This window comes from Nannobrachium achirus (genome assembly GCF_963921795.1).
Source record: "Nannobrachium achirus genome assembly, chromosome: 10".
NCBI lineage: Eukaryota > Metazoa > Chordata > Actinopteri > Myctophiformes > Myctophidae > Nannobrachium > Nannobrachium achirus.
The window spans coordinates 5098415-5170503 of NC_137819.1; the positions used below are offsets into that span (position 1 = coordinate 5098415).

Genomic DNA, 72089 nt, shown 5'->3' on the forward strand with positions numbered 1-72089 from the left:
CCCCACGTCACTTCCGTTTCAGTCTCACATCACACATATTTATCATTATATAAATAAAAATCATATAAGCATGTTTAGCTTGCTGCTTAGCAGAAATGACATTTTAAAATATATTCTTTTTAACGTTAATGCCCGTTTTCGATACTCGCCGTTCGGGAGCTGCTGTTCCAGACTCTATATAGCATTCAGAGATTGTGGAATAGTTGTCTGGCTACGCGAGACTAGATACATGGGTGCCCCCGTTTCCGTATCCGCTCTAGAAGGCCCGGGCCGGATGTGCAACCTGCAAAGCGAATCGACCCCTACCGGCCTCTTCTCATAAGCCCCTTTTCGACTGCAGCTTTAGCACCACACCACACCACACCACACCACACCACGCCACACCACATAAAAATATCTACATTTTCCATTACACAAAAAAGTACCCCTATCAGTAAGAAACAAATGTAGCCTACCCTTTTAAATGTGATTAAGGCCATAAAGGAGTGTGGATCACTAGCATCCTTTAAAATTGCCCTGAAAAACCACTTACAGGCAGCAGCCGTTCGCAACTGGTAAAAAAAAAACTAACCTAGCCCAACCCTACCCTCCCCCTTCTTTGTATACTGTTTGTTTAGACTTACTGTTTTCTTTTTTTTGTTCTATCATTTTTTTCCCTTTACATATCTACTGCATAGTACTGTGTTCTATTCGTCTGTCATTCAATGTTATATGAGATACTTAAATGGTTTCCTGTGGAAATAAGCTTAGTCTTTTCATGGATCTCCTTTTAGTAGACCTTGTACCAGTGAACTGTACCGTCATGAAACTGTACCTTTTCCTATGCAAACTTCTAATAAAGTCTTCAATCAATCAATCAATCAATTATAACACAATATACATTTGTATTACAACTATCCTAATTATAATTCACTATAATGTATTATAACTGTGATTAAATACTCTATAAATTATTAATGTATTACTATGATAATTATAATACACTATAATAGATTATAACAGTGATTATATAACACAATATAATCTATTATCATGCATTACAACTATATCCTGGCGGTCTAAATTAAAAATCAGTGAGTGATCAGTCATTATGAAGTGTTTGGCCCTGTTTGGCCTAGCTCAGACCTACTCTGGATTGGATACTTTTTAGTACCACTTGCACACCACTCTACCCAGATCCTTGTAGTGGAAAACCTGGCACAAGTGGCCGGTGTGGTGTGGTGTTGGGCCATGTCAGTGGAAAAGGGGCTATAGAGTATAATGACTCTTCTGCGCTTCCCACCGTGCATTACGTCACGTGACGTCTCTTAGCAGCAAAGAGCAGACACATCAGGAAGTGGGTCGCTCGCGCTGCCGTGTCTGACTGTGTTGTTTTTGTCCGTTCGTTGTCTTCGGTCTTTCCCCCCACCACATTTAAACGTCGTTGTTTTTTCCCATATTTGTTTTACAACTGCGGCGGGGGGGCCATTAGACATGGCTACGTTTATCTCAGTCCCGCTGAAGAAGTCGTCCGAGGTGGACCTGGTGAAGCCGCTGTCGAAGTTCGTCACGACGACGTACCCGGCGGGCGAGGAGCAAGCGGAGTACCTCCGCGCCGTCGAGGAGCTCAACAAGCTCCGCAAGGCAGCGCTGGGCAGGCCGCTGGACAAGCACGAGAGCTGCCTGGACATCCTGCTCAGGTCAGCACACACACAACACAACCGAGCCTTAGCGTTAGCATGTTGCTAACCTCCAGCTAAGTAGCCACTGACTAGCCAGTGACAGCCCTTTTTAACCTGCCTGTGGCGGAAAGAGCTGCCGCCGCCGCCGCCGCGCCCCAAGCCCAGCCAGGCGGAGGCTGAGCCAGCTGTGTTGTGTTGTTGGTTCAGCTTGACTTGGGCTAGTAGCCGTTAGCTCCCAAGTTCAGTCCTTCAGTCATGCTAGCTGCCTTTTACACCCGGCATTGCGACCTATCGAATTCTGTGACTCCTCTAGAGCAGTGTTTCTCAACCTTTTTTTTCCTGCATGGGCACACTTTTCATGTCCCAAGAATCCATGGGCACACCAACAATAATACGGGGGTGTAACCTTGTAAACCTTGTAAACCTTGTATCTCCAAGTTTCAAATGTGTACGTTTCTTCGCAAAGTAAAGCCCTGCTTCATCATCATCATACAAGGCTGTCGCACAACAGTAGTGAAAACGGCAGTAGATACGGCTGTTTTCACTAGTTTAAATCATTTTTAAAATGATAAATACAATACTGGCTTTCAAGCAGTTTCAAGGGGCACACTTGACCCTTCTCAGGGGCACACCAAAGGTCCCCAGGCACAGTGGTTGAGAAACACTGCTCTAGACTAATAGAGAGGTCCTCAATGGCGCTGTAGAATTTCTTACCTGCAGTGCCAGTATGAACAACAACTGACACCTGCAAGCAACCAATCAAGTGTCAAAATATAATAATAAAAACAGTTGAAATAGGGAAGGGTTAGGGTTAGAGGGGGTACAGCATTGTGCAAACAGAGCTATGTCATGTCACATTGTGTCGTTATATGCGCATTATATGTTATATATCAGGCTATAAAGCTTTTTGAAACAAATAGCAGCCATCTTTTGCTGTCGCTTTGGAGCAAATTTGCTGAATACAATAAAGAAACGTCATATGTTGGAGGGACATATGTTGTCTTATAGGAGTCTGCACATAATAGGGGATTGGTGATCTACAATTTGCAATAAGTAATGTTGGGGATGGTCACTTTGTTTGAATCACGAGTAAACTGGCACACATCAGATTGTTGCCTCTTGTCATCTACGCTAAACTGTAAAGTGTGTCATCTTAGTGAAGTAGAGACCTCACCCTGTCTGTTCGTTCACAGCCACCTCCAGAGTCACAGCATTTATTTGGTTACCAATATCTGTGTAAAACAGGCCCTGTTTCTCGGAAGGAAGAATTGTTTGTGTACACCACCATATGACTCATATTTTATTAAAAGACACAATTCCCTGGCCTGCTGACGTAGACCTCACACATTCACTAATTTGTCTTGCGTGGCAGTTAAATTTATGACAAAATGTGTAACCAAGTATCCAGGGTAGAAAATGTTTGTGGTCTGGTCTTGTGCCTCAGTCGAGTCAAGCAAATTATTGTGAAACCTTATGATGTTGAAGTGAAACCCATTCACTCATTACGAATACGAGCTGACATGTCTTCTTCACCAACTCTAATAGCTCTCTGAGATGATATTATCGATAACATTTGGGCTCATAGCACTAAACCTCTGGCCCAGATGAGCATCTGATATAGCATAAAGTGTAACAACACACAAGTATCACAGACTTGTCTTACGTTGTAATCTAACCAGATAGAGTTATACAGGGTTCCCACGGTCATGAAATTCCTGGAAATATTTTGAAATTAGAAAAATATTTATCCAGTACTGGAAAAGTTTTGGAATTCATCAAGGGTCCTGGAAGGCCCTGGAAAACATAGCTATGCATTGTCTTTGGTTATTGATTTTGTTAATGCCTCTGAAATTACAAATTAAACATGGGCCAAATTATCAAATATTAGAGGCAGAAATTATAGAACGTGTTATACAAAATTCCTCAACTCTTAGTGCTCCTCAGGGTGGGGGGGTCCCCAGTTTAAATATGATTATTTCGGGGGTCACGGCCTGAAAAGGTTGAGAACCACTGGCATACACTACCTGTCTTTGGGCATTGCGCATAGGAGTAAGCGACCTGTTATTGAGCTGAATTATTGTTATATAGTCCTGGAAATTGGGTTAAATATTCTGGACAAGTTTTGGAAAAGTTTAGGAAATTAATGGGTAAAAATGTGTGGGAACCCTGGTCATAGTGTATATGTCAGTGAGTGAGAGGCAGACTACATGGAGACATTTCCACTGAAGTGTCGTGTGTGAATTGAATTCACATCATGGCTGTAAGTCGAGTCAATACGTTAAAAGTATCAGGGAAGTTCATCAGTCATTGGCTATTTGCATAGAGGAATGTGACGGAAGTGGGACTTGGATTTGTTTAACAAAGTTGCTCTTTGGCTTTTATGGTCTCCAGGCCATTGGCAGCTTTTGTTAGCTATGTTTTGTCATGAAATGACAAGACTGTCACTGTGGTGGTGAACACAGTGCCCGTTTTAAAGGCCCAGCTCACCTCTGGGACAACCATATCTTATTTTATTGTTGTATGGGACAAGATCAACTCAATCCTGAGTTTTTATTTTTTATTTTTTCTGAGCAAAATGCATCACAAGTCATGCCGAAATACTAAAATATCTCAAAACACAGATTGAACACAAAAGATAGCTCAGGATTTTGTTGATCTTGTCCCAAACAACAATAAAATAAGATCTGGTTGTCCCAGAGGTGAACTGGGCCTTTAAGTGCGAGCCTGGGTCCTTCTTTAACTCACTCGGAAATCACACAAGACAAGTCAAGCATTCATTGTGTGACTTATTAGCCAGGCCCACTCTATTTGGAGATGACATGAGCAAAGGCTCAAGACTTTTCGCTTAACTTTTTCCTCTCTGTGGCCCAGTGTGACTCATTCATTGGCAAAGGGACTGACCGCTTGACATGAATCGCTAGAGAGAGAGAGAGAGAGAGAAAGAGACAGAGCCCAGCCCACCTCAGATTTTTCTCCGCTGTGAGCTACTTTCTAAATGCAGTGCTAAGGGTTATTTATTTTCTGTCCGGCTGTCGAGATTAGACGGTGACTTTCATTATCGCAACAATAACAACACCACACCAGGCAACCTGCGATATCACAGCTGAAGTGCTGAGTGCTGTCTGATATGCAGGAGAGCTGTCAGGACTGGGGGGGGGGGCATAATTAGCTTTCCCTCCTTGCTGCTGTAAGGTGTGGGTTGGGCGTGATTCCTAAACCCACCAGGCTTGAGTTAAGACCCACCTCGCAGAAACGCAAGGACTTCCAGGAGTGGCTGAAATCCCTGCCTGACACATGGAGGGTGGATAAAGTCAGAGGCATGAAGACTTGTACTTGAGAAAAGCCTGCATTTGCACAATGCACAGCTATTAATTTCTCACTACAGTGCTCAAAATAAACTGTGCTAAAAAAAAAACTTGAAACTGACTTAATTGTACTGTGCTTATTTAATAAAGGGAAAACTTTGTAACTTTGCTACAGAGAAAAGCCTACTGATAAAGCTATTAATTTGTCACTACTGTGCTCAAAATAAAAACTCTTACTGATTATCAGTTAAATTTTTATGGTTTGGATATGGCTTTGGGCGTATTATGCTGCGTGTATTATTGTAATGGATCAGTAGGTAGTAGGTACTTTGCACTTGAGCGAGCAGCACTAACGTTCATGGCCATGGCATACTTAAGATTATCGAGAGGAGGCGGGTCTTAACTCAATCCTGGTGGGTTTAGGAATCACGCGTGGGTTGGCCCTTGGCAGATGCCAGCACATTTGCAGTCTGAGGCTACACTTTGGCCGCGGAGGGAGGAAGTGGGATAGCTGTGCTGCTGTACCCAGAGTGGGCCGCCACTGTTCAGTGTTAGCATTGTAGCTCCTTGGCGCTCTCCTCAGGTCCTCCGCCACAGCCATGTGCCAGGTAGCCATGGAGACCGGCCCTATTCCCTTTCACAACCCGGCAGACAGACAGCTATTGTGTCACCGTGGTAACCATTGTTTGCCCTGGGACGCTGTACTTTTCCCCTCTGTTTATTTACCAACAGGCACGCCTCGTTCATCTAAGTTTCAATCTCGCTGCTGTGCGTTTGTGACTTTGTGCGTGCCCAGATGGGGAAGCCACGGATGACGAGGCCTACTGTAAACCTATACAAAGCTTGTCTTTGTTTTTATTTATGCGTAGCAATGTGTACGTGTGTAGTGTGTACTAGTCGCCTCGAGACGGAGGAGAGACTGGGGGTTTATCAACTGGAAAAGGGAGGATTCCCTAACACACTTTAAATATTGTTCCTAAGAATAGCATTTTCCACATCATTGGCTCCATGTCAAAGCTGAGTAGTGCTTTGCTCACAGCTGACCCTGGGCTTCTGTGTGTGTGTGTGTGTGTGTGTGTGTGTGTGTGTGTGTGTGTGTGTGTGGGTGTGTGGGTGTGTGTGCGCACTGCAGTACACATCCCTTTGGCATTTGGCATTACTTTTGCTGACACACTGTCATGTGTCTCTGAAGCAGCGGAACTTCCTCAAACCACACACAACAACAGTGATGTCATACAGCTTCTGTTCACTATGATCTTGACTTGTCACACACTTTTCTCTGCACTTTGCACTATTGTTATTTTTTTATTTGACCGGTAATTGACTTGGTCTGGGAAAGCACAATAAATGTTAGATGATGATGGTGGTGGGGATGATGATGAGTCTGAATGTGCACCACTTCTCCCCGCAGGTACTATGACCAGCTCTGCGCCGTCGAGCCCAAGTTCCCCTTCTCTGAGAACCAGGTGAAATGACCAGGCGTTTGCTTGTGTGTGTTAGCAGGGGTGTAACGATACATTTTAACAGCGATACGATACGCATCACGATACATGGTTAACGATGCGTTACGTGGACGATATTGGTTAATTCGATTCAATGATTTAAAATCGACATACTAGTAATGGTTTAGCAAAGAAATGAAATCTGTGTAAAACCTGTAAAAATCTATTATTATGAAAGTAAACCCTGTGATTCTCTAGCAAATACATGGACATTATATCTCAACACATATGGACAAACGCACCTTGACATGAACACAGAGATTACACACATTTATCGATAGACCAAGAGTAGCTATATGGAATGGAAAGGTAATTAGACCCCTCTTTCATTTTCCCTCTTAAAATTGCCAAATACATTAACAAGGCACAAATACTTAGTTTCCATACAATCAATGATTTGCATTGCAAAACGATTCGATACCGATTACCGCATTTTAAAACAACACGCTACGATACAAAGCCGAAATGGTACAATATTTTGCTTTTGCAAACGATATAGTAGATCATTGCAATTTCGATTTGATTCAGTTACTATATCGTTACACCCCTATGTGTTAGGCTTGTTGAACTGGAAAGGCATGAAAACACCATGTCCTCCTCTGTTTTCTTTCTGCAGCTGTGCCTAACTTTCACATGGAAGGATGCGTTTGACAAAGGGTCACTGTTTGGAGGTTCAGTCAAGCTTGGTAAGCCATTCCCTCTCTTATTACCTTGGTCTAAATCTTGCCAAACAAAAAGAGATAATTGTTGCGGTTGTCATCATCTAGATAATTTGCTGTTCATACGGGCCGTATTACAAAAAAAAAATTACCAAAAGTTGTACACCAAAAAAAGTCACATGGACGAACAGGTAAGTCACTGATTGGGCAGCATGTCAGAACAGATACCTTCTTCCGGTATCTGACATGCTGAACTTAGAACTTACATAACACAGCATGTGGCACAGAGAACAAGTCATTTGAAGTATGTCAACTGCACGTCACTCAGCAAACTTTGCCGGATTTCAGGGTGTGTATCACTAGGCCTTTGAAAAGAGTGTGTGTGTGTGTGTGTGTGTGTGTGTGTGTGTGTGTGTGTGTGTGTGTGTGCGCGTGTGCGCGCGCGTGCGTGCGTGCGTGCGTGCGTGCGTGTGTGTGTTAGGGCATTCACCAAATATTCGAATATCAAAGTCACTATTCGATGTTGTTCACCGAAGTCGAATATTCGCTTATTTTTATTTAAAAACATATTATTTTCTCTTTAAAAAAATATATAGTTTATAAAGCGTGGCTAGATAGGAAGTCATAAGAATGAGTTGTCAATGCATTTGTTAATGCTCTATACCAGGGGTTCTCACACCTTTTTAGGCCGTGACCCCCAAAATAAATATATTTGAACTGGGGATCCCCACCCTGACAAGCACTTGGAATTGTAGGTATTACATTTAATGTGACTCGGTGCTGCAGATTAATATTGTGAAAAGCATGTAGATCGGCTATTTTCACAATGTTCGCCTCTTGCGTACTTAATATTTGACAGTTTGGCCAGTCCTGTCGAATATTCGACTATTCGAATACTTTGAGGTCGAATAATTCGAATACTAAAAATCACTATTCGTGAATGCCCTAGTGTGTGTGTGTACGCTCGCGCAGCAGACATGAACATTATTTCATGTGTTTATTGTAATGTGCACAATGTGTTTGTGTGTTTTAGCTCTGGCCAGCCTGGGCTATGAGAAGACGTGTGTGCTGTTTAATGCGGCCGCGCTGGCCAGTCAGATCGCCTCAGAGCAGAACCTGGACAGCGATGAAGGACTGAAGGCTGCAAACAAATACTACCAGGTAAATCTTTGAACCGGGGGTCTTCCGTTTTCTTTTTTTTCCTTATTTTTTTAGCCCAAGGACCCCTTAGCTGAGAGAGATGAAACATGTTAAATGTGTGTTTTCAGATATTTACTAACTTAACTTAAATGTATATTCAGTGATAATGAAAGTGGCCGGGGGTCATCTTGTCCCTTACTGGCCTTACTGCGTGGAAATGTTTAGTTTTGTATAGATCTTTTACACCATTATAATGTTCTCGTTTTGATCATTAGACCCAATCACTGAATATCGGTAGGCCTACGTCTCCAGCGTCAGGATATGTATGATACTGATTTACTACGAGACTGTGGCATTTCATGAGTTCAGTAGTTTACAATCTAGGCATTTAGCAGACGTTCTTAATTCAGAGCGACTGCGGTTCTCAAAACTTTTATTTTGACCATCATAACTAAACATCATAACATAACTACGTCCATACTCTACCCTGATTGGTCGAGGACTGGCTGGCCACCTCTGAAAACCGAATCGAGCTATGCTTGCAACACGGGCCATGGTGGAAGTCCTTGGTCAGCACACATTCTTGTGAGGAGAATGAATGGAAAATGTACCAATTATATTTTTATTTGAATGAAATACAATCACTGAATATACCTTTAACACTCCTTGTTATTTGTAAACTTCACCTTTGGCTCTGTACTTGGTCTGCTCTTTATCCCTATATACACCAATTAGGGATGGACATCGGTATGGGCCAATATCAGAAATCGGCAGGTATCATATCAAACTGGCCAAATCGGTGATCGGCAGGTCACTGACATAAATATGCCAAAATCGGCCAATTGTATCTCTTGCACTGCACAGCATGATGCTCGGTCCTGTGACGTAATCACGTAAACATTAGCAAGTAGCAGCCAGTCTACTTAGTGGCAGCCTACAGAATACAGATGGTGCTGATTACCTTTGCAATGTAAGGATATATTCCATAATCCTGTGTCAATGTCGTCTCCAAAAAGAAGGGGGGGGGGGAAGCATGCGTCACCTGCTTTCCTCCTGCCTAGTCCAGATGGTCATATTAGACTGGATATTGTCTGTGATTTTGGATATTGTACTATTGTGATTGATTTGGCATTAGTGTTCTTCTAGCTTATTGGTACTCAAATTGAAGTATGTCTTGTAGGCCTACTTGGCCTGAAACAAAAGGGTATTGGAGCAACCCTATTTCCTAGTTCTTAGCTAAAGAAATCGGTATCGGAAAAATCGGTTTTGGCAGGTCAGACCTTCATAAAACCGGTGGATCGGTATCGGCCAAGAATTTTGCAATCGATCCATCTCTAACACCAATCCTCTTTGCCGAACATGGTAGTTCTACAAGCTCACTACGTGTCCATATGAGCACGGAACTCCCTTTATGGAGATAACTAACGTCACGGACAGAACAGCCCATATACAAGGAGATATTTACGTGTGTTGTCTTTGATACCATGTGAAGTAAGCACTGCTCACTTTGCACTGGTGCGACTTTTGGCTAAAGCAAGGGTTCAAGTGATCTATGTAAGAATAAAGTACCTGCCTTAAACCACCAGGTAAATCTTAAACAACCAAAGACTACCGTGTAAATCTATAAAATGTATATTTTTTAATATTTGTAATTGATACAACAATCGTAATTGATACAACAACGTTGCTGCATATTGGCATTGGTAGCATTATGAGTCAGTGTGCTGAATTGACTCTTGTGGATAGTTACAGTGCTGTAAAGTTGCATAGAATCCACAGCTTCTACCCAAAGTCAGAGAATAATGCCACAATAAGCAGAAAAGGAAAAAAAGAAGCTTACTGTGACGTGGCGTGATCTGCAGCGTATGCAGGATGAGAGTTTGTCTGGTAGTTTACTCGATTGTGGATGATGTTTTTAACTAGGACCTTGCCCGGGGGTTGTGCACAGTATTTGAGGGATTGAATGTAGGAGTGTCAGAAGTAATGTTGGAGAACCCACACGTTTCAGTGATGTCAGTCATCTCCAAATGTGGGCATTGTTTCAAGCATGTGTATGTTACCATGGCGGGGACGCACGTGCAGTACAGGTGGCGCATCAGTCATGTCAGAAATGTGGGCACTGTTCGCCCCGTTTATGCGCATATATGGTGTTCCGTGCCCGGGCCAGTATGTGACGTCAGTACTATGATGTCAGAGTACTGTAGACAGACGGCAGACAGACAGACATTCCGTAAATTAATACAAGTTAGTTTTCTATGTATTTGTATACCTGGCCAGCGGAGCGTTTGATCACGTCATTGGGTTGGTTCATACTAGGAGTTTGTTTTGTGTGTGTGTGTGTGTGTGTGTGTGTAGCTGGCCAGCGGAGCGTTCGGCCACATCAAGGACACAGTGCTGTCGGCGCTCAACAGGGAGCCTACCATGGACATCTCCCCCGAGACCGTGGGCACCCTGAGCAGCATCATGCTGGCCCAGGCACAGGAGGTCGTCTTCCTCAAAGCCACCTCAGGTAAACATGCACACAGTTTACACACATACTGTCATCTCAGGTACGCACTCACTCACTCACTCACTCACTCACTCACTCACTCAACACAACACAACACAGTTCACACGCCGTCACCTCAGGTACACCTTGTTGTCTTGTGCAGTGCCTGTCTGTGAAATGTGTACACATTGTCATGGGTTGTATGCATAGATATAAAAAGCTACATACCTCTTCCGCCGCTGCAGTTCATTGGTAGCCTCGCAACAGCCAGACTCTCTGGGAGTTCTCCATAGACAACGCATTACGCAATGGCCTAGTTACTCACTTTGACTGACAGGTCCAGTCAGTAGTCATCAGCGCATCAAAACATCGTCGGGAGAACATCAAATACGTCTTTTCCAGACAGAAATTCCAAAAGTGCAAACTGTTGTTCTTTTTTAAGTCCTGAGATTCTGTTGATTTCAGATAAAACTTCGCTTATGAACTTTGTGAACTCGCGTCGGGCATGGGGACCGCCATGTTTGTTTGCAAAATGTGAGAGCTGCAGCAGCCGCTCGACCAATCAGGAGCGCTGTGAGGCGGGCCGCTCCAAATGCAGCCATTTGAAATCAGAACGTAAGGCCATCCCGTGACGTAGCACGGGATGGCCTGCGAGGCTGGTTCATTGGAGCGACTGGTAAGAAAGGATGTGCAGTGTGTAAGGCACGCTGCCACTCAAAGTGACTGCTGGCAAATCGCAGTGTGTCTTTTCCCGGGACAAAACTCAATCCAAACGAGCTTTATTGGCATGAGGAGACAAACGTTTTACATTGCCAAAGCAAGTGTGGGAAAGAGAGAGTGCTGCCTCTGATTGGTCTACCGAACTTCCTTTTCTGTTACGCACTGTAAAAATTGCCTATTCTTTTTGAAGCGGTGAAAGCCGCTTCCAAGGAGTGGCTTTGTCTGTCCCGTACATGTCCCGTGCATGCAGGATTGAGGATTGGTCAGGCTTCACATGACAATTTGGCCCTCCAGACAAAATCATCCATCCATTCAGAATTCATAAAAAATATAGAACTAAATAAAGCACATAGATCTAGAACACAGAATGTATAGAACACATAGAATACAAATTCACCGCTTCACTTCGAACCGAGGTTTGATTATTTACCAATGCCCCATGTTATAACTGTTATATGGTAACCCCGCGTCCTTATAAATGAGGACGTTATCCATCTCAACACCACTATAAAATGTCATAACGATGCAGTGCAATAGTGGATACAGACAGTCAAACTCATTCCAAGCTGTTAACCACATAAATCTGAGTATATACTTTGATAAGCGGGAGCCCCAGGGGTCTACACTTAGTCTGCCTTTTATCCCCCTCTACAGCAATTTATTTTGTCAAAAATTCTAAACTACAAGCCAGAGTGACCTCTTATGACATGCCCAGAATAGGGACGCTAGGGTGCATGTACGTTTCCCTGCTGGATAATATGTTCTTTATGGCACATGGCATAGTGGGGCTGGAGAAGGCATGCACTACTCAAGGGGAGCCTTGAGGAATAGTCTCTTATTAACTTATTAACTTATTAACTTAACTGCGGGTGCAGATTCTTGAAGATATCCTGTACAATGAAAGGATTATCCGCACTCTCTCTGTCCCCACATAGCATAGTGGGGAAGTTTGCTCCTATGGTGGGAAAATCATAGCGAATAATAATGCTATGCTGGCGTTATTATCAAGCCAGACTTGATGGAGTGTTTTATAAAGGAGGAAAAGGATTGCGCCTATGAGGCATATTCATATTTCAATGGACAGCTCTGTGTCGGATTACATTTTTTTTTAAACTTTGAACAGAGATATGATCAGATGAGTCAGTAGTACAGTACAACATGGTTCTTCCTGATGCGGTATTAACATCCTTCAAGTTGTTGACAACTAACATTGGCATTTACGGCATGCATGGAGCCAATCTTCTCCTATGAAATCGGCGGTAAAAACTGGATTTTTGGAAGGCTCACACGTGAATACAAGTGAACTAGGACGGTAGTGTTTAGGCCTGTGTGTATGGTAACGTATTTGGCGGTACAACATATCTTGTAATGCTACTCATTTAGTGTTATAGCCTACATTGTGTGAGAGGAATTAATCCATTTAGAACGGGTACACATTATTGTGTATCATTATTTTATGCTTTAACTATTGAAAAATAGCAGATATACAAGCAGATCTGCTATTTTTTTTAAATCGTGAAAGTTAGCATGTTGACCCGATTCTATAAGTGTCTTTTGAATCCTTCTAAGGTTTTTTTTTTAAAAACCCTATGTTTCTATGTCAGCAATCTGGCCAGCCATCGTCAAAGAAAAGGTCCCTTTCACTTAACTGGAGCTCAGCTAGTCTGTTCTCGAGAGACTACCATGTCAGTGGTTCTCAAACCTTTTCATGTGAAGGACCCCCAAAATGATATGTATTTGGCCACGGACCCGCATCTCAAAATATTTAGTTCCAGGGAGCACACAGAAGCAAAATTTGAGTTACAAACGTTCGCTTTGAAAATACACATATTCAAAGATTTGCACACATTTTCACGACTTTTTTTCAAAAATAGCAGATCTACAAGCTCGCAGCGATGTGAGCTTGTATATCTGCTATTTTTCACTGGTTAAAGCATTCAATAATTCTAGGCCTAAATGAATTAAGACTCCACCCGCGTTGAATAGTGTGTAAGCAACTGTAGTCCATTTTCCGACAGCAGGAGATGGCCTTGACAACATTTGCATCGAGCACAATTTGCATGGAGTTGTAACGAAGAGCCTCCGGGCCTTCTGCAGTGTTGTTAACTGCATGGCCCAAGGCCAAGATTTTGTCCACCTCGACGTCTGTGTGTATTTATTTATTACATTTAGGCCTAGAATCATTGAATGCTTTAACTATTGAAAAATAGCAGATATACAAGCTTGTATATACTAGCTTGTAGATCTTTTATTTCTGAAAAAAGTCGTGAAAATGTGTGCAAATCTTTGAATGTATGCATTTTTAAAGCGAACGAGCTCCAGTTAAGTGAAAAGGACCCTAACCCAAAGGTCATCATGCACACTTGCCCGAAAAGTGACTTTTCTATTATAAAATGATACATGTAAGTAAATAGGCACTGGTAGAAAACTACATGGTTAAATCCAGTCGATAACTGCAGAGTGGCAACAGTCACTTTGAGAAACCAGACTGAGTGCAACTGCTACTTGTAAAACGGTAGTTCTTCATAAATTAGCCATTAATATTTAATGAAGACGTAATGCACCTGAATGCAAACTCCACTTGCCCGAACGTTTTATTTATTCGCCATGGGCAGTCAGGCAACAGTTAGTGTCATCCTCGGGATACAGTTATTAGATACCATATAGTTTCATCGTTTGACAGCACAAGCAGGGTATTTTGGGTTCATGTAAATGTGTGTTTTTCAGATATTTAACAACTTGAACTGTCAATACTTAAAGGCGGACTTCACCACTTTTCAACCTATCTTCATATAATAGGTCCCCACTAATCTTCATAATAAAATAGCGCATTTTTTTTCCTACTCTGTCCAAGTCTCCTAGGAGAGCTGTTGGAAGTTCAGAATCCATCGTCTTGTGATTTGAAAAAAATATTTAGATTTTTATTATCGCGAGAACAGTGGCTTCTACTTTAACATTGCAACTTTTCATGAATAGAAAGCCTGCAGTTTCTATTAGCTTGGATTCCCAATCGATGATGTCACAAGACGATGGGTTTCTGACCTGCCCACAGCCCTCCTCTGAGAAAAAAGAAAAAAGGTATTTTTTAGTGAGGACCAATTATATGAAGATAGGTTGAAAAGTGGTGAAGTCCTCCTTTAATACACTTGACTACTCAGTCTGCTCTTTCTCCCCTCTACACGAAACCTCTTTGCCAAAAATAGCCGATCTACAGGTGAGCTTTTAGATCTGCTATTTTTGGCTACACTTCTCAGAATATGGACGCTAGGGTTCAAGTGGTTAATATAGAAAAGGAGAAAAAAAAAGCTTCGATCACACAAAGATTTGTAGGACCCCCTGTAGTAACTCTGAGGGCCCCCTTGTTGAAGACCACTGCTCTTGTCTCTATAGTGCTTACGCTGGCAATACCTTGGGGATTACATCCCCCCCCAAAAACCCTAAAAGAAACCAAGACATAATGCTTTGCGCATGGAATTGATATAATACAAGGCTTGAGTGTCTCTGTAAAGTGTACTCAGTCAGTACATTAGATCAGAGCTGTCAGCTGCTATGTCCTTGCCGCTAAAAGACTTGTCTGTACACCAACCACAGCAGACGGCACGTATACCGCTCTGCTGCGCGTGTGAGCGCCTTCTGCGAGGGCCCACTTAACGACGTCTCGCCCTTGTGTGCCAGCGTTGCACTTAACTCATTTAGTGCCTTTCCCGAGATGTCTCGCGAAATTCCCTTTGATGTCCGCAGTGCCGATCGCGAGATGTCTCGCGAAAAGTAATATATTACTGTAACGTGCATGTAATCCTACCGGGTACATGCACGGAAGGTCCCGAGACGATCTCCCTCGCTGATTTATCATCATCCACAAGCACAAAATAGTAATCCCATAACATTGAGGCAGACGGGGAATCTCATCTTTAATGTCCATTATCTCCAAACAACACTTTCAAAGCGAGGATGGCAGTAGATGCTCGCTTATATAACACATGTTGAAAAGCTCCGTTCCGCCATTACACAACACCAAGTGGACGATGACCACTTCCTGTGAATGACGCGATGACGTTAAAACCGGAAGTGTTTAAGCTATGGACTTCTGGCCTTCAAAATAAGAGACTGGCCGTTTATGGAGCCAGCGAGAGGCACACTGGACATTTTAATCCGTTAATTTCTGGGGCACAAAATGAGTTAAGAGTAGTTGATTAGCGCACAGACGTGCTCAAGGTGGCGGTGAATTTGTGCGATTGCCGCGCAGCTAGTTTACATTCACTGCTGTTTAGTGAGCGTAAAAGCTCTGCGGTACACGAGAGAGCAACAACGCCAAACTCCGCCCTGAAAGACTCGAGAGGTTGTGCTGTGTAATTCTGTGTGTGCACTCTTGCAAGTCGACTCGACTCAGTAAAAAGTTGAGTTGAAGTCGACTTTATCGTTTGATGACGTCATCACATCACACACGACCCCCCCCCAATTATTTTGGGGGGGGCCCCAGATGATTAACTTAATGTGAAACATTGTTTTCTCACTCAACTGTAAACAAACCAACAAAGTTTAAGTGTATAGAGGGCATCTGCACATTGCTAAAGTGCCAATTTAAGGACTTTTGAATACCTCTAAAATAGCAAATTAAACATTGTCCAAATTGTCAAATATATAGAGGCAGAAATTGTGAAAATAGCCGATCTACATGCTCACAACGGCTCGCATTGTGAGAATGTAGATCTGCTATTTTCACAATAAAAAGTATTATTTTTATTTTTTTCAACCTCGACTTTCTCTGGTGGGAGTCGTCTTGTGTAACGAAGTCGACTGAGTCGACTTGTCGACTTTTTCGTTAATGCCCCTAGTGTGCACGTGTCCATGCCCAAATAATCACATCGCATCAAACCACAGCACATTCCCCCAAAGAGAGTTAACCACGTAAGAACTATGCTACTTTATTGTACGACATATGGACGCACTGATCTTCCAAGCTCCCAAAGCACCACATTGTGACGTGTTGTGACATCGTAGATTGTCTGTTTTCGGGTTCACTGTTTTTGAAGTTTGGGAAAGATCATTTAAAAATGACTTGCCATGCCCGATATTAGCGATGTCAGGTTGGAAGTGGTTAAATACACAGGCTTTCCTTTAGGGATGGGACGATATTAAAATGTCATATCACGATTATTGTGACCAAAGATATCAGGATTTATTAAATCTCCATGATACGATTATCGCGAGTGTTTTTTATCACGATAAACGATAATATCGCTTATCTTCCCATAGAGGCTATGCGTGTGACATCACTCTTGCTGGAACACGCCTACTGAGTGGCGAAAAACTAATTTCTGCCATTGACAGCCCATACATCCAAAGAGAAAAGTCCTATCTGATTGTATTAAACAAAGTTAACTCACCAACATCGCGGCTGTACTGAAAGCTTGAATTATCCTCTTTCTATCTGTAAAGTTTTTATTTCATAAAAATCCACCATAGGCATGAGCTACTTTCTGTCAAGACATTCCTTGCAGGTTTTTATTTTTCCAAGTGTCAGAGTTTGGAAGCACTCGTTTTTCTACAACACAACATCCTGCTGCCTCCTGCATTATGTGCAAATTAGAAACAGGTGGTATGCAGGGCCGTTGAGTGATTTGCAACTAGCACTTCCAAACTCCAATGCTCCATGCTGCTCAATGTTTTGCCACTCAGTCTAGATTAGGGGGGCGGGTCCCAGTGGACGTGCATACCCTCTATTCCTACTTGCCTCATTGCAACTCTTAACACTGTCTTGTTTTTGCTTTAATTATTCCCAACAGATAAAATGAAAGATGCCAGCATCGCTAAGTTAGCCAATCAGGCGGCAGACTTCTACGGCGACGCGTTCAAACAATGCCAGTACAAAGAGAATCTTCCTAAGGTATGTTTGTGCAGCACGCACGCACGCACGCACGCACGCACGCACGCACACACACACAGAATGCTGGTGTTGCCTGTGTATTGACACGGAGACCACTGCAATTTACAATTTTGTAGTGGGAGAAATATGTGAAAAAGGTGTTCACTTCCGGCAGAAAGCGTGAAAATTTACACCTGGAAGTATTTTTGTGCGCTGAATTCAAAAATTGACAGATCCAAGCACTTTTCACATGGGATCTGGTGGCTCTAATTCACTTACAGAGGGAAAAAAGACCCCCCCCCCCCAGTATCTTCTTTAAGTAGCATGTGAGGGGTTTAACTAGTTTTTTTTTTCATGATTCTGAATTAATTGCAAGCATTTGTTTTGCACGAAAAACATTCCTTGGGCTAGAAATGGACCCCACAAAACTATGGTTTAGTATGGTTTAGTGATAAGTCATCACTTTTCACAGTTTTGTAGGGTTCGTTTTTCCCTCTGCAAGTGAATTAGAGCCACCAGATCCCATGGGAAAAGTGCTTGGATCCGTCAATTTTTGAATTCAGCACACAAAAATACCCCTAGGTGCACATTTTCACGCTTTCTGCCGGAAGTGAAGACATTAGCCTATTTTTGTTACATATTTCTCCCACTATTGTAGAGTCTGAGTCTTGGTTCGGTGTGTTTGACCGTCTGTCTGTGTGTGTGTGTGTGAGTGACTGTGCATTATTTTATGTACATAATGTATGTGTGTATTTGAGATGAAGTGCAGCACTACTATAGACGAATCCACAGAGCGCTGCGCTGTAGGTGCAGTGTCGCAGTGCCTAGCGGTGACGCTAGGGCTGTCACAATTACTACATAATCGTCTAATCGCAATTATTTTGACATGATCGCGATTATTTTTCATAATTGTTTCCCTGTTGAAAAATGTTCATATATTTTTTTGAAGTAAAAAATAGTGGAAATAGCAGATCTACAAGCTCACACGGTGTGAGTTTGTAGATCGGCTATATCCACTATCAATGTTCTTTTTTTAAGTATAAAGTTGTCAAATATGTCAGTAATTTCTTTGTATATTTGGAATATGTGTCATATCTGCCATGTGCAACTTCAAAGCCTACAAGCCAAACAGAAATGTAATTGTCAGCGACAAAAAACACAATTAAATCGTTAATCGCAATTATTTGAGTGACAATTAATCGTCATGTAACATGTCATAATCGTGACAGCCCTAGGTGTCGCTTGACACCGCCGTTAACGATCGCCGCTCCGCTGATTGGTCTATACAGCCGGCACTCTGGGTGTGGGCCTGTCCCCCATCACAACTTCTCTCTGTCCCCATTGGTCTGTTTTCCATCCTGTCCTCATTCTGATTGGGTCTCTTATTATGACGATTACTGTTAAAACTGCATTGTGATTGGATCTTTCTCCCCGCTCTTGATGAGGGAGGAGGTCTCTCTTATAGCATCTAATAACGGGGCTTCTGATGAGGTGCTCTGTTTACCGCTTGCTGACAACGTTCTCACAGCATGGCCGGTGCACGCGCAAACACGCACGCACGCACGCACGCGCACACACACGCCTTTGAGACCGATTAGAACAAGCTGACACCGAAAAGACGCTTGGCCATCATTCGGGAAAGCTCAAGGAAACTAGAATACTGTTTTGTTTACTGTTCTGTTTGTTTCGTCCGATGTTGCTCGAATTGTCTGTACATTGCTTGTCTAAATGTGAAAAAAAGTGTATTTTATAATAGCGGAGCTCCTTGAAAACGAGATGGTTCATCTCAAGGGGTTATTCCTAAATGAAGAATTTCAATATAGAATACTTTATTATTATTATTTTTTTTACAGGGGTTCAAATATGGAACGATCATCCCTAATTCAACCCAGTGGTTCTCAACCTTTGGGTCGGGACACCCAAGGGGGTCCCCAAAAGATTTTGGGGGGTCCCCAGATGATTAACTTAATGTGCAACATTGTTTTCTCACTCAACAGTAAACAAACCAACATACAGTTTAAGTCTAGAGCACATTTCTAAAGTGACAATTTAAGGACCTAATTATCATATATTAGAGGCAGAAATTGCGAGGCGTCCCCAGTTAAAATATGATTATTTTGGTGGTCGCGGCCTGAAAAAGGTTGACAACCACTAATTTAACCTACAGGTCAGAAGCGCATTCAGGGCTGTTGTTAACTGAGCTCAGAAATAACGTTTGAAATGTGTGGGTATCGTTAAAATCCGCAAGAGGGCTCACAACACGGCGACAGAGGTGTTTCAAAAGACGGATCAGAGTGCAGGTTGAATCGACGATTATTTCGAGGTTCAATTCAATTATTTATGTGACCTCTCCCAATTCTTCTCTAAACAATGTTTTGAAAAGATGGTCTGCGGCTTTGCGTTCCCTGATCACAGACAACAGGAAAACAATGGGAGAAAACCACTTCCTGCTTTTAACAGCATTTTAAAGGATAACTTGTTTTTTTTTAAATGTTTTCATTTGCTTTGTTCTATTGTTTTATTGCGTTTACTGTGCTAAAATGTGGGGCATGAAGTGGCTAAATATGCCCTTTTAGACACAATAAGTCAGCAGTTTCTTTACTGCTCAGTGATGTTACTAGGTTTTCAATGTAATGGGTCCCGGGACCCACAGGTGGTCATTCAAATGGGTCCCAGAAAAGTTTTATGAGTCCTCAATATAAAGTTTACGCGCGCAAAATGGCGTCGGATGTCGGTGGAATCAAAACATTGACGTTTCTATCGCCTGTTTAAGACTTTCTACGTGGATTTTATTTGTGTTAACTTAGGGTAAAGTAAGATGCTTTCACCCATGAACAATGGTGGTGTCTGTGGACATTATTCTTTTCTTTTACCGCGACGTGGTAAATTATTTTAACATGGACTCCAATGGAGGCGCATCCCCGGGACCCCAGGACCATGACATGAATGAGTCCCTGGGTGACTTGAATGAGTTTTTGATGCGGGATGCGCACGTAATGACATCACTGTTGCTATTTACAGTAACACTTCTAGCCCCCATAAGTCACATCCAACCATGAAAGGTTGCGTTTTATCTTGGGATTTGGCTTATTCTGTGTAAAATGACATATTTAGCCACTTGTACGCATGCCCCCAACCACTGAAATAAGAATCTCTAAAACAATAGAAAGAAGTAAATTAAATAATTTGAACACTTATCTTTTAAATTCTTTAATTACAATCTAAAATATGAACCCTTGTTGTAAACAACTAAAGTTGTCCTTTAATAAATTCAGCCTCTATTCCCTCTGTTTTCCTGCTAAACAGATGTGAATGTAATTACGCACGCATCCCACACACTAAAGGGTGGGTGATAAATATTGTTAAGACGATACAATGTCTCCAAGATATTCCTTTTCAGAGATATCGTATAAACTCAGCACACAAAGAAAGGCAAAATTCTGGTCGGCGCTACCCACACGTTTGGCTGTGTAAGCTCATGCCTCGAATGCCCAATGCTTACAAGCTGTACCTCGTTGTACAGGTGACAAATCAACAATAAAGATGATATAAAACACAATACAATTTGGTATTATTAAAGGGAAGATATCATTAATTATTAATGTGTTTCCTTTCTTTTTGTGCCGAGTTTATATCGTGATACAATGAGGGAGCCTTATAAAAAAAATCCTGTTGAATTGTTAATACAGAGATTCATTGCAGAAAAGCTACATTTTGGTCTAAATGAGTAGTTCTCAAACTTTAAAATGTCAATGTCTCCCCTTAACTCTGACAGTATACAAATGAAACCAAATGGACCCGTACGGGTCCATTTGGTTTCATTTGTATACAGTCAGAGTTACATACTTGTAAGGGTCAATTTAGACGTCCCAAAAGGAACCCAGAGAGTCCCTGGACCCCACTATGAGGACCACTGGTCTAAATGGTCTTACCTGTACTCTTTTTCTTGTAGTTTTTGTTACCTTGTAGGTGGTTGTACTGTTAAGCAACTTGCAAAATAACCATAAAAAGTAAAAACTAACATGAACAAGAATTGTGATGAGATTATGTATTGTGATACAGCTTGGGGAAAATATCGCGATATTGTATTTTTTCCACATCGCCCACCCTGCCACACACACACGCGCTCGCGCACGCACAAGTCGATGGCCACGGAATTAAAGAACGTTTGATGCAGGTTAATCAATCGGATGTTTGCTGAAAAGGTTAAAACACTCATGGCCTGTTCTGTTTTCTCTCTCGCTGTCTTCCTCTCTTTATGCATCCCTCGTGGTGTTGGTGTTGGTGGTGATGTTTGTGTGCAATGCATGTGTACATGTGTGTGTGTGTGTGTGTGGCTCTACGTGCACTCCTTACCGCTTGTGCTTGTTTGTGATTGGCTTTCCCGTGGCGTCATTCGTGATTTGACCTCGCTGGTGTGTGTCTGTGTGTGTGTGTGTCGTCGTTCCGTTTTCGTGGTTTGCCTTGCCATCGTGTGTGTGTGTGTGTGTATATATCTGTGTGTGTATGTGGATATATCTGTGTGTGTGTGTGTGTGTGTGTTTGTGTGTTGCTCTGTGGTTGGCTCTCCCTGGTCAGTATTTTTATTTTCAGGAAGTGCTGCCCGTGCTGGCGGCCAAGCACTGCATCATGCAGGCCAACGCCGAGCTGCACCAGAGCATCCTGGCCAAGCAGAAGAAGCGCTTCGGGGAGGAGATCGCGCGCCTGCAGGTATAGTCCAGTTCAATATGTCCAAACATGAATGGTTCGTTCAAGTTTTCGGGGGATTTTGAAAACTAATGTTATTTTTGGAAACTTCAGAGTGTAACAAATCAGAAAATCCACGATTCCATTTGCAAAATCCCTACAGGCAACATAATCACTAAAATATCATCACTGTCGGGCAGAAACCTTGTATCTCCAAGTTTCAAATGTGTATGCTTCATCATACAAGACTGTCGAACAAAACTAGTGTAAACAGCCGATCTACAAGCACACACCGCCTCGCGCCGATCTACAAGCACACAACGCCTCACGATGCGAGGCGCCAAAATTCCTCAACTCTTAGTGCTCGTCAGGGTGCCGGGTCCCCAGTTAAAATATGATTACAGCTTGAAAAGGTTGAGAACCACTGTCATACACTACCTGTCTTTGGGCATTGCGCATAGGAGTAAGCGACTTGTTTTTGAGCTGAATTATTGTTATATAGTCCTGGAAATTAGGTTAAATATTCTGGAAAAGTTTTGGAAATTACTATCAAAACCTCCACCGGCTGTCAGTCTGTCAGTCACACGTCACACTTTTGCCCTGCTCATATCTCAGCCACGGTTACCCCCGATCCATGCACACACACTCCTTGCCTGCCAAACTACAACCTCCACCCAAATCTCACATGCCCCTCTTCTAGCACCACCATGAGGCTGATTCTTGCAAAAAAACATTTTCGGACACTGCTCCTACACATTTTGCTCTAAAATCACGCTGCGACCTGACGGTCGCTTATCTCCCGATTAGGGAGTCTTACTGGTTGGTAAAAATGTGTGGGAACCCTGTTAGAAGGTTGCTCTCTGACGTGGCTCAATCTTCCCCCCCCAGCACGCCGCGGAGCTGGTGAAGACGGTGGCGTCTCGCTACGACGAGTACGTGAGCGTCAAGGACCTGAGCGACAAGATCAACCGCGCCCTGGCCGCCGCCAAGAAGGACAACGACTTCATCTACCACGACCGCGTGCCCGAGGTCAAGGACCTGGAGCACATCGGCAAGGCGGCGCTGGTCAAGGCCACCGCCATCACGCCGCCCCTCAGCCAGAAGTTCACAGGTAAAAACGCCGTCGTCACACCAGTGTTGTTGTTTTTTTTAACCCATTTAGACCTGAACACGTTATTTTTTTTAAAAGATTTGTTTTTTGGGCTTTTTATGCCTTTATTGTAGACCGACAGGAAATGGGGAGAGAGATGGGGAATGACATGTGGCAAAGGTCGTCCGGATCGGGAATCGAACCGGCGACGCCAGCAGGCATCGTAGCCTAGTATGTGGTATGCGCCTTGACCACCAGGCCAGCGGGCGCCCCGACCTGAACACATTATGACGCAATATTTTATGCTTTAAATATTAAAAAATAGCAGATATACAAGCTTGTAGATCTGCTATTTTTGAAAAATCGTGAAAATTTAGAATTTTGACCCGATTCTATTCACGATATTCCTGGCCCCGCCCCCGGCTTCCTGTTCATATCCTGAAAGAAAATAAAAAACATCATTTGGTTTCCTGTGTCCTTGCATTAAAGTGTCAGTAGAGGCACTCTGGGCTCTGAATGAACCGGTGTTGCCATGTCTGCTTATAATAAGCAATTGGTGTCGTTGTTTATTGGGCTTACTTTCTAATATTTTTTAAACCAGTGGTTCCCAAATCTTTTCATATCAAGGACCCCAGATTAACAGATTTGTCCACAGTCGCAGACCCCCATCTGAAAATATGTGGTGCCAGGGACCGCCACACAGATTTGTGTTGTTAAAATGTTTCAAAAATATTCAAATTATTTTCGTTTTTTCTTTCCTCCATATTTTTTAAATAGCAAATATACAAGCTCACAATGTGTCACTGTGACACATTGTGAGCTTGCTGATCTGCTATTTTCAAATGTAAATGTAAAGTAGTAAAACTGAACCTAGTTAATTCTATTGGGCTTATTATTCATAGACCTGGCCGCTTGTCTCTGGCAATATCTGGCAACAGACAATTCCCTGTCACTTCCTTGGGATCTCTTGTTCTTCGACTTGGGAGGAAGTGAAAAGATGTTTAAAAATGCTCCAGCGCCCTCTGTAAAAGGAAAATGGCAGCCTCCATAGAATGGCCAGGAATATCGTGAATAAGTGTCTCCCTAACGTTTTAGTCTAGTTTTTATTTTGTTGACGAAATTGTCAATATATTTAGTTTTAGTCATCACAGCTTAGTTTTTATTTAGCTTTTATTTAGTTTTCGTCATTGAAAAAAATGCAGTCGACAAACATTTTTCGTCATAGTTTTAGCCAACGAAATCAACACTGAATCACACCCCCACTCAGCTAGAACAGGGGTTTTCAAAGTGGGTGACGGGGCACCCTGGGGTGCCGTGACGGCAGTCCAGGGGTGCCGCGAGATAATTTGATAATATTTGGAATCATTTCAAACTTGAATTACAAAGTTGTTTTCAGTCAGTTCTAACCAAAATGGCTATTATCTCAACTTTTTCCTCGCAACATAATCACTAAAATAATCGTCACTGTCGGGCAGAAACCTCGTTTCAAATGTGTACGTCTTTTGGTAAAAGCAAAGCCCTGCTTCATAATACAAGACTGTCGCACATAACTAGTGAAAACAGCCGATCTACAAGCACACAACGCCTCGCGGTGCGAGGCGTTGTGTGCTTGTAGATCTGCTGTTTTCACTAGTTTAGTAAATTTTATAGATGATAAATACAAAACGGTTTTGGACATAGAAGGTTTCCACCCGACAACGATGATATGCTATAAATATAAGGTGCTGGGAGTGAAAATTATAATGTAGGGGTGCCTCGGATTAAAAAAATATTTATGGGGTGCCCTGAGACAAAAAAGTTTGGGAACCCCAGAGCTAGAAGGCAGTGGTTCTCAACCTTTTCAGGCTGCGGCCCCCAAAAGAATCATATTTGAACTGGGGACCCCCCACCCACCCTGCACAAGCACTTGGAATCGTAGGAGATTTTAGTTTGACTCAATCTATTCCGTTGTGAAAATAGCCGATCTACATGTTCACAACGCGAGGCGTTCTCGCATTGTGAGCATGTAGAGCTGCTATTTTCACAACTGCCTGTAATGTTTGACAATTTGACCAGTGTTTGACCAGAGGTACTAAAAAGGTCTTTAAAGTCCTTAAATTGTCACTTTAGAGATGTGCAGATACCCTTTTAATTTATACACTTGTACTGTTTGTTGGTCTGTTTACTGTTGAGTGACAAAAACTATGTTAACATTTAGCTAAACATCTGGGGACCCCCCAAAACAATTTGGGGACCCCTCTGGGGTTACCGACCCAGAGGTTGAGAACCACTGAGCTAGAAGTTCACCGGTAAAGATGCCAGTCAGCCAGCTCGGGCTCAAGATCAAATGCCACAAACCTGAGAGAAGTGTTGACAAAATGTTTTTTACTCATAATTTTTCGATAGATAGATACAGTAGAGCAGTGGCTCCCTGTCTCAGGGCATCCCATAAATATTTTTTTAATCTACATTATAATTTTCCACTCCCAGCACCTTCTATTTATAGCATATCATCGTTGTCGGGTGGAAACCTTGTATGTCCAAAACCGTTTGTTTTGTGTTTATCATCTAGAAAATGTACTAAACTAGTGAAAACAGCAGATTTACAAGCACACAACGCCTCGCAAGTGCTTGTAGATCGGCTGTTTTCACTAGTTTTGTGCGACAGTCTTGTATGATGAAGCAGGGCTTTGCTTTACCAAAAGACGTACACATTTGAAACTTGGAGATACGAGGTTTCTGCCCGACAGTGACGATATTTTAGTGATTATGATGCGAGGAAAACGTTGAGATAATAGCCACTTTGGTTAGAACTGACTGAAAATAACTTTTTCAGTCAGTTAAAATGATACTAAATATTTTTTCAAGTGTCCAGACTCCATATAAATTCCATATATTATCAAATGATCTCGCAGCACCCCTGGACTGCCGTCACGGCACCCCAGGGTGCCCCGTCACCCACTTTGAAAACCCCTGCAGTAGATGGATAGATAGATAGATAGATAGATAGATAGATAGATGCCTTTATTATACCATGTGGGAAAATCAGTCGCCCAGAGGCAGCACAGCAGTTAAGGTTACAAAGTTACAGGTAAAAGTAATAAAAAAGGGCTGTTGTGAACTGGGAAAAAAAAATATATAAAAATAAGCATTGATACAGAGCGATCGTAAATGGCGGTAACAAACCCCAATGAGTTGTCCATAAATGTCAGTGTTACATAAGTCTCACCGTTCTCTTGTCATAACACTAATAATAATACTTATACTACTACTTATTAATGCAGATACATAAGTGTCTCACGTTCTCTCGTCATAACACAAATAATGATACTTATAATACTACTTATTAAGGCCGATTTAAGGACGTTTTAATACCTCTAAAATGACAAATTAAACATTGTCCAAATTGTCAAATATATAGAGGCAGAAATTGTGAAAATAGCCGATCTACATGCTCGTTGTGAGCATGTAGATCTGCTATTTCCACAATAGAAAGTATTTTCGACTTTCGACTTTCTCTGGTGGGAGTCGACTTGTGTAATGAAGCCGACTTGTCGACTTTTTAATAATACTCATAATACTACTAATCAACGCAGTGCCAAAAGTGTTCCATAACAGTCAGTGTTGTATAAGCGTCTCACCGGTATCTCGTCATAACACAAACCATAACAATACTTATAATACTACTTGTGTTTTCTTTCGTGCGTCTGGCGCTTTCCGTCTTGTCTGTCCAGACCTGTTTGAGAAGATGGTCCCCATGGCGGTGCAGCAGTCCATGAGCGTCTACAGCCAGAGGAAGGCGGAGACAGTCAACAGACTGGTGGGCACCATGAGGGAGGCCACCAACCTCTGCAACGGGTACGCTGCTTGTCTGTCTGTCTCTCTCTCTCTCTCTCTCTAGGTCGTCCTCAGACGAGCCCTCCATCGTTGTTTCCACTCATCTCGGTTCTCCATACATCTGGCCAGCTCATTGGTGTTCTGTGTCCCTACGTCTTCCTTGCGTACGTCCACGTATGTTTTTGTGGGACGTCCTCGCGACCGGTGCCCATGTGTTGGCTCCCACAGTACCAATTTGCTGGCTGGAAGCTCCTGGTGTCTTTGGCAGTGTCCTGCTAGTCTCATTCTTCTGGTGGCAATTTTCTCGCTTACCCTTGGTATTCCCTCATACAGGCTCCTGTTGGTAACATGTGCACTCCTGTTGATGTTGAGTACTGCACGCAACATTCTAGTGTAGCACCCATCTAGAGACTTCTGCAGGGTTGGCTTCAGGGTCCAGCATTCACTGCCATAGAGGAGAACAGACTCCACTGTTGCAAAGAAGAAGCTAAGTTTGATTTGGCGGGGGAGGCTAGAGTTCCATACACTGTTCATGCCGTTCAGGGCCCTCCAAGCGAGTGCCTTCCTTACTATGGCGTGATTCAAAACAGCGGCGCAGTTCGGCCAGTGGAGACGCCCCTCTCGCTCCACTTGCCTCTGATTGGCCCGTGGCGGCACCCGGGTGGGGACCATACTCTATGGTGGGGACGCTGTCATCTCTGTCAGGCGCGTAGCGCGTTACTTTAACAATAACCCGACACGTTAAAGTTATCTTGAGTATGACAGTAGTCCGGGTTTTAATGTTAAAGTAAAGGCGAATTCGAATAAGCTTTAAGGAAATGCTGAGTATGAACGTTAATTCACATTTTATGGTTTCCTTAATTGTTTCCTACAGCCCATGTTTTACAACTGTATTACATTTTTGGCTGTTGTAAATAAACAGTTATGTCTTCTAAGTTATGTCTGCATTTTCTAGTAGTGAACAAAACAAGACAGTATATTTTTATCTTTTCAAAGTGTGTTGTGAGCCGTTTTCACTAATTCTAATTTCTCTTTACGTACCATGCCAACCCATTAAAAAAAACACCCGGCACAGAAGATAAATAAAATGAGAGGCCTTTCAAAGTACAAGTGTCAAGTTTATTTTGAGCACAGCACAAAAGTGTCAAGTGCAGGCTTTAACAGTTATATGCGTGTGTGTTGTTAAGAGGGGCGTCTCTATAGAGTATAGGGGCGCCTCCAGTGGCCGAACTGCGCCGCTGTTTTGAATCACGCGTCTGTATGCAGGTTGAATGGCAGGGACATGTTGGAGAGCAGGGGTTCCCAAACTTTTTTTGTCTCAGGGCACCCCATAAATATTTTTTATCGCGAGGCGTTGTGTGCTTGTAGATCGGCTGTTTTCACTAGTTTTGTGCAACAGTGGTTTCTGTCCGACAGTGACGGTATTTTAGTGATTATGTTGCGAGGAACACGTTGAGATAATAGCCATTTTGGTTAGAACTGTCTGAAAATAACTTTCAAGTTTAAAATGATACCATTTTTTTTTTTTCAAGTTTCCAAATAAATTCCAAATATCATCAAATCATGTCGCGGCACCCCTGGACTGCCGTCGCGGCACCCCAGAGTGCCCCGTCAGTCACCCACTTTGAAAACCCCTGTTGGAGAGGCCCTCATTGCGTGCTATAGAGAGAGAGATCTCTCTATAGCGCTGCTGCTACTCAAAGATTTGCCATTTCAGACCATGACAAGTGACAAGCCGGTGGGCCAATTACATGAGTTACATTTCGTCGTTGTCGGTTGGAAACCTTGTATGGCCAAAACCGTTTGTTTTGTATTTATCATTTTAAAAATGATTTAAACTAGTGAAAACAGCGCCGCGAGGCGTTGTGTGCTTGTAGATCTGCTGTTTTCACTACTTTTGTGCGACGGCCTTGTATGATGAAGCAGGGCTTTGCGAAGAAATCTACAAATTTGAAACTTGGAGAAAGGAGGTTTCTGCCCGACAGCGATGATTTACTTTGTTGGCCGCCCAGCCCCCAAAATGGAACGAAAGCCGACATTTTATTTTACATTGTTTCCTAATGGCCGGCCTGGACCGGCCGGGAATGAACCGGCAGTTTGGGAGTTGTCCCGCTTTTCCCAATGGCCAGCACGTCCCTGTTGAATGGCATGGAATAGGGGGCACAGGGGCGCAGTGGTTAGCGCTTTGCCTCACAGCTAGAAGGTCCTGGGTTCGATTCCCGCCGGGGGACGCTGTGGGAGCTGGGGGCGTGTTTCTCCCTCCGCGTCATCAGCGCCCACACCCTAGGTGGGGTCGGTGATAGGGCCTTTCTGTGTGGAGTTTGCATGTTCTCCTCGTGTCTCCTAGGGTTGATACCCTCACAAAAACATGCAGTAATCCTGGTCTCTATAATGCCTCCCCCTGGCCAGCCGGGGCACCTGATGGAGGGGAAAGGAACTGGTTGGAATAACGTGTTCCTTCCATGCGCTACGTCCATCCTGGGGAAATCCCCCCCTGTCAGGTGAAAAGAAACAACTTGGACTACTCATGCATTGAAGGAAGCATGAGGTCGGTCCGTTGTCTCCCCTGGCGCGGCAGAGGGAGAGCAGAGCCCAGGATTACATAGGCAATTGGCACTGGGTGAAAATGGGTTGCAAAATTGTGGGTTAAAAATTATAGAAAAGGAATGGCATGGAATAGGTGGGACTAGGGCTGTCACAATTATTACATAATAGTCTAATCCCGATTATTTGACATAATAAGTAATGCGACACTTACGCGTCGCATTGCGACACGTTGTGAGCTTGTAGATTGGCTATTTCCACTATCAGTGTTCTTTTTTAAGTATAAAGTTGTCAAATATGTCAGTAATTTCGTTGTATATTTAGGTTATGTGTCATATCTACCATGTGCAACTTCAAAGCCTAAAAGCCAAACAGAAAAGTAATTGTCAATGACAAAATACACAATAAAATCGTTAATCGCAATTATTTGAGTGACAATTAATCGTCGTGTAAAATGTCATAATCGTGACAGCCCTAGGTGGGACACCAGGATATTTTGTTCCCTCAACTCTCATGTATTGTGGCCTATATTATCTAAGCGAGGTATCACCTTGACTTGGTGACAACGTCTAAAAAGCCTATCACTGTTGTTTACGCTTAACCCATTTAGGCCTACAATTATTGAATGCTTTAACTATTGAAAAATCGTGAAAATGTGTGCATTTTTCAATATATAATTTTCAAAGAATACTTTTGTAACTCAAATCTCTGCTTCTGGGGGGTCCCTGGAACAACATATTTTGAGATAGGGGTCTGCGGCCGAATAAATGTAATTTTGGGGTTCCATGACATGAAAAAGTTTGAGAACAGCTGATTTATAGGAAGGAATTAGAAGTTGGGTCAAAGATGGGGTCAAAGATGGTTCAAATCTAACGCGACTGGGGCGCGTTCCAGGTATTTGAGAGTTAATGTTGGGGATGTGTATAAGTGACCAAAATAAAAGGTTGAGAACCCCTGCTTCATTGTGGGTGCGTTGCAGGGTGCTGGCGTCGCTGAACCTGCCCGCCGCCCTGGAGGACCTGTCGGGTGACTCCATCCCTCAGTCCATCGCGGAGAAGGCCAGAGGCATCGTCCAGCAGGGGGGGCTACAGAGCATCGAGCAGCTGATCAGGGACCTGCCCGAACTGCTGACCCGCAACAGAGAGATCCTGGACGAGGTAGGACTGCGCGGCATGTTGCCGTACCTTAGCAACAGGCATGATACATTTATTTTAAGAAGTGCATTCTATTTTTTCCCCCGTTTCTACGGTTTCTTGGGCTGGATATGGCAGCCTGGAACGGTGCTAAACTTGGCATGTTAGTAAACGTGTCACAATTAACAATAATGCATTGCACCTGTGCAGCTGACCTGCGGAACCTGGGAATATACCATTTTGTCAAGATGGGGAGAATAAAAGTGTGGAGATTATAATTAGCCAGTAGCTATGCCCCTCCCCTAAAAGCTTTTGTCCAATGCTAGCTTAGCAACCGGCAGCTTGCCAATGCTGTTGCCAAGGCAAACCTTGGCAAGCAGGAAGTTATTCTAAGCTAGCATTGGACAAAAGCTTTTTGGGAGGGGCATAGCTACTGGTTAACACAACTACTGCCTCTTAATCTGAAGGTTTGCTTGGTGCCTCGGTGCCACGCCGTTTCCTCCATAGGCCGCCGCTATTATTTTGAAGGGCCGGAAGGGGGTTGTTTTTGTTTTTTTGGATTATCACTTGACGGCAACGATTACGTCATCTAGTCACATGACAGTGTGAGCCCAGAAGAGAAACATGTCTGCGCCCAGCTTTTGTGTACAGTATGGAGAGTGGAGACCATCCTTTGTATAAGAATGTCAGTTTTGAGTAAATGAAGTCTCTTTATGGGCCTCTCAAGGGATTTACTATGGAGGGCGTTCACTTCGCGTGCACGCCCGATGTGCGTTGTAAACAAATCGCGGACATTACCGATGCGGGCGGGACCGGAGCGACTTAGTAATAATACCTTTACTGTATATACAGTAAGATTGACAGTCCTCGCCGTCAACGGCGCCATGGTATTAACCCTTTCAATGACGGTGAGCGTCGTCAAGGGCAGCAGAACAGTTAATTATAATACCTGGTTAAAGTGACCATTTTGTTCAATTTTGCATTTGTAGTTATTTTTCTGTAATTTAACAACATAATAATTAACCAGCACAGATAGACAACGAGACGTTCACAGATTTATATTTAAAAGTAACTTTTATGCCATACCCAATCGACGCCCCTGCTATCGTGCTTTCATTAACCCGAGTTCCTATCATGACCTCTAGTTGAGCCTAGAGGTCCTTAACACACCCGGGGCGTGACGGATGTCGTGTCATGAATCGTGTTCATCGTGACACAAACAGCACTTTGAATTAACACAGATTAATTGCATGCACCAATCTAACGCTCCTGGCGGTGCGCAACGACCTTGACTTTCACACACGGCGGGTGTTGACCTTGATGTGGCCGCTCACCTAAAAGAACTATCATAACTTAACCCATTTAGGCCTAGAATTATTGAATGCTTTAACCCGTGAAAAATAGCAGATATACAAGCTCACAGCGCGGCACCGAGTGCCGCGCTGCGAGCTTGTAGATCTGCTATTTTTGAAAAAGTCGTGAAAATGTGTGCAAATCTTTGAATATATGTACTTTCAAAGCGAACGTTTGTAACTCAAATTTTGCTTCTGGGTGGTCCCTGGAACTAGATATTTTGAGATGGGGGTCCGTGGCCAAATACATATCATTTTGGGGGTCCTTCACATGAAAAGGTTTGAGAACCACTGACATAGTAGTCTCTCAAGAACAGACTAACTGAGCTCCAGTTAAGTGAAAAGGACCTTTTCTTTGACGATGGCTGGCCAGATTGTTGACATAGAAACATCGGTTTTTCAAAAAATCTGGAGGATTCAAAAGACACTTATGTAATCGGGTCAAAAATCTAACTTTCACGATTTTTCAAAAATAGCAGATCTACAAGCTCGCAGCGCGGCACTCGGTGCCGCGCTGTGAGCTTGTATATCTGCTATTTTTCAATAGTTAACCCATTCAGGCCGGGAACACATTTTGCTGTTTGGGAGGGGCTTACAGTACATGTACAGTATGTAGCAACATATTTGTTTTGTAGGCTAATTTCTGATTTAGCCCTATTCTATAGGTTAGGCCTAAATGGGTTAAAGCATAAAATATTGCATCATAACGTGTTCAGGCCTAAATGGGTTAATCATAACATCAACTATCATTTGATTTCATGTATCGTTTTCATCATTTAAATGCATGCAACACAGGGGTTGACTCTAAGGTCTCAGAGGCACTTGCCCGTCGCGCAAGTACAGGTCATGTTCTACTTGCCCAAAGGTCATGCCCACTTGCCCCGAAAACTAAATTGTCCATTATAAAATGATGATAGGTACTGTACAATTTGAATTACCGCTCAATTTAACACATATTACTTTACTTTCTGGGGCTGTGCGATAAAAAAAAATCCAAATACCTACATAGCTATTATTGAATATGTCTATGGTTTCACACTTATTATTTTACATTTTTAAGTGTAGCAACAGTAAAAACAGCACATTATAGGTAAACAGTGCCCTTATTCCACAGACCAGAAGATGGATAGATAGATAGATACCTTTATTATCCCAAGGGGGAAAATCATTTGCCCAGAGGCAGCACAGCAGTATAAGGTTATTTACAAAGTTACAGAGAAGTATGACAAAGAAAAAACAAGAACAGAGTACAGTAAGTACAGTAAGAGCAAGGTACGACAAGAAAGGGAACGAATAATATATATACATAAAGTGTCCTAAAGCACAACTATCAATATAATACAGTGCCCAAATCATGGAGCGTTCTGGCCACGTTCATTGTGTTTAGACAGATATCTGGTGTTGTTTTTATAGACGGTTGAGTCCCCTCTCAAACGAGCACTTGCCCGATCGGTCAACCTGAAAGCAAACTTTACCTGCCCGGAAGTTTCATTTACCTGCCGGGGGCAGGTGGGCAAGCCTTAGTGTCAATGCCTGTCAACATATAAGAATGAGCCACTTAAACGGCAGCGCACACACGTAATCGTCACTAAGGATAACACAAATACATTCTAGGCTCCATTCTAGACAGTTTCTTCTGGAAGATAACGGTAGATACAGCTGTTCGCAATGCAAATACTGTCCATTTTTACAGATTACACGGAGCGAAGTGTAGCGCCGGGAAAACTCTGCTCCTCGCTCCCTGGGGCTGTTGTAACGCTCGCTATTCGTTCACTTTGACCCTCCTTCAGCCTTTCAAACATACCTGAACAAAAACAATCTCCCTGCACCATGTCTCGCTCTTTTTAGGTTTTATTAATTTAACTAATACAACGGAGAGTGAACGTCCCAGTCCTACTGCTTTCAAAGTAACACACAGTACAGGGCTAGTTTATCGTGATAAAAAAACATTCACGATAATCGTATCGTGGAGATTTAATTTATCGTGACATCGTCCTCCGTCATGCACTGGGATCAATTCACCTTTTGTTTGCTGAGCTGCATATCCGGTACCATTTAAACCCTCTATTGGTAAAAGGTACTTATAATACCGGTATGCGTACTTGATACAGTCTCTTTTTCACTCTTTATCAAATGTCTTTGCCAAAAAAAATAGCCAATCTACAAGCTCACAATGGTGAGCTTGTAGATCGCGTTGCGACGCGTTGTGAGCTTGTAGATCTGCTATTTTTTTGGCAAATGTTCCTCCCCAGGATAATGGATCTTGATTATCGCGATAATATCGTAAATATTTATCGCGCTTTATTTTGTCACAATAATCGTGATATGAAAATGTCTTATCGTCCCATCCCTCCCTTCTCTCTCTCTCTGTGTGTGTGTGTGTGTGTGTGTGTGTGTGCGTGTGCGTGTGCGCGCCCCCCCCCCCCCCCCCCCCCCCCCCCCCCCCTCTCAGTCTCTGAAGATGCTGGACGATGAAGAGACCACAGACAGCGAGCTTAGAGCCAAGTTCAACCAGCGCTGGAACAGAACCCCCTCTGGAGACCTTTACAAGCCCCTCCGAGCAGGTACACACACACACACACACACAGACACACACACACACACACACACACACACACACACATAGGGCTGTCACAATTATTACATAATCGTCTAATCGTGATTATTTGACATTATCGCAACTATTTTGTCATAATCGTCATAATCGTGAATGTTGAAAAATGTCCGAAATAGTGGAAATAGCAGATCTACAAGCTCACAACGTGTCGCATCGCGACGCGTTGTGAGCTTGTAGATCGGCTATTTCCACTATCAAAGTTATTTTTTAAGTAGTAAGTGGTCAAATATGTCAGTAATTTCTTTGTATATTTAGGTTATGTGTCATATCTACCATGTGCAACTTCAAAGCCTAAAAGCCAAACAGAAATGTAATTATCAACGACAAAAACACAATTAAATCGTTAATCGCCAATTATTTGAGTGACAATTAATTGTCACGTAAAATGTCATATCGTGACAGCCCTACACACACACACACACACACACACACTACATCACTTGTGGGGACATTACATAGACTAACCCTAAACCTGACCCTAACCCTAACCGTTGTGGGGACCTACTATTTTGTCCCCACACTGTCACTGTCAGAGGTCCCCTGCAGGTGACTGTAGTGGCGTTTCCATAAAGCAACTTTTTGCGCATTAACGGCTTAATCGCAAAATGTTTTTATGGAAACACTTCAAAATGCGAATAAACTTTCATTATCCGCAAAAAAGATTATCCGCTTGGAGGAGGAGGATTTTGAGGCTTAATCGAATAAACTAAATGCGCTTAAGTGAATGGAAACGGGTCAGACAATAAATGTGAATAAAATATGACGTTCTGGTCCATATCGTCCTCCTATAACACTTTCCCCCACCGCTTAATTAACGTCCATTGTATAGCGTTAGTCTACAAAACAAACCGGTTGTTACACACGGAGTAGCCTCGGAAACCCAGACTTTTATTTTCACACGGAGTGACCCTTCGTCATCACACCGTGTTGCACGTGCCGAAAGTGTCCGTACAAGCTCAGAGCAGCTCGCATCTGCGACGCTGCAGGATGCAGTCTGCCCGGAGGACTCAACCGGGCGGTGGGCCGGTGTCGGCTCGGGGACGCCCCTCGGGGAGCCCCAGCCCGGGGTCGCTTGCTCTGTGCTCCCGCCGGCCGCACTTTCTCCGCGGCGGTGCGTCGCGACTGGCTCTGGGTCGGGAATCGGGATGCGTGTGCAGCGAGTCACAGCAGTGCACTCACGTCTCTCGGTCTGAATTCAGCCCCATCCCAGCTCTGTGCACTGTGTGCAAGCCCGCGGGAAATGTTTACAGCAGGTCGGTCAGACGGACCCAGGCAGGATCTCCCAAGAATCGCATTTCACCAGTTTAATGGAAACGGGCTAAATTCGCTTTGTCTTAAAGCGCATTTCTGATAATTCGCTTCCCTAATTCGAATACGTTTATGGAAACGCCACTTGTGTGAACATGCGTTTAGTCCCCATAAGTATAGCTAGACGAACTCACTACAAACCTTTAGGAATGGTACCTAGGGCTGTCACGATTATGACATTTAACATGACGATTAATTGTCACTCAAATAATTACGATTAAAGATTTAATTGTGTTTTTGGTCGTTGACAATTACATCTCTGTTTGGCTTTTAGGCTTTGAAGTTGAACATGGCAGATATGCCACATGACCTAAACATACAAAGACATTTCTGACATGTTTGACAACTTTATACTTAAAAAAAGATCATTGATAGTGGAAATAGCCGATCTACAAGCTCACAACGTGTCGCGATGCGCCGCGTTCTGAGCTTGTAGATCTGCTATTTCCGCTTTTTTTTACTATAAAAAAAATATCGGAACATATTTCAACATGGAAACGATTATGACGATTATGCAAAATAATCGCGATTATGTCAAATAATTGCGATTAGACGATTATGTAATAATTGTGACAGCCTTTATAGTAGCGTGATTAGTGAATTAGTTATTAGTGTATTAGTATTAGTATTAGTTCACTAATTCATTAATTAGTGAATTAGTGAACAAAATCAGCTTGTTGATCTGCTCGTTTTCTTCCATATAATGTACTAGAAAAGCTAGTGAGGTGCACCCTTGCTCGACATATATCGTCGTTGTCGGGTGGAAACCTTGTATGTCCAAGACCGTTTGTTTTGCATTTGTCATTTTAAAAAGGATTTAAACTAGTGAAAACAGCCGATCTACAAGCACACAACGCCTCGTGCCGCGAGGCGTTGTGTGCTTGTAGATCTGCTGTTTTCACTACTTTTGTGCGACGGCCTTGTATGATGAAGCAGGGCTTTGCTTTGCGAAAGAACGTACACATTTGAAACTTGGAGATACAAGGTTTCTGCCCGACAACGACGATATACTTCATTGTACAGCGGTACTGCACGTCGAGAGTAGCCGATATACAAGCTCACATGGCGTGCACATGGTTGGAGTTGACCATTAAGGCATCTATAGACTTTATAAATTCATATTTAAAGTAATAATATTCAACAAAAGTCCTCTAACATCGCCACAAACTTCTTACAGTTTACAATGTTATTTATCCCCATATTACAGCTCAATGTAGAAATTAGGCAAAATGTAGGCTTTGCAGCCACCTTGTGGTAACAATGGACAACAGCAGAATGCATAAACCTGTCCAGACTTTAGAAGAGTGATTTGCTCTCACATTTCTCCCCAAAATAAATAATAGCGTGTCAAATCTCCTTACTTATAGTAGCGTGATTAGTGAATTGTTTTCATCAGAGAACACAGTATTATCGTCTATATCGGGGTGGAGGCCTCCTTTGTCCAAAACTGTTTACTTTTCAGTATTCAATTTCAAAAGCGGGAAAAGTAGCAGATCTACAAGCTCAAAGCGTGCCACTTCACACCACGCTTGTGCTTGTAGATCTGCTACAAGTGAGGTTTTTAGAGAAAACCCAACGTTTATTTTTCTACCTCTGCATGCAACTGCAGTTTATATTAACCCATTCAGGCCTAGAATTATTGAATGCTTTAACTATTGAAAAATAGCAGATATACAAGCAGATATACAAGCTCGTAGCAGCTTGTAGATCTGCTATCTTTGAAAAAGTCGTGAACATGTGTGCAAATCTTTGACTATATGTATTTTTTTTTTTTTATTGAACGTTTGTAGCTCAAATTTTGCCTCTTGGTGGTCGCTGGAACTAAATGTTTTGAGATGAGGGGTCCGTGGCCAAATACTTATCATTTTGGGGGTCCTTCACATGAAAATGTTTGAGAACCACTGACATAGAAACATAGGTTTTTCAAAAAACCTTAGAACGATTCAAAAGACACTTATAGAATTGGGTCAAAATTGGGTCAAAATTCGAATTTACACGATTTTTCTAAAACAGCAGATCTACAAGCTTGAGTGCCGCGCTGTGAGCTTGTAAATCTGCTATATTTCGATAGTTAAAGCATAGAATAATACAACCCAAAGGCTGGTCAATATATAGAAAATGTATCGATATCGAGGTATCAACATGCAAGGTATATATAGACCAAGACAGCTTGAAATGAGGTATTGGTGTATGTGTCACATTAATTAACAGACACACTATGCATGCACGTAGCACATGCAAAAAAGCAGTCCATCTGTAACCAGGTGTGGTTATTTCAATAAAACAAACCTAACCCTTCTATGTGTACTGTGCAGTGTGCATGCGTGCATATGTTATTCATTATCTGGGTTAGGCAGGCAGTGGACCTAAAGCAGAAAAACATTAAAAATGATATAATGCAATTGTTTTTAGGAGTAATATCGATATTGAGGTATTCAACAACGTTATCGAATATCGAAGGTTTTCCTAATGTCACCCAGCCTCAGTTTATATTAGGGCATTCACCAAATATTCGAATATCAAAGTCACTATTCGACGTTGTTCACTAAAGTCGAATATTTGTATTTTTTTTTTATATTGTTTTCTCTTTAAAAAATACATAGTTTATATAGCTTGGCTAGATAGGAAGTTATAAGAATGAGTTGTCAATGGTTCTCAAACCTTTTTAGGCCGTGTCCCCCAAAATAAACATATTTGAACTCGGGACCCCCACCCTGACAAGCACTTGGAATTGTAGGTATTACATTTAATGTGACTCTGTTCCGCAGATAAACGCTCACAACGCCTCGCGTTGCGAGGCGTTGTGAGCATGTAGATCTGCTATTTTCACAATGTTCACCTCTTGCTTACTTAATATTTGACAGTTTGGCCAGTCCTGTCGAATATTCGAATACTTTGAGGTCGAATAATTCGAATACTAAAAATCACTATTCGTGAATGCCCTAGTTTATATACTGTTTATATACTGTACATTTTTCATCCTCCTTTTCCCCTTCCGTGTCCCCCTGTCCGCCAGAGGGCGCCAACTTCCGCAGTGCGCTGGACAAGGCCACGCAGGCGGACCAGATGGTGCGCGAGCGCTACAACACCCACTGTGACATGATCGCCCTGCTGTGCAAGCCAGAGAACGAGCTGGTGGCTGCCATCCCCTCCGCCAACCCCACCAAGACCCTGCAGGGTAGCGAGGTGCGTGTTTGTGTCAGTCAGTGTTGACTTCGTCCAGGTTGGGGGCATGCATGCACGTGGCTAAATATAACCCATTTAGGCCTAGAATTATTGACTGCTTTAACTGTTGAAAAATAGCAGATATACAAGCTCACAGCGCGGCACCGAGTGCCGCGCTGCGAGCTTGTAGATCTGCTATTTTTGAGAAAAAAAAAGTCGTGAAAATGTGTGCAAATCTTTGAATATATGTATTTTTAGAGTTTGTCACTCAAATTTTGCTTCTGGGGGGGTCCCTGGAACTAGATATTTTGAGATGCGGGTCCTTGGCCAAATAAATATCATTTTGGGGGTCCTTCACATGAAAAGGTTTGAGAACCACTGACATAGTAGTTTCTCAAGAACAGACTAACTGAGCTCCAGTTAAGTGAAAAGGACCTTTTCTGTGACGATGGCTGGCCAGATTGCTGACATAGAAACATAGGGTTTTCAAAAAATCTTAGGAGGATTCAAAAGACACTTATAGAATCGGGTCAAAATTCTAATTTTCACGATTTTAAAAAAATAGCAGATCTACAAGCTTGCAGCGCGGCACTCTAGCAGATCTACAAGCTTGCAGCGCGGCACTCGGTGCCGCGCTGTGAGCTTGTATATCTGCTATTTTTCAATAGTTAAAGCATAAAATAATGAAACACAAAATGTGTACCCGTTCTAAATGGGATAAACAACAAGCCCATTCCCAAGATGCACCGCAATCATTCATGGGCAGATGTGACTTATGGGGGCTGTTGTAATTAGTGACAGTTTTTCACTAGCGACAGGAACCATAAAGTATGTATGACGATGTTTATTAAGGTTAGAAAATCTAAGAGGAAAATGAATGGGGTCCAGTGGAGAACAGATCTTTTTGGTACCTCGCGGGGGGGAAAACGGCGCAACTAGCGGCCAATCATGGGATCTTTCTCTTCCGGGAAAGCTTCATGAATACTCCAGCCAACGACACCCCTGGACTCAATATGCATGGTAGTGAATGGATCTAATTCACTTTAACGACTTAAAACAATGTTCATATTACTGTTTAATTGTATTATGTTGACGTGGTTTTTAAAGCACCACTTGATTTTTTTCGTTTAACTCATTTAGTGCCACCCCTTTCACCACTAGAGGGCGCCCAGTGGCCATAGAAAATCCCATAGAGATATGCTGGTATATGCAGAAGCCCTGCAGCCATGACTTGCCTGAACACTTTCCTTTGTGCATGTACAGGAAGAGGATGAAGTTAGCTTGAAGTTAGCTATTGGCTACCAAGCATTTTAGAAGCCTTATTTTCGTCAACTTAGCCATGATTAAACCTTGCACACCTCATGCATGGGAAAAAAACAGAGAAGAATGAGCTCTAAAAAATCCAATGCAATCCTGGATTGCATTGGAGTGGATTTGTGCAGTTTGTTCACAGCTTTCAAACAAAAAAATCCGATTGGAAATCCGTTCAGGCATTCTTGAGATAATCGCCATTATGTTTTACATGTTATGTAAACAAACATGGCTGCCCTGTATGTTAGATGGGGTTGTATGGGGGTGGAACATGCAAAATCGCGATTGAAATCATGTTCACCAGATTTGATGGGGTCCAAAAAAAAAAAAAAAAAAAAAAAAAAAATGTTTTCAAAAAAAAAAAAAACATTTTTTATTTTTTATTTTTATTTTTTTTAAAAGCCGAACTTGTTCGGGATCGGCACTCTACGATACGCTAATAAAGCCGAACTAGTTCGGGATTGGCACTCAAAGAGTTAACATAAACGATTCGTCGACGTGTCGGATTAACCCCCCGCGACTCGAGTGGACTTGATAAATCCTGAGTGGAAGACGGCCCTAATCTGTTTCTCTGACCTTGTGTGGGGTGCGTGTCTGCGTGCGTCCCGCTGCTCTCCAGGTGGTGAACGTGCTGCGCTCCCAGCTGTCCCGGGATTTTGATTATCGCGATAATGTCGTAAAACGCGATTTCTTTTGTCACAATAATCGCGACATGAAATTTCCACATCGTCATGAAATTCCTGGAAATATTTTGGAATTAGAAAAATATTTTTTCCAGTACTGGAAAAGTTTTGGAATTGATCAAGGGTCCTGGAAGGTCCTGGAAAGAAATCGCTATGCATTGTCTTTGGTTATTGATTTTGTTAATACCTCTGAAATGACAAATTAAACGTGGGCCAAATTGTCAAATATATAGAGGCAGAAATTGTGAAAATAGCCGATCTACATGCTCACAACGCCTCGCAGCGCGAGGCGTTGTGAGCATGTAGATCGGCTATTTTCACAATAGAACCATGTTATACAAAATTCCTCAACTCTTTGTGCTCGTCAGGGTGCCGGGTCCCCAGTCCCCAAACATGCTTATTTCGTCGGTCACGGCCTGAAAAGGTCGAGAACCACTGGCATAGGAGTAAGCGACCTGTCGTTGAGCTGAATTATTGTTATATAGTCCTGGAAATCGGGTTGAATATTCTGCAAAAGTTTTGGAAATGAACCGGTAAAAAAAAATGTGTGGGAACCCTGGCGATAATATCGTAAAAAAAAACGCCATCGTCCCGCTTGCTCCCTCAGGTGGTGAACGTGCTGCGCTCCCAGCTGTCCCAGCTGGACGAGGTGAAGCGGGAGCGGGAGGCGCTGGAGGGCGAGATCAAGGCGGTGACCTTCGACATGGCGTCGTGCTTCCTGACGGCGCTGTCCCAGGACGGCGCCATCCACGAGGAGACGCTCTCGCTGTCCCAGTTGGACCAGCTCTACGGCGCCTGCAACCAGAGGGTGCAGCAGAGCCTGCGCACGCAGGAGGACCTGCTGGGACACGTGCAGGTAAACGCAGGACACGCACACTCACAATTCACCCTTTGTTAGCCTCCTGGTTGGTCCCTGACTGACCAACCAGCAGGCTCTATCTGCCTTGTCCCGCCATGGTTCCGCCTTTTTTATGTTGAATTAGCTAAAACACAATTTTTGGAGAAATAAAAAAAATTAAAAACATGATGATTCACTATGCTGCCACTGAGCAGCTCCAATTGATTGAAACAAAGTTTGAAATTAAAATTGAGCACACAGAATACCAATATGAAGCAACTGAATTAACATGGCAGTGGATGGAATGTCCCACTGAATGTCCCACCAAGACACAGCAACCAATGGGTGTGGAGAGGGGCAGGACAATGGGCGGGACTTGACAAAGGGTGATACACAGGGTTCCCCACGGTCATGAAATTCATGGAAACATTTTGAAATTAGAAAAGTATTTTTTTCCAGTACTGGAAAGGTTTTGGAATTTATCAAGGGTCCTGGAAGGTCCTGGAAAAAAATATCTGTACATTGTCTTTCAGGGGTTGACTCTAAGGTCTCAGAGACACACTTGCATGTCGGGCAAGTACAGGTCATGTTCTACTTGCCCAAAGGTCATGCCCACTTGCCCCGAAAAGTAAATAGTCCATTATAAGATGATAGGTAAGATTTTAATTACCGCTCAATTTAACACTTATTTCTTTACTTTCTGGGGCTGTGTGAGCATACCTCAATACCTCCAAATCCCAAATACCTACATAGCTATGATTGAATATGTCTATGGTTTCACACTTATTTTATATTTTTAAGTGTAGCAACAGTAAAAACAGCACATTATAGGTAAACGGTGCTCTTATTTTACACTCCACAGACCAGAAGACAGAGCACTTTGGTTCAGGTGTTTAGACAGATATCTTGCGTTGTGTTTATATATGGTTGCGTCCCCTCTCAAATGAGCCCTTGCCTGGTCGGGCAACCTGAAAGCCAACTTCACCTGCCCCAAGGTTTTATTTACCTGCCGGGGGCAGTTGGGCAAGCCTTAGTGTCAATGCCTGTCTTTGGTTATTGATTTTGTTAATACCTCTGAAATGACAAATTAAAAATTGGCCAAACTTGTCAAATATCCGAGGCAGAAATTGTGAAAATAGCCCATCTACATGCTCACAACGCCTCGCAACGAGGCGTTGTGAGCATGTAGATCTACTATTTTCACAATAGAAACGTGCTATACAAAATTCCTCGACTCTTAGTGCTCGTCAGGGTGCCGGGGTCCCCAGTTAAAACGTGATTATTTCGGGGGTCACGGCCTGAAAAGGTTGAGAACCACTGGCATACACTACCTGTCTGTGGGCATTGCGCATAGGAGTAAGCGACTCGTTATTGAGCTGAATTATTGTTATAAAGTCCTGGAAATTGGGTTAAATATTCTGGAAAGGTTTTGGAAATTATTTGGTAAAGATGTGTGGGAACCCTGATTATACAAATCTTTTTCAAACGGGGTGACGCGTAGTTGCGTACGGTCGCTTCGGTATCTTCGCCCCCAGTCGGAACAATCCAACTGAAGCGACCTTCACTTCACCCCCAACTCCACCCATCGCGTCCTGACAGCCAATCGACCCTGATGTCGTCCAGAGACAGCGAAATGTTTGGCTGTTTGGTTTTGGGACTTTTGGACCTTTTTTCCCAGGTGTTTCGCCCCTTGACTCCCGACGGGACATAATGTGTTTCCAACTGTGACCAGCGCGACCAAAGTGAAGCGATTGAAGCAACTAAGAAACAAATATATATATATATATATATATATATATATATAAAAACACAGACTGTTCTCTAGGCCTAGGGCATTCACGAATAGTGATTTTTACTTTTTAGTATTCAAATTATTCGACCTCAAAGTATTCGAATAGTCGAATATTGGACAGGACTGGCCAAACTGTCAAATATTAAAGTAAGCAAGAGGCAAACATTGTGAAAATAGCCAATCTACATGCTCACAACGCCTCGCGTTGCGAGGCGTTGTGAGCATGTAGATCTGCTATTTTCACAATATTTATCTGTGGAACCGAGTCACATTAAATGTAATGCCTGCAATTTCAAGTGCTTGTCAGGGTGGGGGTCCCCAGTTCAAATATGTTTATTCTGGGGGTCACGGCCTAAAAAGGTTTGAGAACCCCTGGTATAGAGCATTTACAAATTCATCCACCAGGGTCATACATTGACAACTCATTCTTATGACTTCCTATCAAGCCAAGCTTTATAAACTATATATATTTTTAAAGAGAAAACTATATATATAAAAAAAAAAAGGTGAATATTCGACTTTGGTGAACAACGTTGAATAGTGACTTTGATATTCGAATATTGGGTGAATGCCCTACTGTGCTCTTCTTCCTTCCCTGCAGACATCCCACCAGGAGTTCAGCAGCCTGAAGCAGTCCAACACGGAGGCCAACGCCAGAGAGGAGGTGCTTAAGAAGCTGGCCGCCGCCCACGACAGCTACGTGGAGATCAGCAACAACCTGCACGAAGGCACCAAGGTACCCGACGGACGCCACACCATGCTGCGTAGGGGCGGCATAGCTCAGGGGTAGAGAAAACCGTTATTAGAGCACGAAGGGTTCCCAAAGGGTTCCCAGTTCGAATCCGGGCTCCCCCTGATGTTAATGTCAAAGAGCCCCTAGTTGCTCCCGGTGAGCAGGTTGGTGCCTTGCATGGTTTCCTCCGCCACCGGTGTATGAATGTGTGTGTGAATGGGTGAATGTAATGCACAATCTATGTAAAGCACCTTGGATAAAAGTGCTATATAAATGCACCATTTACCATTTACCATCTCTGTCCCCAGTAAGCCCTGTCAGGGTTCCCACGGTCATGAAATTCCTGGAAATATTTTGAAATTACAATTTATTTTTTCCATTACTGGAAAAGTTTTGGAATTGATCAAGGGTCCTGGAAGGTCCTGGAAAAAAATAGCTATGCATTGTCTTTGGTTATTGATTTTGTTAATACCTCTGAAATGACAAATTAAACATGGGCCAAATTGTCAAATATATAGAGGCAGAAATTGTGAAAATAGCCGCTCTACATGCTCAGTTGTGAGCATGTAGCATGTGCTCGTCAGGGTGCCGGGTCCCCAATTAAAACAAGATAATTCCGGGGGTCACGGCCTGAAAAGGCTGAGAACCACTGGCATACACTACCTGTCTTTGGGCATTGCGCATAGGAGTAAGCGACCTGTTATTGAGCTGAATTATTGTTATATGTGTCCCAGCACCCCCAGCAGCTAGTCATCTCGGGGACTGTCATTATTCCCTGTAGCCAAAATGATTTTTTTTTTTTTTTTTGCTCTTTTTTTTTTTATGCCACAACAGCATCTCATAATATCTAGGCTACATTTCACTTAAACGCCAGAGCTTAACTCTGCATGTAAATAAGACTTTTTTTAATTAATGTGAGAGATCGGTACATAATTCTGTTAGTCCTCCCAGTTTATATTAGCTAAAATGCTAACTAGCCAGCCTTTGTTAGCCGTTTGTAGCCAAATGCGGTAATATCGGGACTCCATTACTTAGCGAAGCAACCCACAGTATTTATCCCATTAATTTAATGCCACGTGTGTTCCAAATGAACAATTATTAACCACGTAATGTATGATTTTGTGTATTATTATTTATTATTCTTCCGCCGTTCTTGACTTCCGCTGTTTCTTCTTCTACGCTGGTGAAATGATCCTGGAGCGGCCTGGAGACGTCTGTGACGTATGCTCCGGTGCGGAAGCTTCCTTTGTCACTGAGTTAGCTTAGCATTGAATAGATCAGTGTCGTCCTAAACTATCTAATTCTAACGTTCAGGGTGTTTGTTTTTTTGGACAATAAATTGACAGCCAAGAAAACATGGATGGAATGCAATCGTTCACTCGCCGTCGGAAAGTTGACTTTAGAGTAGACTATTCTGGTTGACTGGCTATGAGTGGCTAACGGCTAACGCTAGCTAGCGTTAGCTAGCGCTAGCTGCAGCGCTAGCTGCAGGCTATAAACAAATAAAACGTGACCCAACTCTATTGTTGCTCTCTTCTACAAGCTCACAACGCGAGGCGGTTAAGCCTGTAGATTGTGTTTTATTATCAGGTCAAATAATCCTTCTGGCTGAAGTTACACAAACACTGATTATGCTACATTTAGCACAGTTAGCCCTGTTGCACACGTAATAGGTTCACTTCAACCTCGTGTTGAGCAGTTAATCCTATTTGCTACGTACGTCTACAAAAACCTTCATATTTCAAAGATAACGTGCTTACTGAAGTCTCACAGATGTCACAGTATGGTACGCTCAAGCAGAATTACCCGTATCTTTCGTATTGTTTAATAAACTGCATTTTAATCCGATCAGATGCCATTTTCTGTTGTTTTTCAGCCATGCGACCCCATCGGTTGCGAGGTGTACTGCACTTAGATACATTAATACCTTTTTAAGGAAACGACGACCGATCGGATTAAAATGCTCCTCATTAAATAATACGATCATTACGGGACATTCTGCTGGAGCGTACCCTATGGTGACATCTGTGAGCCTTCACTAAGCAATTTATCTTTGTCATCTGACCGTTTGTGTAGACGTATGTAGCAAATTGGTTAAACTGCTTCACGGTTGGCGCACTGTAGCGTCTTTACATTTAGCCCAATAATGCTTGAGATGCTGTTGTGGCATTATCTTTTTAGAGAGCAATAACTAAAGTTTAAAACATACATAAACCACTTTAGCCCTATGTTATACCAAGGCTATTTGAAAATAGACGATCTACAAGCTCACAACGCATTGCGGTGCGACGCGTTGTGAGCTTGTAGATCTGCTATTTTCAAACATTTTGTACTTTTACTTTTGGTACTTTAAGTACATTTGGATACCAATACTTTTGTACTTTTACTCAAGTACATTTTTTATTCTGGACTTTTACTTGTAACAGAGTGATTCTACATTGCAGAATTGATACTTTACTTTATTATAAAATGTTGGTACTTTTTCCACCACTGTGTAAACGTTTGTGTTCTCATGCCAATAAAGCTTCTTTGAATTGAAGATTGAATTGAAGATTGCTCCCCATGTGGCGGAGTCAGGTCATTGCAGGTTAGAAATTTATTTAAAACTTGAATATCTCAAAAGTACTATTTCAGCATGGCATCATTCTATAAGCCATATCTTCAAAACTGTTGGGTCAATCTCCACAACCAATATATGATTTTGTAGCTATGATCCCCAGCTTTCAAATGAAATGAAAAAATGAAAATGAAAAAAATTGCAATGACTGGCTCCTGGGGAGATTGGGACACATATAGTCCTGAAAATTGGGTTAAATATTCTGGAAAAGTTTTGGAAATTAATTGGTGAAAATGTGTGGGAACCCTGCCCTGTTTTGGGGTGCCGTCTGTTGCCCCGCTAACCTAGGCTCTGGGACTGTGGTGGACAATACAATTCTACCTTCTGACAAGAAATATACTCACTTTAACCCATTTAGACCTAGTCATTATTGACTGCTTTAACCAGTGAAAAATAGCAGATATACAAGCTCACAGCGCGGCACCGAGTGCCGCACTGCGAGCTTGTAGATCTGCTATTTTTGAAAAAGTCGTGAAAATGTGTGCAAATCTTTGAATATATGTATTTTCAAAGCGAACGTTTGTAACTCAGATTTTGCATCTGGGTGATCCCTGGAACTAAATATTTTGAAATGGGGGTCCGTGGACAACTATGTCAAGGTTTGAGCACCACTGACATAGTTGTCTCAAGAACAGACTCTCCAGTTAAGTGAAAAGGACCTTTTCTTTGACGATGGCCGGCCAGATTGCTGACATAGAAACATCCAAAAATCTTAGAAGGATTCAAAAGACACTTTCAGAATCGGGTCAAAATACTAATTTTCACGATTTTTCAAAAATAGCAGATCTACAAGCTTGCAGTGCGGCACTCGGTGCCGCGCTGTGAGCTTGTATATCTGCTATTTTTCAATAGTTAAAGCATAAAATATTGCGTCATAATGTGTTCAGGCCTAAATGGGTTAATTAAACATATAAAAGAAAGATTTAATGATGACGGTTCATGAACAGATATGGAACAGCAGCTGTATTGCAGACTTTTAGTAACCCCTTGGTATGCGGCTGCTATACAGAAGAGGAAGCAGGTACCAAACGGCCACCTTGTTTTTCCAGGGTGGAATGCGTCATGACGTCTGACGTCTCATTATGGTGAAAGACACAGAACTGGGTAGTTTCTAGTTTCAGAAGCGTACGTGACCTGGGGTTATTGGGTCTTCAACAGGGGGTCCGGGACCCCTAGGGGGTCCCCAGAGTTACTACAGGGGGTCCTGCGAGGCGTTGTGAGCTTGTAGATCGGCTATTTTTGGCAAAGAGGTTTGGTGTAGAGGGGAGAAGTATTAACGGTTCAAGTGGTTAAATATCTGAAAACAATTGACATTTATCCAAAATACACTGATGATTGTGCTGTAAAACAATGAAACTATACGTTAAGTAATCTATGAAAAGGTGGTGGGGGTCCCTGCTTCATCTCTCTCTCAACTAAGGGGTCCCTGGCCTGAAAACGTGGAAGACCCCTGGTTTAATGGAAGCAGGTTGAAGGAGATGACGGCTAGTTTCACGTGTATGGATTAACAATGGACACAGTCAACAACTTTGAAGGAATGAAGGTGCAATACCTTTGGCTGCTTTGAAGGCCAGCATCAGTGTTTTGTTGCACTCTCAGGGTTCCCACGGTCATGAAATTCCTGGAAATATTTTGGAATTAGATTTTTTTTTTCTAGTCCTGGAAAAGTTTTGGAATTTATCAAGGGTCCGGGAAGGTCCTGGAAAAAATAGCTATGCATTGTCTTTGGTTATTGATTTTGTTAATACCTCCGAAATGACAAATTAAACATTGGTCAAATTGTCAAATATTAGAGGCAGAAATTGTGAAAATAGCAGATCTACATGCTCACGTTGTGAGCATGTAGATCGGCTATTTTCACAATAGAACCGTGTTATATAAAATTCCTCTACTCTTAGTGTTCGTCAGGGTGGGGGGATCCCCGGTTAAAACATGATTATTTTGGGGGTCACGGCCTGAAAAGGGTGAGAACCACCGGCATGAACTACCTGTCTTTGGACATTGCACATAGGAATAAGCGACCTGTTATTGAGCTGAATTATTGTTATATAGTCCTGGAAATTGGGTTAAATATTCTGGACAAGTTTTGGAAATTAATTGGTAAAAATGTGTGGGAACCCTGTACTCTGTGCGGGCAGCAGCCGGGAGCCAGTGGAGGGAGCGGAGAAGGGGGGAGACATGTGAAAATCTTGGCCTTTTGAAGGCCAATTGTGCCGTGGCATTTTGGATCAATAGGAGAGGCTTAAGTGCAAATGCCGGGAGTGCAATAAGCAGTATGGATTAGTACTGGCCTGGGTAGGATCAGTCATCTCATTGTATGATCACGTGTTACAGTAACGCTCATTAGAGATTCTGAACTCCGCGAAACGGAAGATAGGTCGAGGTTGCGTCTTCACCCCGTTCCATTAGTTTGTTTGTCTGTTTGACAGTAAAAGGTCATAGGCACGGCAGGAACCATGAAGCCCATTTCAGACTTCAAAACGTGACCTGCCCTTTTTTAAAGTCACTTTAAGAAAGTCCTGTGTGATCTCAGTACTCATTAGTCACTGCCTCATATTCAGTTCTGTATGCGTGATGTGACTAATTAGGTACATTGGATAAAGTCAAGCGGATAGAGCAGTGACCTGCTCTTTTTTTTAAAGGTCACTTCAAGAATGCTTCTCTTATTCTGGGGAGCAGGATATTAAAGGCAAAATGTAAAGTAAAAAAGTAATAGCAGATCTACATGCTTGGCTATTTTACTTCATATGACAAAGTATATGGGGCTTAAAGGCTACGGTGATTGTGGGCGGGGTCACAGGGGTCAACGGAACTCAAGTTCTCCTGAAGAAGAGTTCTTACTCCAGTGTTTCTCAACCACTATTTTATTCATCATTTTAAAAATGATTTAAACTAGTGAAAACAGCCGATCTACAAGCACACAACGCCTCACCACTATTTTATTCATCATTTTAAAAATGATTTAAACTAGTGAAAACAGCCGATCTACAAGCACACAAGTTGTGTGCTTGTAGATCTGCTGTTTTCACTACTGTTGTGCGACAGCCTTGTATGATGAAGCAGGGCTTTGCTTTGCGAAGAAACTTACACATTTGAAACTTGGAGACGATATTTACACCCCCGTATTATGTCGGTGTGCCCATGGATTCTTGGGACATGAAAAGTGTGCCCATGCAGGAAAAAAAGGTTGAGAAACGCTGTCTTACTCTACCCACCAGGTTGCCCTTTGTGGTCGTTCATGACTTGCTACTCATTTATCTGTTCTGTTTCTCTTCTTTTCACCTCCCCAGTTCTACAACGGCCTAACGGAGATACTGCTCAAGTTCCAGAATAAGTGCAGTGACATCGTCTTCGCCCGCAAGACGGAAAGGGATGAACTGCTCAAGTATGTGACCCATTATAACACTCTGTGTATGTAATGTACAGTCAGGTGTAGGGCATTCACCAAATATTCGAATATTCGAATATCAAAGTCACTATTCGACGTTGTTCACCGAAGTTGAATATTCGCTTTTTTTTTTTCTCTTTAAAAATTATATAGTTTAAAAAACTTGGTGAGATAGGAAGTCATAAGAATGAGTTGTCAATGCCCCTGGTGGATTAATTTGTTAATGCTTTATACCAGGGGTTCTCAAACATTTTCAGGCCGTGACCCCCAAAATAAACATATTTGAACTGGGGACCCCCACCCTGACAAGCACTTGGAATTGTAGGTATTACATTTAATGTGACTCGGTTCCGCAGATAAATATTGTGAAAATAGCAGATCTACATGCTCACAACGCCTCGCAACAATGTTCGCCTCTTGCTTACTTAACATTTGACAGTTTGGCCAGTCCTGTCGAATATTCGACTATTCGAATACTTTGAGGTCGAATAATTCGAATACTAAAAATCACTATTCGTGAGTCAGGGGTGTCGCACCAAATTCTGGGCCCTGGGTACTTTTAACTATTGAAAAATAGCAGATATACAAGCTCACAGCGAGCTTGTAGATCTGCTATTTTTTTTTTTTTTATCGTGAACACTTGTGCAAGTCTTCGAATATTTCAAAATCCTTATAAATACACATATTCAAAGATTTGCACACATTTTCACGACTTTTTTTTTTTTCAAAAATGGCAGATCTACAAGCTCGCAGCGCGGCACTCGGTGCCGCGCTGTGAGCTTGTATATCTGCTATTTTTCACTGGTTAAAGCATTCAATAATTTCTAGGCCCTAAATGGGTTAAAAGCGTCTGCTAAATGCCTAAACTGTAAACTTTCGTTTGGTTGTCCTCCAGGGAGCTGCAGCAGAGCATCGCCCGGGAGCCCAGCGCCCCCTCCATCAACGTTCCAGCCTACCAGAGCAACATGGCCCCCACCGCCGCCGGACCCACCCCCGCACCCAGGACAGTCTTTGTGAGTGGCCCGTCATGACTTGTGGTTGCATGTAGACCAGCGCAGGGTTTCCCACGGTCATGACATTCCTGGAAATGTATTGAAATTAGAAAAAAATATTTTTTCCAGTACTGGAAAAGTTTTGGAATTTATCAAGGGTCCTGGAAGGTCCTGGGGAAGAAAAAATAGCTATGCATTGTCTTTGGTTATTGATTTTGTTAATACCTCTGAAATGACAAATTAAACATGGGCCAAATTGCAAATATTAGAGGCGGAAATTGTGAAAATAGACGATTTACATGCTCTGAGCACGTAGATCTGCTATGTTCACAATAGAACAGTGTTATACAAAATTCCTCAGCTCTTAGTGCTCGTCAGGGTGGGGGTCCCCAGTAAAAACATGGTTATTTTGGGGGTCACGGCCTGAAAAGGTTGAGAACCACTGGCATACACTACCTGTCTTTGGGCATTGCGCATAGGAGTAAGCAACCTGTTATTGAGCTGAATTATTGTTATATAGTCCTATAGACATTTTATTCAAAAGACTATGACTTAAACGAAATCAAATGTTGCTGTCAAAAACAACATTGATGTTGACTGTGGTTTGGTCTTCTGTGTGTGTGTGTGTGTGTGTGTGTGTGTGTGTGTGTGTGTGCGTGTGCGTGCGCGTGCGCGTGCGTGTGTGTCCTAGGCCCAGCAGCCGCCCCAGTCCAAACCCCAGCCTCCCGCCAGACCCCCTCCCCCCAGCGTCACCCCGCAGGCCGCCTCCGTCGCCCCCGGCAACCCGCCGCCCAACGCCCCTCCCGCGGGCAACCCCCCGTCCATGGCCCCGCTCACCCAGGCCCAGGGACCCCCCTACCCCACCTACCAGGGATACGCCCCGTAAGTCCTCCCGTCGTCATCATCACACCCCACCCTGTTCCTAGGGCTGTCACCATTATGACATTTTACATGACGATTAATTGTCACTCGAATAATTGCGATTAACGATTTAATTGTGTTTGTGTCGTTGACAGTTACATTTCCGTTTGGCTTTTAGGCTTTGAAGTTGCACATGGTAGATATGACACGTAACCTAAATATACAAAGAAATTGCTGACATATTTGACAACTTTATATATATAGTATATATAACTATATATAGTGGAAATAGCCGATCTACAAGCTCACAGCGTGTCGTGATGTGACACGTTGTGAGCTTGTAGATCTGCTATATCCACAATGTTTGCAACATGGAAACGATTATGACGATTATGATAAATAATAGCGATTATGTCAAATAACTGCGATTAGACGATTATGTAATAATTGTGACAGCCCTTACCTGTTCCATAGAGAGGTTGTTGTGTGGTTTACCTCTGGGTGCAAAATGAGCATTCGGCTCATTTTACAATCAATCAAGTCAGTGGTTCTCAAACTTTTACATTTCAAAGGTCTCCCCTTAACTCTGACGGCGTACTAATGGAACCAAATGGACCCGCACGGGTCCATTTGGTTCCATTTGTACGCCGTCAAGAGTTACAGACTTGTATGGGTCCATTTAGACCCCCCCTAAGGAACTTTGAGAACCATAAGTGATCCATATTGATTTGACCTCGCTTACAGAAGATGGACGGAGCTTACGTTTTCACCCTGTTACGTCAGCTTGTCTGTTTGACTGGAAAGTCATGGGTAGGAAAGAAGTCATGTAGCCTATTTCAGCTTTAAAACACGACCTGCTCTTTTTAAAATCACCAAACGCACGGTTTCTGTGGGTTATTAAAGAGGTGGTGCCATAGTTTTGTACTTTTTCTGTTTTTCATGTGTCTAGGAGGTTAAAAGTACTTCATTAGACCCCCTGGTGTGGTTTTTATGAGCAATTATGTATTCTCTTGGTATTTGTTTGTTTTCTCTTGGAGGCTGCCACCCTGTGGTCAAAAGTGTCAGTTAAAAAACACACATACTAAGTATGTCACAGTATCAACTCCTTCCCTAATTACCATTCACCCAACACTGTGGGGTGTGGCTAACTTCAGCTGGGTCACCACCCACACTTAATGAACTGGGGGTGTGGCCACATAAAAACCCAATTTTAACTCTTTCTGTATACTTTTTTGGAAAAAAAATCTTCCTCCTAGTATAATCATAATACCTGATAATCATGTTTTAGAGGGGGGGGAAATCATGGCAACACCTCTTTAACTCATTCATAGCCAAGGCACAAGTTTCCCGTGCTATTTCAGTACCCCCAGGATGCCACGGCCCGAGTTTTCCCATTTTAAAAAAATCACTATTCGTGAATGCCCTACCCACCCCTAGTAACAGTATGGTCATTATTACAGGGTTCCCACGGTCATGAAATTCCTGGAAATATTTTGAAATTAGAAAAATATTTTTCCAGTACTGGAAAAGTTTTGGAATTTATCAAGGGTCCTGGAAGGTCCTGGAAAAAATGGATATGCATTGTCTTTGGTTATTGATTGTGTTAATACCTCTGAAATGACAAATTAAACATGGGCCAAATTGTCAAATATTTGAGGCAGAAATTGTGAAAATAGCCGATGTGAGCATGTAGATCTGCTATTTTCACAATAGAACCGTGTTATACAAAATTCGTCAACTCTTAGTGCTCGTCAGGGTGCCGGGGTCCCCAGTTAAAACATGATTATTTCGGGGGGTCACGGCCTGAAAAGGTTGAGAACCACTGGCATACACTACCTGTCCTTGGGCATTGCGCATAGGAGTAAGCGACTTGTTATTGAGCTGAATTATTGTTGTATAGTCCTGGAAATCGGGTCAAATATTCTGGAAAAGTTTGGAAAAAGTCTAGGAAATTAATTGGTAAAAATGTGTGGGAACCCTGTTATTCCAGTTGGTGGTTTACATGGACGTCTTGGTGGTGGAGGAAGTGAGGAGAGAGGTGGAAGGAGAAGGAGGTAGACTTGTGGAGAGACAGGTGAAGGAGAGAGACGTGTGCGTTGAAGACCTACAGAAATAAGAGAGAAAAAGGATGAGTGCATCTAGAAGCAGAACAGGACTGGGAGTTATGGAGGTGCAGATGTCAGTGTCTGAGGAAACTGCCCAAGAAAAAGACAGTGTAGATCGGTGGTCTACTTTAGCAGCCCTACAATAAGTGATCCTCTCCCCTTCCAGAGGCGTAAGGGTCCACCACCCTTTCCCCGGGTGGTCCCCGCCAGGGAGAGGCGGTGATGTAAGGTATGGCATCTGGAAAGCCGGTGTGTTTCCCTGTGTGTGAGGGAATAATGTACATAATAATAATGTATGCAACTAGTGTCATTCAATCTTATGGGATGAAGACGAACCCCATTTATTAACCTTTATTATAAAGCATGTGGTCGTTATCATAATAGTCTCGTGTTGCTTCTAACCAGACATGTATTCCACAATCTCCAAATGTTATATTAGAGTCTGGAACTAAACCTCGCGAAAGCTGAGACAGGAAGCTGTCATCTGTTGGTCGTTTCCGTCCGCCAAAAATTCATTTCCATTTTTTGATTTACAATATATTGTCGTTGTCGGGTGGAAACCGCAGAAACCGCAGATCTACAAGCACACAACGCCTCGCACCGCGAGGCGTTGTGTGCTTGCAGATCGGCTGTTTTCACTACTTTTGTGCAACGGCCTTGTATGATGAAGCAGGGCTTTACTTGGTGAAAAAAACATACAAATGTGAAACTTGGAGATATGAGGTTTCTGCCCGACAGTGACGATATATACAAAAATATACGCGTCTGCAAAGACAAAGCCTTGCGTTCTATGTTCCCTTGGTTCCATTTCCCTTGGTTCCATTTTCGGAGGGTTCTATTTTCCCTGGGTTCTATGTTCCCCTCTTACCAAAGAGTTGTAAGCAGGGAACATACAGTTGTGCTCGAAATTATTCAACCCCCTCTGAAAAAAATGTTCATTAGTGTAGCCACTGTTCCTTTGACTTAGAACTTGTGAACTATGCTCAAAACTGTACTTTTTGGAACGTTCAGTGTCTTTGCAATTGTTTTATATCCTTTTTTGTACAAAGCAATAATCTCTTCTCAGAACTTTTCTGACCATTCCTTATACTTAGCTATGTTTCTAACTGCTCTAATCAACGTCAACAAGTCAACAAACTTAGTCAGGACATCTGATGCAACCATTTAAGCCCTTGATTAGTCGATTGCAGTTGATTACAGATGTTTTCCGGTGTAATTAACTCATTCTGTGCCTATCCCGAACATGTTCGGCTTTATTTCAATCCAATACAATTTTCTTTTATTAATTGACTTACCCTGAGCTGCTTGTAGAGTCGTGGGTGGTCCTGGCTCGTCCTACGCTAGCCAGCTAGCCATTTTACATGGTCCGACGATATATTCCATTAAAAATTGTTTAAAATACCTTTTTGAGCCCCCCAATGTTCACCAAATGTTCAGCGCCGCTTCCGGAACGTAGTCCAGTGTGCCTATCCCGAACATGTTCGGCTTTTTTAATGAAATGAATTATTTTATCGGAGGCCTCAATGAAGCCCCGGTCTAGACGTCCATCCATGCCCGGGACTTAGACTCGGCCATCCACGGGCCATATTCGCGCTAACGGCCGCATCGCGCCCGCATCGCGCCGCCCACTCCAATAATAAATCACATCTTTAGACAGGATTTTCTCCGGATTGTGTTCCCAGACCCAAAGAGAAAGTTTTTTGCGGCTGAAATAGCTTTAGATCGCGCTTCTAAATGGGTTAGCATTTTGGCTACGTGTCAGCTAGCTTCCTCCTCTCGTCCTCCATAGCATTGACTGGAGTGAAAACACAAGCCAGTTGGGGGAGGGTCAACAAAAGCTATAATGAAGGTCTATGGATACATTTCTGGCACTCTAGCGCCCCTTGTGGCCAGATGGCACTGTATGAGTTAAGAGTTGAATAATTGAAAGTGATTTAGCATTGAATTTGGAAAAGAACACACCAAATGTTACTTTTGTTGAGCTATTTACATTGTTCTTGTATGATGTATTTATTTCATTCAGTTTGTCAGTTTGTGAATTTAGCCAATAAACCAGATTTGCAGAGGGGGGGTTGAATAATCTTTAGCACAACCGTAGACACGCTCCCATTTTCAGCGCTTCCTTTGCACGACGGAAGCATTTGAACTTTGTGTGTGAGGCTCAAGAGACTATTATCATAACCCATTTAGACCTGAACACATTATGACGCAATATTTTATGCTTTAACTATTGAAAAATAGCAGATATACAAGCTCACAGCGCGGCACCGAGTGCCGCGCTGCGAGCTTGTAGATCTGCTATTTTTGAAAAATCGTGAAAATTAGAATTTTTACCCGATTCTATAAGTGTCTTTTGAATCCTTCTAAGATTTTTGGAAAAAACCTATGTTTCTATGTCAGCAATCTGGCTTAGCCATCGTCAAAGAAAAGGTCCTTTTCACTTAACTGGAGCTCAGTTAGTCTGTTCTTGAGAGACTACTATGTCAGTGGTTCTCAAACCTTTTCATGTGAAGGACCCCAAAATGATATGTATTTGGCCACGGACCCCCATTTCAAAATATTTAGTCCCAGGGACCACCCAGAAGCAAAATTTGAGTTACAAACGTTCGCTTTGAAAACACATATATTCAAAGATTTGCACACATTTTCACGACTTTTTCAAAAAATAGCAGATCTACAAGCTCGCAGTGCGGCACTCGGTGCCGCGCTGCGAGCTTGTATATCTGCTATTTTTCACTGGTTAAAGCATTCAATAATTCTAGGCCTAAATGGGTTAATAACTGACCGGCATGACGACAACGCAACCCAGGTTTTCAAATCCAGCTTTAAAGAAGACCTTTTGCGGTTGAAAAATGTTGGTTTCTCATGAAATATCGTCTGCATTGTGGCTTTGAGTTGTGCAACCTCTTTCTTTTTTTTCATCTACTTGTAACTGCTCCATGGTCGGCACCTCTGCAACTTTGGTGTGCGCCCATCCTGCCTGTCTGCAAACCCAACCTAGAAAGTAGCCTCTAACAGGGGTTTTCAAAGTGGGTGACGGGGCACCCTGGGGTGCCGTGACGGCAGTCCCAGGGGTGCCGCGAGATATTTTGATAATATTTGGAATTCATTAGGACACTTGAAAAAATATTTTATTTCCAGTCAGTGCTAACCAAAATGGCTATTATCTCAACGTTTTCCTTGCAACATAATCACTAAAATATCGTCACTGTCGGGCAGAAACCTTGTATCTCCAAGTTTCAAATGTGTACGTCTTTTGGCCAAGCAAAGCCCTGCTTCATCATACAAAACTAGTGAAAACAGCCGATCTACAAGCACCCAACGCCTCGCGTTGTGTGCTTGTAGATCGGCTGTCTTCACTAGTTTTGGTACATTTTATAGATGATAAATACAAAACGGTTTTGGACATAGAAGGTTTCCACCCGACAACGATGATATGCTATAAATATAAGGTGCTGGGAGTGAAAATTATAATGTAGAGGTGCCTCGAATTAAAAAAATATATTTATGGGGTGCCCTGAGACAATTACATTCCTTCATACGGTGCAGGGTGAGAAATGGCAAATTAAACGAGACGGTTACAATGGCAGCTAGAATAGAATCACAGTATCTTGTGCATGGTTAATTGCATCATGTTGTGGAGGTGTGCACGCTACTGCGTTCAATCCATCTAGCTGATATTTTGCTGATCAAATATTTCCTGTTTAACAGGTGCTCGTCTTATCAAGGGAGAGATCAGAAAGAAACATGTTACTTGGAACTAGTCAAAGACATTTCTTCTGTGTTTAAAGTTATTTTTGGTGGATTCTTTTTAGCTTTTATTTGAAAATAACAGTGTACAGAGACAGGACACATGGAGAGAAAGGGAGAGAGAGAGAGAATTGACATTTAAAGCCCATATTTTAGGCACCCTATCCCTAACAATTCGGGTCGCCCCTGAATATAAACTCGGCACAAAAAGAAAGGAAACTTGACTTCGGTCCATTATACCTCCCCTTTAATTATCATTTCTATCGTTGATTCGTCACCTTTACAACGAGGTACAGCTTTAAGCTTCGGGCATTCGAGGCATGAGCTACAAAGCCAAACGTGTGGGTAGCGCCAACCAAAACTTTGCCAAAATGGCTTGCAATATACTGTTCTGCTGGCATTTACTCTTTTTTTGGGCTTCCCTGACACTGAGCTGTGTAAAAAATGGCAAATATGTGTTGTTTTTTCTTTTCCTTATTATTGTGGGAGAGTGCAATCATTCAATGCTCCAAGCAACAAAGGTGAACACCAAAAGAACAGTATTGCAGGCCTGCCAGGCCGTTTTGACCATTTTTGGAGGGGCGCTACCCACACCTTTGGCTGTGTTGCTCATTTCACAAATGTCAGATCCTTACAGTCTGTACGTCGTTGTTAAAGGACCAGGTCACCTCTGAGACAACCAGATCTTATTTTATTGTTGTGTGGGACACGATCAACACAATCCTGAATTATTTTTTGTGTTCAATCTGTGTTTTTAGATATGTTCGTATTTCAGCATGCTACAACTGGTCATATGATGTATTTTGCATCATATGACCAGTTGTAGCATGCTGAAATCGGCTGAAATACTAAAATATCTAAATAAACAGATGTGACCTGGCCCTTTAAGGTGACGAATCAACGATAAAAATGATATAAAACACAATACAAATTGGTATTATTAAAGGGGAGATATAATGGACCAAAGTCAAGCTTCCTTCCTTTTTGGGCCGAGTTTATTTATTTGACTAGCTCTTTGTCTCACTCGCTCCTGTTTGTGTGTGTGTGTGTGTGTGTGTGTGTGTGTGTGTGTGTGTGTCTGTGTGTCTGCAGGTACTACCAGATGCCCATGGGCTACAACCCCTATGCCTACGGCCAGTACAACCAGATGCCCTACATGCCCTACCAGGCCGCCCCAGGACAGCAGCAGCCCCCCCAGGGATACCCCGGAGCCCCTCCCCCTACGGGACAGCCCTACCCCGGCTACCCCCAGCAGCCCCCCCAGCAACAGCCCTACTACCCCCAGCAGTAACCCTCTCTCCCCCCCTCTCTCTCTCACCCCCTCCCCCAGTTCGTTTTCGCCCCACCGTCGTCCGCGACTCCGGCAGGAGAAAACGTAAAATACGCTCCCCAGCAATAACCAGCCACTCCCATCAACCCCTCCTCTTCTCTTGTTCTGAGCACTCTCCTCTAGGGCTGGGCGATATGGTGATAATTATCGCGGAGACGGTACAATGTCTCCACGATTATGCCTTTTCAGAGGTATCGTATATATCGTGATACAATTGAGGGAGCCTTGTAAAAAACTTCCTGTTTAATCGATAATACAGAGATTCGTTGCAGAATTCTAATTCAAACCTGCATTTTGGTGTAAATCAGTAGTTCGCAAACTTTAAAATATCAAGGTCTCCACTTAACTCTGACAGTGTACAAATGAAACCAAATGGACCCGTATGGGTCCATTTGGTTTCATTTGTACACCGTCAGAGTTACATACTTGTAAAGTTCAATTTAGACCTCCCAAAAGGAACCCAGATAGTCTAGTTTTTGTCAAGTAACTTGAAAATAACCATCAAAACCAACGTGAAAATGAATCGTGATAAAATCGTTTATCGTGATACAGCTTGGGAAAATAACGTGATATTGTAATTTTCCATATCGCCCACCCCTACTCTCTCTCTCTCTCTCTCTCTCTCTCTCTCTCTCTCTCTTGCACTAACAAGCAGCCAAAATGACCTAAGTGAAATGGGGGACTTGTGGTGGCACAGCTTTGTGATCGGTCTTAAGCGCCCCCCCCCCCCCCCCCCCCCCCCCACTACAATCCACCTTTTTTTATTCCGGTGTCCTAAATTCATGCTCTGTCGTACAACGGTGCCTCCTGCCCAATATAGCAGATCTACAAGCATTGATCTTGCGATCAAGTTATTTCACGGAAGCAATTAAGTTGCAACCCTTCAGATTACAAAGCCGCTCCTTCTGTTTTGAAAAAAAAAAATGCAAGCACTTGAAAAAGAATATGAAGAAGCCGCCAAAGCTTTTAAGGAACGAGCGATATATTGGACAAGCGACCGCATCTTACGACAAAGTATAAATCTGGCATCTCAACCCTCCTCCCGACACCTCTCCTCTCCTCTCCTCTCCTCGGTCTTATTGCACTCCATGCACTAACCCCCTGTTTAGATTGTTTTATTTTTTAAATGTACTTCAGTTGTTTTCTAATGATTTTTTGTTTAAAATTCCTTAAAAAAAAGAAATCCTAAATCTTCATTTTTAAGTCCTGTCTACTGACAATGTCCTTTTTGGTCGGGGGCTGGATGGCTGTACGTACATTACAACACTAGAGGACTCTGGGATAGCAGCGCATCCGTGAAGGGGGTGCATGTGTGTTTTCTTTTTGTTTGTTTTTTTCTTTTTTTTTGCGGGGTAGATTTCTTACTTCCTGATCTTGGGGGAGTTGCACGCCACTGATTGGCCCGTCATCAGCGACCTTAACGACCACTCAACCCATTTAGAACGGGTACACATTATTGTGTATCATTATTGTATGCTTTAACCATTGAAAAATAGCAGATATACAAGCTTGTAGATCTGCTATTTTTGAAAAATCGTGAAAATTTGAATTTTGACCCGATTCTATAAGTGTCTTTTGAATCCTTCTAAGGTTTTTTGAAAAACCCATGTTTTTATGTCAGCAATCTGGCCAGCCATCGTCAAAGAAAAGGTCCTTTTCACTTAACTGGAGCTCAGTTAGTCTGTTCTCGAGAGACTACCATGTCAGTGGTTCTCAAACCTTTTCATGTGAAGGACCCCCAAAATTATATTTATTTGGCCACGGACCCCCATCTCAAAATATCTAGTTCCAGGGACCACCCCCCCAGAAGCAAAATTTAAGTTACAAACGTTTGCTTTAAAAACACATAATATTCCAAGATTTGCACACATTTTCACGACTTTTACGAAAATAGCAGATCTACAAGCTTGTATATCTGCTATTTTTCACTGGTTAAAGCTGCCAATAATTCTAGTTCTGAATGGGTTTTAAGGACCACCTCCTCAGCACCCCTTTCCCCCCACCGCCGTCAGCTACTGTATATTCCTATTTTTGTAATGTCATGCATCACTGATGTACAAACCTGTAGGAACCAAAACGGCCTGTGTGGGTTTTCTTAGGTTTTCTAAACGTAGGTTTAAGCCTGGGATTCAAGCTCTGCTCGCTATCTTCGATTTACCGCCTGGAAAAGCCTCCCGTCTCGGTGCCCAAACGAGTGAAAAAAACGAATCTGTGGCTTCCGGTTGGTCTGTGGGATGGGGGGCGGGACCAGTTGTTGTCCAATGTAAAACCTCGAGTCGCTTCCCGACCAGATGAACGTAGCGAATCGGGCTGGATCGCAGGCTAACATACTCTTCTAGATCAGTTTTTCTCAAACTTTCAAATTTCAAGGTATTCCCTTAACTCTGACAGTGTACAAATGGAACCAAATGGACCCTAACGGGTCCATTTGGTTCCATTTGTACACTGTCAGAGTTACAGACTTTCATGGGTCAATTTAGACCCCCATAGAAGGAACCGTAGAGTCCTTGGAATCGACTTTGAGAAACACTGCTCTAGAAAGGCGACTGTTGAAAGAATCTCTCTCTCCCTCTGACTCTTTTTCTCTCTGCTTTCTCTCTCTCACCCAGAGAACGTTGGTAATATTAATGTTTTACAATCAGAGGCTGTACAACGGCTGTACAAGTTGGGATTAATCGGTTCTATAAGTAAATATATACATATTATATATATATATATATATATAAAGACTGTTTATGTTGGTTACACAACCCTAAACAAGAAGACACTTCTCGTGTGATGCACTCTCAAAGAAAAAAGCCCCCGGTTCATAGCTCGCGGTCGCGCGTCAAGAAATGGCAGACCTACCTACAAGCTCGTAACGCGCGCCGCATTCGTGAGTCCGTAGGCCTGACGTTTTTTTTTTTTAGGGGCGTGCGACGCAGGTCGAGCGACGGGAGCGTACATTTTGGCTTCATGTTCTTTGTTGTTCTTTTACTTGGAAATTTGTTTTTGTTTTTTTTTTTCTTCTAATGTGATTAAAAAAAAAACATCTCTGTATATGGGCAGCATGATTTACGTGTCCAACTGTTTCATTGACTCCTGTCCTTTGTCGAGACTTGTGTCCAGTGGGGAGGCGGGGAGTGTTGGGCGGGAGGAATAGGATGAAGTCTCTAGTCAGGGGGTTCCCAAACCTTTTGTCTCAGGGCACCCCATAAATATTGTTTAAATCCGAGGCACCCCTACATTATAATTGTCACTCCTAGCACCTTATATTTATATCATATCGTCGTTGTAAACCTTGTATGTCCAAAACCGTTCGTTTTGTATTTATCGTCTATAAAATGTACTAAACTAGTGAAAACAGCAGATCTACAAGCACACAACGCCTCGCTTCGCGAGGCCTTGTGTGCTTGTAGATCGGCTGTTTTCACTAGTTTTGTACGACAGTCTTGTATCGATGAAGCAGGGCTTTGCTTTACCAAAAGACGTACACATTTGAAACTTGGAGATACGAGGTTTCGGCCCGACAGTGGCGATATTTTAGTGATTATGTTGTGAGGAAAACGTTGAGATAACAGCCATTGTGGTTAGAACTGACTGAAAATAACTTTGTACTTCAAGTTTAAAATGGTACTAAATATTTTTTCAAGTGTCCAAATAAATTCCAAATATTATCAAATGATCTCGCGGCACCCCTGGACTGCCGTCACGGCACCCCAGGGTGCCCCGTCACCCACTTTGAAAACCTCTGCTCTAGTCTACGTCCTCCCGGTGGGGGCTCCTCACCGGCAGGTGAGCCAAGATGCAACAGTAATGACCATGCGCAGAAATGTTTATTCGTTTTTTAACCCCCATTAGGTATGTATGTAACGACAATGGAAAAATATTACAATGATTGTGTATTACAAAAAAAGACATAAAAACAAAACATCTTACATAAGTCAAGTATCACGTAATAGGAGATATAAACAGGGATACAACGGATTTAAAAGAAAGTAGTTAATCAGGTATGTAAGGCAGATGTTATTGCATGTTTTGAGTGTACACTACAGTATAAAGTATTTTAAAAAGCCTTTTCTTTAGTGTTACGAACTGGAAGACTATTCCATAGTACAATTGACCTAAAGTACAGCTCTACTTGTGGGATTGGACTTGGAGGTAAATTTATCGGTCCACCTCTCACCCCATGAATGGAATATGTATGGATATTTGAGCAGTAAGTTATATTTTTATTTAAAAATATATATATGTTGTTTTTTGCAGTCTGGGTGTTGACAACTATGAAAATATACAAGTAAACCACAGGGTTCCCACGGTCATGAAATTCCTGGAAATATTTTGAAATTAGAAAAATATTTTTGGAAAAGTTTTGGAATTAATGGTCCTGGAAGGTCCTGGAAAAAAATAGCTATGCATTGTCTTTGGTTATTGATTTTGTTAATACCTCTGAAATGACAAATTAAACATGGGTCAAATATTAGAGGCAGAAATTGTGAAAATAGCAGATCTACAGATCGGCTATTTTCACAATAGAACCGTGTTATACAAAATTCCTCAGCTCTTAGTGCTCGTCAGGGTGGGGTCCCCAGTTAAAACATGATTATTTCGGGGGTCACGGCCTGAAAAGGTTGAGAAGACAGGTATACACTACCTGTCTTTGGGCATTGCGCATAGGAGTAAGCGACTTGTTATTGAGCTGAATTATTGTTATATAGTCCTGGAAATTGGGTTAAATATTATGGAAAAGTTTTGGAAATGAATTGGTAAAAATGTGGAATCCTGAAACCAGCAGAATTCTTTCTTTGACATTTGGCCAGGTCATGCATGTCTTCCACACTTGTCATAATAAGAACAACCCAGAACCTAGTCTGGCAGAACATTAGACGCAGATGACCATACTAATACTACTACTGAGCAGTAATCTAAATCAGTGGTTCTCAACCTGTGGGTCGGGACCCCCAGGGGGGTCCCCAAATTACTTTGGGGGGGGGGGGTCCCCAGATGATTAACTTAATGTGCAACCTTGTTTTCTCACTCAACAGTAAACAAACCAACACAATGTTTAAGTGTATACTAGACTATAGACTGAGGGTATATCTGCACACATCTAAAGTCACAATTTAAGGACTTTTTAATACCTCTAAAATGACAAATTAAACCTCAGACAAATTGGCAAATATTAGAGGCAGAAATTGTGGAAAAAATACCATCTACATGTTGTGAGCATGTAGATCGGCTGTAGTTCATGTAGATGGGGCGAAAGGAAATGGGGGTGACACAGCAAAGGCCGTTGTGGTCCAGTCTAGGTGCCTGGACCACTACCCTGTGGCCCAGGCCAACAGTGAACACCTTCAGTTGCTCTTGCCACAGCTCTGCTCTCCCCGTTTTAGACCATGAGAGCCATTGTGCATTAGAGCCAGAGTCCTAGACCTATTAGAGCAGTGTTTCTCAACCACTGTGCCTGGGGACCTTTGGTGTGCCCCTGAGAAGGGTCAAGTGTGCCCCTCGAAACTGCCTGAAAGCCAGTATTGTATTTATCATTATAAAACTGATTTAAACTAGTGAAAACAGCCGATCTACAAGCACACAACGCCTCGCGGTGCGAGGCGTTGTGTGCTTGTAGATCTGCCGTTTTCACTACTGTTGTGCGACAGCCTTGTATGATGAAGCAGGGCTTTACTTTGCGAAGAAACGTACACATTTGAAACTTGGAAATACAAGGCTTCTTCCCGACAGTGACGATATTTACACCCCCGTATTATGTTGGTGTGCCCATGGATTCTTGGGACATGAAAAGTGTGCCCATGCAGGAAAACGGTTGAGAAACACTTCTATAGCCTAGAGGCTTCAAAGTTCTTACTTTTTGTAAGGTTTGACCTTCTATTTGTATACGTTTATCTGAACACTTTTTTTTGTAATCCAAATATGTGTGGGGATAAATCAACTGGCACAAAGACTACATTGGGGAGAAAAGGGGGTAAAAAAAACGTTTACACCGGTGGGAAATGGCCACAAGGGGGCAGTCTTGTAGCTTAGTTACTACAGTTGGTATAATCATGAGTTTACCTGCTGGGTTGGTAGTTGTTGTATAGCCTCGGAAACCCAGGCATTTTATTTTGGCAATTGTTGTAAGACCAACTTAAATTACATGCAAATGCTGTTATGGTGAGGTCGTGATCTCATCCAATGATGGCCCACATATTACCCACGCAGGCTATTTTTCACAATGGACAGAACCTCATCCCCAGATAGGCCTATTTATTGAGTGTCAGGAGACTAATGATGTGTGTGTGTGTGTGTGTGTGTGTGTGTGTGTGTGTGTGTGTGTGTGTGTGTGTGTGTGTGTGTGTGTGTGTGTGTGTGTGTGTGTGTGTGTGTGTGTGTGTGTGTGTGTGTGTGTGTGTGTGTGTGTGTGTGTGTGTGTGTGTGTGTGTGTGTGTGTTGTGCAGAGAATGTTAGAGAGGCAGGGGCTGACATTTCTAAGGGCCTTTTGGTGAAAATATCGAAAATAGCAGACCTCCAAGCTCACAACGCCGGCTATTTCCGGTGCTACACTAAATTAAGCATAATCAAGATGATACTGGAGATGTAGTGTAAAGGCATGGATTTCTACACAGAGCGGGCAATTATTTCAACATGAGAGCCTTCAGGTATGGCATTTGCATTTCTATGGCATTTGCATTTCTTTCACCACAGTAAAAAAAAAACGCATTTGTGGTCTGGAGAGGGCACTTTTTACAGACATGATAAAAGAGCAGGGGCTCAAGCCCCCTTTGATGTCTATGTGTGCGTGTGTGTGTGGCGTGTGCGAGACACACACAGAGAGACAGCCAGGCGGGCAGATGGCAGCGCAGTGTGATGTCTGAAAGGATGCAGGCAGTGGCGTCAGTTCAGCAAAAGCTAAGGTATGGCAACATGACTGGTGTCTAGCACCAGTCATGTTGCCATACCTTAGCAACAGGCACAATTAGCTAGGGGTGTAAACGGTATAGTAACTGCATCTAAATATCGTTTTTAACTTAAAAAATCGAAGTATATTGAAATGAAAACAGCTAAAATCAAATCGTTATTTTGTATCATATCGAACCGACAGTGCAAAGAATCGATTGTATCGATACTACCTACTATTTAGCATTTTTAAGAAGAAAAATTAAAAGGAGGGGTTTAATTACTTTTCCATTCCATACAGCTACACTGGTCTATCAATAAATGTGTGTAATCTCTATTCATGTCAAGGTGCAGGTTTGTCAATATACAATGTCCATGTCTTTGGCAGATAATCACAGTTTACTTATTTATATCCATAATAACACATGTTTCCCTTAAAAACCAGCACTATCCACACCTTTCACACAGATTTAATGTCTTTGATAAATAGTTACTATATCGATTTTAAATCATTGAATCGAATCGTATCGTATCGCCGCGAATGAACCAATATCGTCCATGTATCGTATCGTCAACCATGTATCGTGATGTGTATCGAATCGCTATTAAAATGTATCGTTACACGCCTAGGCACTAGGGCTGTCACAATTATTACATAATCGTCTAATCGCGATTATTTGACATAATCGTGATTATTTTTCATAAATGTCATAATCGTTTCCATGTTGAAAAATGTTCATATATTAAAAGAAAAGTAAAGAATAGTGGAAATAGCAGATCTACAAGCTCACAACGCATCACATTGCGACGCGTTGTGAGCTTGTAGATCGGCTATTTCAACTATCAATGTTCTTTTTTTAAGTATAAAGTTGTCAAATATGTCAGTAATTTCTTAGTATATTTAGGTTATGTGTCATATCTGCCATGTGCAACTTCAAAGCCTAAAAGCCAAACAGAAATGTAATTGTCAATGACAAAAACACAATTAAATCGTTAATCGCAATTATTTGTGTGACAATTAATCGTCATGTAAAATGTCATAATCGTGACAGCCCTACTAGGCACAATGAAAAGCACATTTTTATTATTTCCCCCTGTAGCCAAGGTATGGCAGCTGCCATGGCTTGCCATACCCCAATTGACGCCTCTGGATGCAAGGAGATGTTGGCAGAGAACCGCCGGCCCCCTGCCTGAGTCCATCACTCTACTCTCCCTCTCTCCCTGCAGTCCATCTCTCTGTCTCTCTTTCCCCCAGGGACGTGCTGGCCATTGGGAAAAGCGGGACAACTCCCGAACGGCCGGTTCATTCCAGGCCGGCCATTAGGAAAAAAATAAAAATAAAATGTTGGTCTTCGTTCCGTTTTGGGGGCTGGGCGGCCAACAAAGTAAATCGTCACTGTCGGTTAGAAACCTTGTATCTCCAAGTTTAAAATGTGTAAATTTTTTTTCGCAAAGCAAAGCCCTGCTTCATCATACAAGGCTGTCGCACAAAAGTAGTGAAAACAGCAGATCTACAAGCACACAACGCCTCGCGTTGCGAGGCGTTGTGTGCTTGTAGATCGGCTGTTTTCACTAGTTTAAATCATTTTAAAAATGTTTTGGATATAGGTTTCCACCCGACAATGACGAAATATAACTCATGTAATTGGCCCACTGGCTTGTCACTTGTCATGATCTGAAATGGCAAATCTTTGAGTAGCAGCAGCGCTACAGAGAGCTATCTCTCTCTATAGCGCGCAATGAGGGCCTCGCCAACTCTTTTTCCCGGGCTGAATCAGGGGTCCAGCACGTCCCTGCTTTTCCCCCCCACCGGTCCTCTATCTCTCTGTTCCATCCATCTTGTGGACTCCACACATCCGTCACTTTCTGAAAAACCCTTTTTCATTTTGTATTTTTCAACCACACTCTGGTCTTAGTGAAACGGAGTCGGTCTCTTCTGGGACGGAGTGCTTTTTTCTTGTCTCTTCGCCAAAAAATAGAAGATCTACAAGCTGCAGATCTGCTATTGTTTTGCTTATCCGTGTTATCCTTTTGGCCTAAATGTTTTACTGCACAGTACCTCTGTGCTGTTAAACATCTTTGACTGGCAAAGTATTCAATCGATACAATCGACCAAACAACCAATCAATCAATATGCAATAGGCCTCAACCTTTTTTCTGTATGGGCACACTTTTCATGTCCCAAGGATCCATGGGCACACCAACATAATACGGGGGGTGTAAATGTCGTCACTGTCGGGAGGAAACCTCGTATCTCCAAGTTTCAGATTTGTACGTTTCTTGGCGAAGTAAAGCCCTGCTTCATCATACAAGGCTGTCGCACAGCAGTAGTGAAAACAGCAGATCTACAAGCACACCGCGAGGCGTTGTGTGCTTGTAGATCGGCTGTTTTCACTAGTTTAAATCATTTTAAAAATGATACATTTCAAGCAGTTTCAAGGGGCACACTTGACCCTTCTCAAGGGCACACCAAAGGTCCCCAGGCACAGTGGTTGAGAAACACTGCAATAGGCATCATTAAATATGCATATTGTGCCCGGGCTACTATTTGGAGATATATTTGCTTCTCTTGTTCTCTTGTTGGGCATGGTCACCTCTCTCTCCCCTATAAGCTCAACCCCTCTCTGTTGCCTTCTGTTGTATCAAAACCTCCACCGTTTGTCAGTCCGTCACGTCACGTCACACTTTTCCCCTACTCATATCTCCGCCACCGTTGCCCCGATCCATGCCAAACTTTGCGCACACACTCCTTGGCTGCCAAACCACAACCACCCCTCATTTCTCACATGGCCCTGCGAAACACATTTTTGGACAATGCTCCTACAGATTTTGCCCTAAAATCACACAAAGCAGCACACAGTATCTCTAAATTCATGTCATCAACATGGATCTGTCCCCATTTCCCATATTCCCTCCTGACTAGCTACCATTGCCTTCTAAAGTTTGTGTATGCGACCTGACGGCTGCTTATCTCCCGATTGGGAGACTTACTGGTAGTATTCTAGTTCACTAAGGTCAGTGGTTCGCTCCCAAACCAGTGGTCCTTGTGCTTCCATGGGACCAGGGGTGAGATGCCGTGGGCTCGCGTGGGCTCGGCGAGCCCGGACTTCTTTTTTTCAAGCTGCACGTACGCACGCCCCACACACACGCACACACGACACGCGCGTGCACGCACGTCATCAAGTTGTGTGACGCCGCGGTCAGCACAAACACTTCAGTCCCCCTACCTGGCTAGCTGCTTTGCATAACTACTCGGGTAGGCAGTTATCACCTATCCTCATTTACACTTGTACACGGCTAGCAGCCATAGAGTTATAGCCAGCAGCACGTTCGCCTTGCATTCTTTGCAGGCATTTAGCTCGTGAACATCTCATCTGTTTACTTCACAAGAGTGGAGGAAAAACGAAGCAGTGTGTTGTTTTGTCAGAGTTGCATGCATAGCGGAGGGAGAGTTCCGAAATTGTAAAGTAAAGTCCATGTAATATGTAAAGTTATTTTATATACAAAAATACATTAATTGAAACACATTAATTGAAACTAATTTAATAACAATGTAACTAAATAATAAGAAATATAATTAGGCTGCATTAAAAATGTGATGTTGAATACAGTATTTCAACTAGCACCGCGCGGCAGGCATGCGTGCACACATGCGCGTGCACGCGCGCGCGTACATGACGTGCACGTGACGTCATGAATTTAGAGGGGCACCACTTCTAAAATCCATATCACACCACTGCATGGGACCACACGTTTGTGGTCCCCAGTTATATAATGGAGAATTGTTATACTAGCGAACGTACTATCGTTGCCGATTTATTCTATTTGCCACTCGCCTTCTGCTCGTGGCACAACCCTGAAACAGTGGTAAATCAGCCAACAACCCACTCCCTCTCATGGCAAATGGCTTACATAAACAATGGGCCCTGCTATAATGTGAAATAGGTTGAAAACCACTGTTCTATAGGTAGTTATTTCTCCATCCATCCACAGGTTCTCTCCTCTCTCATCTCTCATCTGTGTTGGTGTCTTGTCTTTATCTGTGCCAGCTGTCTATCCCTGTCAGGGACGTGCTGGGCCCCTGATTCAGCCCGGGAAAAAGAGTTGTAGAGGCCCTCATTGCGCGCTATAGAGAGAGATCTCTCTCTATAGCGCTGCTGCTACTCAAAGATTTGCCATTTTCAGATCATGACAAGTGACAAGCCAGTGGGCCAATTACATGAGTTATATTTTGTCATTGTCGGGTGGAAACCTTGTATGTCCAAAACCGTTTGTTTTGTACTCATCATTTTAAAAATGATTTAAACTAGTGAAAACAGCCGATCTACAAGCACACAACGCCTCGCACCGCGAGGCGTTGTGTGCTTGTAGATCTGCTGTTTTCACTACTTTTGTGCAAACAGTTTAATTTTTACTTTTGTGCAAATAGTTTATTTTTTTCCTAATGGCCGGCCTGGACCGGCCGGGAATGAACCGGCCGTTCGGGAGTTGTCCCGCTTTTCCCAGTGGCCAGCACGTCCCTGATCCCTGTAGTGCTGCCTGAGAACCACAAATCACTGGCAGCGACATAGAGTATAGTCTTCAGTATTCTGTGTCTCTCTTGGCTCATAAATGTCCCATAACATCATGCCAGTCTCCCTCTGTGCGTGTGTGTGTGCGCGTGCGTGTGCGCGTGCATGTGTGTATCTTCTATCTAGAGTAGGGGTCTTCAACAGGGGGTCCGGGACCCCTAGGGGGTCCTCAGAGTTACTACAGGGGGTCCTTCAAATCTTTGTGTGATAGAAACCTTTTTTCCCCTTTTTTATATTAGCCACTTGAACCCTAACGTCCATATTATTCTTTGAGAACTTTAGCCAAAAATAGCAGATCTACAAGCTCACAACGCCTCGCGCTGCGAGGCGTTGTGAGCTTGTAAGATCATCTGTTTTTGGCAAAGAGCTTTGGTGTAGAGGGAAAAAAGAGCAGACTAAGTACAGAGTGAAAGGTCAAGTTTATTAAGTATTGACGGTTCAATTGGTTAAATATCTGAACACAAATTGACATGAATCCAAAATACACTGATGATTGCGCTGTCAAACAATCAAACTATATGGAATCTGGGGGTCCCTGCTTCATCTCTCTCTCAGCTAAGGGGTCCTTGGCCTGAAAACTTTGAAGACCCCTGATCTAGAGAGTAAAAGAGGGGAAAGTTACAAGGCTTGTAATCAGATCCAACATGCTCATAGTGTTTTGTAGAAGTGGCAGCTAGAACAGACACTATCTCTGCTTACCTCTCCCTCTATTTGTCAGTCTTTTGCTCTCTTTCCAACCCCTCCATCCCAGGGACGTGCAGAGAATGTTAGAGAGGCAGGGGCTGACATCTCTAAAAGGGCCTTTGGCTGCGATGCGTTGTGAGCTCGGAGGTCGGCTATTTCCGGTGCTTGATACCACACTGAACTAAGCATAATCAAGATGTGGCGTACGGCATGGATTTCTACACAGACTTTCAACATAAGATGCTGCATTCAAGTTCTGGAGAGTTTGGATAAGGCAAATCTTTGGAATGCTGCCTTCAGGTATATGGAATAGATTGCATTTCTTTCACTGTGCTAAAAACGGCAATCGTGATCTGGATAAAAGGGCAGGGGCTCAAGCCCCCTTCGATGTCTGTGCGTGCACGTGCCAACCCCCTCCATCCCACCTCTCTCTCTGCTGTAGAGTAGAGCATTGCTGTCGGAGCCAATTGGAGTGCCGGACGTGTTTTATCAAAGGTGTCTTCTGTGTGCAT

General features: G+C 42.8%; 1 protein-coding gene across 2 annotated transcripts; it reads left to right on the plus strand.

The window, feature by feature from the left end:
* The first annotated feature begins 1337 nt into the window (after positions 1 to 1337).
* Positions 1338 to 59796, plus strand: pdcd6ip (programmed cell death 6 interacting protein). 2 transcript variants are annotated; one of them, XM_080734822.1, is made up of 18 exons: positions 1338 to 1679; positions 6378 to 6432; positions 7085 to 7154; positions 8161 to 8288; positions 10623 to 10776; positions 17262 to 17362; positions 21935 to 22051; positions 22916 to 23138; positions 26831 to 26954; positions 30457 to 30634; positions 34415 to 34526; positions 38904 to 39073; positions 41654 to 41902; positions 44278 to 44412; positions 50317 to 50411; positions 51310 to 51427; positions 52098 to 52288; positions 59215 to 59796. In XM_080734822.1, exons 1-18 carry the CDS (start codon positions 1474 to 1476, stop codon positions 59411 to 59413), a joined length of 2625 nt encoding a protein of 874 aa, XP_080590948.1. In that variant the 5' UTR covers positions 1338 to 1473; the 3' UTR covers positions 59414 to 59796. The 2 variants fall into 2 exon arrangements, with proteins under 2 accessions (XP_080590948.1, XP_080590949.1); XM_080734823.1 differs by lacking the exon at positions 41654 to 41902.
* The last annotated feature ends 12293 nt before the right edge of the window (positions 59797 to 72089 follow it).

Coding starts and splice junctions, on each gene's coding strand:
- pdcd6ip (XM_080734822.1), top strand. CDS start 1,474: ATGGCTACGTTTATCTCAGTCCCGCTGAAGAAGTCGTCCGAGGTGGAC. Junction 17,363..21,934: donor ACAAAGAGAATCTTCCTAAG/GTATGTTTGTGC, acceptor TTTTATTTTCAG/GAAGTGCTGCCCGTGCTGGC. Junction 51,428..52,097: donor CCGCACCCAGGACAGTCTTT/GTGAGTGGCCCG, acceptor TGTGTGTCCTAG/GCCCAGCAGCCGCCCCAGTC.